Source organism: Lottia gigantea, assembly GCF_000327385.1.
Source record: "Lottia gigantea unplaced genomic scaffold LOTGIsca_9, whole genome shotgun sequence".
In the NCBI taxonomy this organism is placed as follows: domain Eukaryota; kingdom Metazoa; phylum Mollusca; class Gastropoda; family Lottiidae; genus Lottia; species Lottia gigantea.
This window is the reverse complement of record NW_008710950.1, coordinates 3142014-3208421: the sequence shown is the minus strand read 5'-3', so window position 1 is coordinate 3208421 and position 66408 is coordinate 3142014. Positions and strand designations below refer to the sequence as shown.

At 33.9% G+C, this 66408-nt stretch overlaps 8 protein-coding genes across 8 annotated transcripts; 7 read left to right on the top strand and 1 right to left on the bottom strand.

Annotated features, from left to right (window-relative positions):
* Nucleotides 1-19202: 19202 nt before the first annotated feature.
* Nucleotides 19203-19361, bottom strand: LOTGIDRAFT_80178 (hypothetical protein; the record flags this gene model as incomplete). Its single annotated transcript, XM_009068158.1, has 1 exon — nt 19203-19361. A coding segment is annotated over one exon (159 nt), but the record flags the coding sequence as incomplete, so codon positions are not given.
* Nucleotides 19362-22198: 2837 nt separating this feature from the next.
* LOTGIDRAFT_155851 (hypothetical protein) lies at nt 22199-23429 on the top strand (the record flags this gene model as incomplete). Its single annotated transcript, XM_009068363.1, has 2 exons — nt 22199-22376; nt 23269-23429. The coding sequence occupies 2 exons, from the start codon at nt 22199-22201 to the stop codon at nt 23427-23429; spliced, it is 339 nt and encodes a 112-aa protein (XP_009066611.1).
* Nucleotides 23430-33507: 10078 nt separating this feature from the next.
* On the top strand, nt 33508-39290 carry LOTGIDRAFT_155850 (hypothetical protein; the record flags this gene model as incomplete). Its single annotated transcript, XM_009068362.1, has 2 exons — nt 33508-33541; nt 38896-39290. The coding sequence occupies 2 exons, from the start codon at nt 33508-33510 to the stop codon at nt 39288-39290; spliced, it is 429 nt and encodes a 142-aa protein (XP_009066610.1).
* Nucleotides 39291-40284: 994 nt separating this feature from the next.
* On the top strand, nt 40285-41007 carry LOTGIDRAFT_155849 (hypothetical protein; the record flags this gene model as incomplete). The annotated part of the gene is made up of 1 exon (XM_009068361.1): nt 40285-41007. The coding sequence occupies one exon, from the start codon at nt 40285-40287 to the stop codon at nt 41005-41007; it is 723 nt and encodes a 240-aa protein (XP_009066609.1).
* Nucleotides 41008-42884: 1877 nt separating this feature from the next.
* On the top strand, nt 42885-47895 carry LOTGIDRAFT_155848 (hypothetical protein; the record flags this gene model as incomplete). The annotated part of the gene is made up of 6 exons (XM_009068360.1): nt 42885-42909; nt 44482-44673; nt 45429-45533; nt 46550-46717; nt 47052-47237; nt 47702-47895. 6 exons carry the CDS (start codon nt 42885-42887, stop codon nt 47893-47895), a joined length of 870 nt encoding a protein of 289 aa, XP_009066608.1.
* Nucleotides 47896-51799: 3904 nt separating this feature from the next.
* LOTGIDRAFT_229826 (hypothetical protein) lies at nt 51800-53899 on the top strand. Its single transcript, XM_009068359.1, has 4 exons — nt 51800-51823; nt 52135-52337; nt 52581-52891; nt 53170-53899. Exons 2-4 carry the CDS (start codon nt 52153-52155, stop codon nt 53712-53714), a joined length of 1041 nt encoding a protein of 346 aa, XP_009066607.1. The 5' UTR covers nt 51800-51823; nt 52135-52152; the 3' UTR covers nt 53715-53899.
* Nucleotides 53900-54632: 733 nt separating this feature from the next.
* On the top strand, nt 54633-58044 carry LOTGIDRAFT_155846 (hypothetical protein; the record flags this gene model as incomplete). Its single annotated transcript, XM_009068358.1, has 6 exons — nt 54633-54687; nt 55097-55213; nt 55652-55843; nt 57010-57123; nt 57341-57505; nt 57839-58044. The coding sequence occupies 6 exons, from the start codon at nt 54633-54635 to the stop codon at nt 58042-58044; spliced, it is 849 nt and encodes a 282-aa protein (XP_009066606.1).
* A 5625-nt stretch (nt 58045-63669) lies between these two features.
* On the top strand, nt 63670-66399 carry LOTGIDRAFT_155845 (hypothetical protein; the record flags this gene model as incomplete). The annotated part of the gene is made up of 6 exons (XM_009068357.1): nt 63670-63724; nt 64335-64451; nt 64908-65066; nt 65377-65490; nt 65692-65859; nt 66194-66399. The coding sequence occupies 6 exons, from the start codon at nt 63670-63672 to the stop codon at nt 66397-66399; spliced, it is 819 nt and encodes a 272-aa protein (XP_009066605.1).
* Between the last annotated feature and the right edge of the window lie 9 nt (nt 66400-66408).

Genomic DNA, 66408 nt, shown 5'->3' with positions numbered 1-66408 from the left:
TTAAAAACTGGTATTCTTTACTTTTTGACGATGTATGCCTTAAATGTATATTGGAACATTTTTGCAAAACCGGAAGTGCTACGTTGAAACATGTGCAAAAAATACAAAATGGGCTCTAGAAGTCACAATTTCAGTCAATTTTCTTCGGGTTTTAATTTTTGGAATCTACAAAGAATATCCGAACTGATAGCAGTACAAAAAATTCGAAATTCGAAAATTCGTAGCACACTTTTTTCAGTCGAATTTTGCAATTTTTGACTTTTTTCGCCAATTGATCTTAAAATTTATGTGTGTAGACAACTCGCCAAAATAAAAAAAATGGTTTAATCAAAATTTTTGTATCACTTCCGGCTAACTCGTGAAAACGATTTTTACTTCTGGTTGAATAGCTTTCGGTGTAATTGATATATCTCAACAAAATGTATGCTGATCAGTAGTCATTTTCAAGACAAAAAAACGAAGAAAAAAAATCCGGACTGGAAGTCATACTTTGGCCGCCATATTGATATAACTCAAAATGGGGCTTTAGGGTACAGATGAATGTGAGTAATTTTGATGTATTTGTTAACTGCAATCGATTACCCAAAATTGCTTGGAAGCTGATTTTTGAATTTCGTTTTTGCTTTTTTGCAATTTCCGGTTGAATTTTTTCGATGTTTGGAGGCTCATATCTCATTACCTTGACCTTTAATGACCTTGACCTTCATTGGTTCAAAGGCCAATGACCTTGGCTATCACTTGATGCTTTGAAATCTGGCATCCGATATCTACTTCCGGTTTTATGAGTGTCTGAAAACAGCAATATTCGCAAGTTTGAACTGCTCCAACACGTGACCTAATTAACCTAGAGTGTTAATTTTTTCAGATTCTTAAAGTGCATCTCATGGTCTTTCCAGGGATGTATAACAATCCTATTTTTAAATCAAATTGAAATTCGTATATTTTTAAAATTTGAATGTTTTTCACAATATTTTTGTCGCTTTGAGCTTAGTTTATGTATATCTTATGACCTATTTCATCTAGAATCTAGAAATTTGGAACACTACTAGACATTTATAATATGAATAAAACTATGACACAATAGTTGATGTGGGCGTGGCACATCCGAGTCAAACTGTAAATCGTTTAAATCTGGGGTAGGGGCATAACTCGCATACTTTACGTTTTTTCAAAAAGGGATTTGCACACAATTACATCATCCATTTGGCCAGATTTTGGTAAAAGGTCAGTTGTTTCAGCTTTATAGTTCAAAAAAAGGAACAGGTTTTAGAATTTCCATAATTTCAATTTTTGGCATTGACCTTTGTTGACCTTCCTCTTTACAAGGTCAAAGGTCATTGACTTGGGCTATTCGCAGATACTATCATTTCTACTTCCGTTTTCACAACTTTCTGAAGAGAAAAATGGCGTAACTTTAGACTTCTCTAGCATGTGACTTAATTAACAGAAAAGGTCCATATTTTCAGATTTTCTTGCAATTTGCCACAGTAGCAAAGTCCCACTCTGTGCCACGAGTGGCTCTAGTTATAGTATTATATTGATGTGTTTATCTGTTATATAGTAAATTGGCTAGTTTAATATGCCTACTGGAAATGATGTGATAAAATCTAGCACAAGTAGCAAGTTGAGGTAATTTGTTGTGAAGAACTAACCAGGCATAATACAACAATGAAACTGATGGTGAGAAACGAGAAGAGATTAAGACTACCGTCTTGATGAAACCGTCAATATTCTAATCAATATCCTGCCAGTCTTCTCTCTACCAAATACTATGTTTACATTTTCTCAAATGTCATTTATAACATGGGATACATTAAAACATTCTCCTGGCAAATTATCTAATTGTGTAGACAAACAGACAATGGTAATGGTAATTTAAACAAAGGCTTATTAAAACCATTTGTTATATCAAACAGAAGTTATAGCTTCCATCATGAAAAATGTTTCACAAAACGCTTTGGAAATATGTGAATTTTCTGATCAGTATTAAAGGGATGTGATCATTTAAATGTTTACTTTACTAACTCCTGTCTTGTATTTGCTGAAGTAGGCAATGACTCAAATACAGAAGAAAAAAAGAAAATCTAGTTTGTAAAAATATTGTAAATTTAGGCAAAGGAGAGACCAATGTGTTGATAGTATGTCTAGGATAAGATAGATAATCCTCAGGTAGAGGCTTATTTATCCAAAATTGACCAAACTTTTACTTTTCAAATAGGTCTAGGGCATCCAAAAGAAAAGCCATAAATAAGACTTTATTGCTGATATAATTGAAAGAGAGGAATAGTTATCTGCTAACAAGAATAAACAGAAAGTTAAGTTCAGTCATCATTTAGTCACTATGGGCAACTATTTGCATGTGATTTAGTTGCTTAGTCTACTATTTCTTATTGTCATATGAAAACAATATAGAACAATGCTTTTGTGATGTTTCAATGGACACATTTTATAATTTCAATTACACTACTTGGCAAATCAGACAATACTGATAATGGAAATATAAAATCTATTGTAATAATCAACAATTTATCAAATAGGAATAAACCTAAAAATCTATTGATATTTTCCCAGAAAAACAATTTCATTTTATTTCATTTGATAACATATTGGAAATTGACGATCATATCAAACATAATTTTATTATCATGTATAAGAACTGAGTAAATAATACCATTCTGTCTCTCAAACAATACTTTACACTGATTTATAATTAAATTATTTGGATTGGGACCAGATTCTGAAAAGTTGCAGATTATTCTGATAGTTATGTCTGATTATGAAGGCAATAATAGCATGTTTTTAACTTTTTAACCTTGCCTGTAAGATTGCCAAACTCTTTTATATTTGATGCCTGTTTAAGCTTGATTTCTACCTGTAAAAATTTTTTAGATCAAAAGTGTGACTGTGTGGGTTGAGAATGGTATTTTGAGCCTAGTTTCTTGTCAAGTCCCACTCCTGATATAATTTGAATAGGCGGATTGCAATAAAATCCAACAAGTGGTTGCCTTGATAGATACGCCCACTTCCCCGATACATTTTCAGTATATCCAGGGCAGTTCACCAATCTGCGTCAAATCGTACCGAAGAGCGTAAGAAAACAAATTTCAATATGGTGGAAATTTACAGATAAATTGATGTTATAAAATTATTTGTTGAGAAGTAGGTAGCCATCTTGAATCAATGATGTATACTGTCTAAGTAGAAAACTCATCTTTTATATATCCTGTATAATACATCAGTTAGCAGATAAAACTATTTCATCCCAATATTGACGACAGTTAAATGAATTTCTACACCAGTCGTGATGTGTTAGTCTTCACTGTATTTATGTCTTAATTTAGAACTCTGTAGAATGTCAGCTTTAGTATTAAAGAAAGAAAATTAGATCACATTTGATATTTTATTCGGTCAATTTCCAAGATCGATATACATGAAACTCTAAAACCTACAGATCTTAAAAGACTTTGTCATCAATCTTCAAGATCCTATTTATTTAAGGTCTTACTACAAAATCTAGGGTGAAATAAACTTTTAGCACTTATCTAAAGTGATTTTTGTGAACTATAAGACTTTCCAGACGGTAAATTCAGGCAGTGTCAATCATTATATCTAAATTGAACTGTATGAAATTCCTCAATCTATGCTGTTAATAGTTTAGGTAAAGTACAACTTAAAAACTCTCTCCTATTCAGAATGAGATTATATCGTTTTGGTTTGAGATTTGACCTGAGATAGAGATAAATCATAGTGTAGTGACAATGACAATGTTAATTTTAAATCACGAACTTAAGTTCAAAAGACCAACATCTCACTGATCTGTATGCCTTAATTGATCATTCAAAATCATCATGTATCAGCAGTACGGCCTTGGTCTTTTTTTTTTAATCCTTGTTGAAATCAGGTTAGTGTAAAGATAATTTTTTTATGTATTCTATGAGAAGCCTTGGGGTGGAAAATGACGTCAATGGAATATGATACTTGATATCAACTATATTGTCAGATCTATATCTGCCTACGATGTATCAAAAATAGATAATCTAATGTCATATCCATATATTTGTCTTCAAATTATTTTCAATTTCCTCACATTCTGTTCCATTGATCTGTAAGAATGTTGTGTTCAAGTGGATCTGAAATTTTTTAATATTTAACAAAACCTTACCTTTATTTCCTTCACTAAAACTTCAGGTCTTCTGGCATTCTTTAATAATTTTTCATATTTATACATGTGTCTCTACAATAAATAAAGATAGCTTGCCAGGCAAGGTAATATACGCCCACTGGCAGCTTTGATTTTGAATAAAAATATTTAGCAGTACAGTAACAATCACCAGTATGAAATATTCAACCTTCAGTCATACACTTCTTTTGAACTCTTTCGGGCAATAATTAATAATATTGAGTATGAGTTATTGCCCTTGTTCTTTAAAACATGTTCAATCTTTAGCTCGTGAAAACTCTACAAGACTAATATTCAATCTTCAGAGCGGTACTGAATAATAAAACTAAGTTTTGTCAAAATCCGGCAAGAATCATGCCTTCTAAGAGCTACAAATTGAACGAGCTTTCAAGAATAAGGGCAATAACTTTTTTTCGATTTTTCTGATTTTCACTAGGCTTTATCCTTGGGTGACAACAAACACTCAAGCCAAGTTTCGTTAAAGTCCGTCAAGAATTGTGCCTTCTAGAGTGTTTACAAACTAAAAATTGAACATGTTTTCAAGAACAAGGGCAATAACTAATAAACATTTTTCAATTTTTCTCATTTGCGATAGGGTTCATCCTTGGGTGATTACAAACAACCATACCAAGTTTCGTTGAAATCAGTAAAGAATTGTGCCTTGTAGAGTGTTTATGAGCAATTGTGGACGAACAGACTGACATGGGTGACGGCAAAATACGCCCCCTATTTCATGTTGGCATATAAAAAGGAAATATAAATCAACTTTTTCATTGTGCAATATCTGTATCTCTGTATTATTAATAAAGAGGTCTCTAATGTATTTTTTCTGAATATATTTGTGGTTTATATTGTATTGTCTGCATATAGTAGTTGTCTATGAATATGTTAGTGGTCTATATTGTCCTTCCTCAATTTTTTAATGGTCTATATTGTCTTTCCTCAATACATTAGTGGTCTATATTGTCTCCCCTCAATATTATTGGTCTATATTGTCTTCCCTCAATACATTAGTGGTCTGTATTGTCTTCCCTCAATATATCAGTGGTCTATATTGTCTTTCCTCCTCAATATATAAGTGGTCTGTATTGTCTTCCCTCAATATATCAGTGGTCTATATTGTCTTTCCTCAATATATAAGTGGTCTGTATTGTCTTCCCTCAATATATTAGTGGTCTATATTGTCTTCCCTCAATACATTAGTGGTCTGTATTGTCTTCCCTCAATATATCAGTGGTCTATATTGTCTACCCTCAATATATTGGTGGTCTATATTGTCTTTCCACAATATATAAGTGGTCTCTCAATATATTAGTGGTCTATATTGTCTTTCCTCAATATATAAGTGGTATCTCAATATATTAGTGGTCTATATTGTCTTCCCTCAATATAGGATTGTCTTCTCTCAATATATTAGTGGTCTATATTGTCTTTCCTCAATATATAAGTGGTATCTCAATATATTAGTGGTCTATATTGTCTTACCTCAATATATTAGTTGTCTACATTGTCTTCTCTCAATATATTAGTGGTCTATATTGTATTTCCTCAATATATTAGTGGTCTATATTGTCTTTCCTCAATATATTAGTGGTCATTGTCTTTCCTCAATATATTAGTGGTCTATATTGTCTTTCCTCAATATATAAGTGGTATCTCAATATATTAGTGGTCTATATTGTCTTCCCTCAATATATTAGTGGTCTACATTGTCTTCTCTCAATATATTAGTGGTCTACATTGTCTTCTCTCAATATATTAGTGGTCTATATTGTCTTTCCTCAATTTATTAGTGGTCTATATTGTCTTTCCTCAATATATAAGTGGTATCTCAATATATTGGTGGTATATATTGTCTTCCCTCAATATATTAGTAGTCTACATTGTTTTCTCTCAATACATTAGTGGTCTATATTGTCTTTCCTCAATATATAAGTGGTCTATATTGTCTTTCCTCAATATATTATTGGTCTATATTGTCTTGTCTGAATATATAGTGGTCTATAAAATTTATTAGCTTAGTAATCGCTTGTTATTTCATGAGGGCATCCATAGTTGTATGAGCTGTATTTAATTTGTTAAATAGATATTACTAGAAATTACCAATAGTATTAATAGATATGGTAAAATTGTTTAATAAACTACTATAATAGCTATTTTCCAATAAATTCTCCAAGCTATAGTTGATATTGGTCATAATCAATGGCTAAAAGCTTGTGATATTAATTGATTTTAGTGATGAATAAATAATATAAAGTGAAGATAAAAGAGAGGTATATAATAGGGAAAATATAAAATAGTGATAATTAACAATCTATAGATTAACAGTTTAGAAACTTTTATATTGACATTTGATCATATGATCTATTTTAGGTTAGAAAAATAACATGTTTACATCAGAATGCAGTGCAAACACACACTTTAACAGGTCATAAATAATTCCAGAATAACAAAAGCATAATCTTTGTAAGCACCCTCACAAAATTTGATAAACTTACAATATTCATGCTCCATGGTATTTTTTTAGTTTTAGTAAAATTTGTTAATCTAAATCTCGAGAGCCATATACCTTCAATCCATGCATTGAAGATTAGTTTCATTTGAAAGAACCACAAACATGATGAGTTTGGATATTAAACTACAAAATCATAATTGAGAACTCAATGCTTCAAGATCAGTCACACAGGTGAATTTTTGCCTACTTAAGTAAGGGAGACAGCAGTGGATCAACTATTGTAAGATGAAAGGTAGAATTTTATTTGATCATATAAGATTAATTGGTATATCTACAAAATGCCAAAAGACTCATCCACATAAAATCAAGAAGAGATATGAAGGGTTTCTATATGCAAAGTGAAGAAATGAGTGGGAAGATAGTGCATTTTCTGTGAACTCGACTTTCAAGAACTTGAGATCAATAATATAACCAATTTTTGACAAGTTGATCTAACCCTTTATCAATATTGTCATGATACTATTTCATCTTTAAACTTAGATAACACAACTATTTGATTATCATTATTCAGTTTAAACAATCTCAATGAGTAAAAAGATGCTTTGTGTTCAACTCTAGCATTTCTGAACATGTTTAGTTGAACAAATATACATAACTAACTACATTCTGTCAGTTATAATAAAACAATTTCTAATTGATTTTAGACCTGTTTATTGATATAGAGGATAACAACAGAAATATAACCTGAAAAATAACTGAACTTATTTAGTTCATGTCGATCAAGTTCACAATAATGTATAGCTAAAGGGAATTATGGACTCATTTTGGCCCTCTGAAGCTATAGTCCAGTCAGTAATAATTCAAGATGTTTGGTACATAACTGTCAAAGAATAAAATATATAAATTGATAAATAGCACTGAAGAGGCATAAGGGTTTTTTGGTTAGAAAGACAATAAAAAATTTACTAAACATTAACATTTTTAACTTTAAATGAATTAATGATAATTCAATCGACTGTAGCCTAATGCTTTCGGATGACCCACAAAACTTACTTCCAGTGGGGTCTATTATTTGAGATCCAGTTCTAACCAAGTTTGGCACTCAATGTTATAATTTTTCAACTTATTGTCTCGTCTTGAAGGTTTACAGTATGTTCCAGCTTTCCCTTTTGGTCATTTTTCGCAGGGTATATTACATCATCATTGACTCAGGCTTTCAGAAATTAGAAAGTATACTACAGTATTGATGTTTTATTGAAAATTATGTAATAATTGTTGTTTATACGAAACACTTATTTTACGACAATCGTGACTTTAGACCTACTCGCGGCTTGTCGTCCTTCTTTCTTTCGGCCACGTTTTTCTTGACCGCAAGTCACAATACACAATTATTTACCTGTTTCTCAATTTTTTGCCACCACCATCCCCACCGCACTTCCAAACTTGTCTACGCACTTGAGTATTTACCATTTTGTCTACGCACTTACGTGTGTTTTTTGGCTACGCACTTACGTGTGTATTTTTTGTCTATGCACTTACGTGTGTATTTACCATTCATGTCTACGCACTTAAGTGCATATTTTTTGTCTGCACACTTGCGTGTGTATTTTGTCTACACACTTACGTGTGTATTTACCAATTTTTTTTTGTCTACACACTTACGTGTGTAGTTACTTTTGTTGTCAACGCATTTACATGTGTATTTGTCTACGTGTTTTAACTTTTAAAATGTTTATTGTTATTCATTTTCTACATAGTACATTTTTTAAGGCCTTTTCGGACATTTTTATATTTCTGTCTAAAAAATGTTCCTCTTCCTCCAATTTACTTCATACTTTAATTTAACCTTTTAAGAGGCTGTTTTCTAGTATTCCTATTTGTAATTATTTTATTTTAGGTTATACACTAGGCCTATTAAAAATGCACTATTATGCTGTAGTCCATATTCCACTTAAGGGTGCATTTTTTACTTGTATGCTTCTTTAAAATCTTAGTTGACTTACTTTGAAGGCATGTCTCATGGTTTCTATTTGTACCATGATCAACTTGCTAAGGGTTTGATGATGCTTAGAAGTGTAAGGATGCACCTTATGATTTTGTTAAATTTCTGTTAATTATGTTTAATAAACTTTAAATGATACAATTTTGTTTTATGGTATAAGCCACAATTAATGTGCCTATCTACAACCGGATGAGAAATTTTCAACCTGGAAGCTCTTTGAATGTGATAACAAAATTCATCTTATTCTGAACAATATTGTAGATCTTTCTTTCACAATTTAAACCACTATAAAAGAGAGCAACTCCCTCGGTATTACAAAACAAATGGCAACCATCAAGTTCAGAATTCTTTGGTAAGCCATACAACCCTTTACATAAAGACATTATTCTGTAAGTTACACTGACCTAGAGTTAAAGAATATTATTTAAATGGTACACAGACCTTCCAATCACTGCATATCAAAATCTATAGAATTTAGAGAAGTAATATTCCTAATGATTTTACAGACATATGGTGAAGTATGGTAATGAATTTAATATTGTCATCAGACAAATTTCCTGCCACTATACATCAAGCAGTATCTAGCCTACGGGCAAGCATACTTGGCCATTACCAGAGATATATAAGAGCTAAGAAGTTGGGTAAATCTGATTAGTTAAGATTAGTATGAGTAACTTGTTATTATCATTGCCAACAGACTAATTCTACTGGCCTATATAAGCTCTTCTACCACAAGGACATCATTATGCCTAATCAATTGTTATTAACAGACTTGTCAAGATGCTTGATTAAGTTAACCTTACAGCTTTTACATTTCATCACTGACTATCATTATTATAATGTACTTTTATATACTTAATATATTTCCTGTTGTAACCAATGGCCAAGATAAATACAATATTTCCTCATTCTGCCACTGGTAAACATTAAAATTATTCATATCCCTAAGTTTATAGATGATATCCTCCATTGGTGTCTTGTCTGAATATGACTTATGATTCAACACTCTTTTTAACATTTTGAATATCTAAAATCAAAATATGAGACGGGTGCTGCTGTGCCATTCTGAACTTTAGCTGACAAGTTTTAAAAAAGGGCTTTTTGCGCCCCCTTGTATAATTGACGTCCCTTCATTTTCCGTTGCTGATTGCCCACCATGCCACCATGCCACTGGTCGTGTGCTTTCAATAGTACTGGGTACCTAATACTAGTGAACTTTTTCACAAGTATGCATTACATCAAAAGCATGCTTGTATTTTTATTACATTAACTGTGTTAAACTGTTTGTTATTTGTATACATCACAAGAGCTACCCATGGCATTTAACTCTTTTGATGAAGAGATTTGTTGTAATATGGCCTTAAGCCTCATTAACAAAAACAACTGGCTGAGATATTAATGAAGATCTAACCTAAGCAAAAAGTAAACATGGCTCAATCAATCCATTAGTAAATGATAGTTAATGACTTCAAGCAACTTTGGCACATAAATGGAGTCATTAATATATTTCAAACTGAAGAGATCACCAAGCAGGATTTGTGTTAAAGGTCATGAGCTGTGGTGAGGTTGTAAAAAGAACTTTCTAGATCATTCATGAATACTGAAGTTTTTATGTGGTTTTACATGAACATACTTAGACAGCTGTAGGATACAGAAACCTGTCAAAGTGTCATTTTCAACTGCACTTTAAGCATTTTGAAATTAATATAATCATTACATAATAAGCAGAGAACCATATTTTTTTCCCCAAGGGTCTTGGTGGAACACATCAAATCCATCCATAGAAAGACAGTTTTTATAATGAAATAGATTTAGGATGTATAAAAAATCTCACCTTCCATTGAACTGAATATAACCATTGGTCTCTAAGGTAGGAATTGTTGGCCTGCAATAGACAAAAGTAAATGGTTTATCTACAAGTAGAGCTGTCTGCAATCATAAAATTAAATTTTTTTTATCATTTTAGTTGATCTAACTTTTACCTATGCCTGAGAATGTAATTAATTTGGTCACAGTAAATTGGACAGATGGTAAATGGGTCAGGCTAGTTGGTATAAATTTTCATCTGTTCCAGTCAATAAGACTTCAGACCATTGACAGAAATCACTGCAATTCCAAATACTTGCCGTTTGCATGATTTGAATTTTCTAGAATCTTCCTCAAGTTATTAATAGTTATTCTTTACATCTTTTGGATAATAATTTCTTTAGCGAAATAACTAATTCGTTAAAAGGAAATATTTTATAAAAGTACTGAAAATTGTGGCTAAGGTGCTCCGTAGAAATGGCCTTTGTATCTATAAAATCCTAAATTCTATGTGCAATTTTTCTATATTAAATATCTTCACATTGTAATTAGCTAATTGATAAGTTTTTCTCGTTATTGACTAATTTACTATTTAATGGTAGTTTTAGGTCTGTATCTATAGCAGGGATTTTTCCTATTTCTTCATTTTTTAAATGATTTTTAACTAAGCCTGTGGATCAGCCTGTGGATGGATTTTTGTTTACTTAGGTAAATATTTCTCCTGATTCTAGAACACTAAACTATATTAAGCTAATATCCTTCAAAACTGAATTTTTTTAATTAAAGACAAACTTCAACAGTCAAAAATAAGCGTAGTTTAAATCACATTGTCTTCCAAGGATGTAGAGACCATTATAATGGATATATCGCCTTTAATATGGATTTGTGATTTTCCTGTTAACTTGAACTTGTCTAATGTAGTGAAAGATATTGATGTTTACTAATGGAAGCTAATATGAAATGCAACTTTAATCTGATTAGAACATGTACTTGTCACAGAGCATTACTTATTAGTAATATCTGATATAGACAATAACAAACTCTACAAATTGTGACAAAACCAGACACTCGAAGTGCTATATTGTGGTTCGTTTGAAGCTCTCCACTGGTTCATAAAATAAAATGCAGTCCACACAATCTAGGCATATTCAGGAATAAATACTGCATGTATGTGTCCAAACACTTTGTCACTGGATATGGGACGTTTGCAAATAGGCCCAAGGTAAACTAGTCACAGTAGCATGGTCATTTCTCTTACCAATTTACCTTGTGACCAAATCACTCAAAGGGTTAATGATATGATTTAGTAAAATTAACATTATTTGATATGATTTGTTTAATAAAGGTGGGGCCACAAAATCTTTTTTTATCTTTTGAACACACTAAAAAAAAACATACCATTGAAAAACTACATTCTTTTATTTCAATTGATTTCCTCCAAATTATATAATCAAACAGGCAGATTTTTTTAGTAATTTGGAAAAATATGTGCTACATTTAATGAAAACCAAAATCTAGAGAAATGTGTCCTGTGCTTTATTCTAAAGTTTTAACCAAAATTATACCAAAAATACTCATCGACAAAATTTGAGCCTTCAATTCCATGTGTGTCCAGAATTATTCACATCAAACTTTGAAAGTTAAAAAGACGAGTCGTATACAGAAAAGACTTCATAGAAATAGGAAAAGAAATTTCTAGTTCGAGATATTTTTGAAGGAATTGTGTGATTCTCGTACATTTCTAGTACCGGTACTTCTGAAGACTACATATATTCAACACTCAAATCAACCCTCCAAAATGGCGCAGCTGTCCCTTTAACATAAACCTTTTAAAGTTGCTATGTTTTTGGTTTTGAAGAACTTTAGTATGACTTGAAGCAAAATAAAAGCCAAACTGTAAAGAAATTAGTCTCTTTCTTAGGTTCGGTATGTTCCAACTAAAAATTTCAAGCTGTTGATGCCCAATACCAAATCTAATCTAAACTGCTTACTTAACAATTAGCACATTCTGTTTTTCTATACACCCTTTTAAAACAAATTCAGGTTGATTATATAGATATGAAGAAGTAAAAAGCATAATTAACAACACTTTCAGTATGAAAATTTTATGTAGATGTAATTTCAAAGGAATCAAAGAATTCAATTTACCCTGCCCAGATTAGTGACGTTATTAAAGTTTTCCTAATCATACAGGCTGCATGTAAAAACTGGAATACAACAATGGAAATCTGCATAATCATAATCAAGTATTAACCAATACAAATTTTTTTTAAATTTTTGGAATTAACTTGGTATAAAAATACATAATCTATACTGGTTTTTCTTTCCATCCTATGCCATACAACCAGCTTACTATTGTTAAAAAAATAACAAAAATAAATCTTTGTGTCACAAACAGAGATTAGTGAAAAAGGAAAATCTGGACATAATTCTGCGTTTCTGACGGAAAAATTCTAAAAAGTATTTAAAAGGATTAATGGTGTTCTTTCTAAAATAATCTATCACACAACATACCTACTTGTTTATTAGCTTTTGGCATTATTTCTATTTCCATTACATGTTTAAAGATAATTCTTTATTTTCATCAGCTTTTACTTTATTTTGTTCAGTGTTCTTCACCAGGCTATTCGAGTACTGAGCAAGAACAAAATTGACGTATCTTCTATATAAAAACCCAAAGCGATGTTTAAAAACCTATTATTGAATATTTGGTTGAGTAGAGAAATGAATTGTTCAATAATACACTCCTCATACCTTAAATACGTCAAATAACAGAAGATGCTGTAGGTGATTGGAAGTGATACAAGTAATTTCTAGAAAAAAACCTGTTCACACAAACCTGAATATTGGGACCTACAGCAATATATTTTCAGTTCTTTAATTACATTTTAAAATGCCATAGAGATTTTAAAATTTGCAATGAAAAGATTTGACCAACCATATCATTTTAAATCAATTTATTAAGTAAGAATAGTTATTTATAAAGAGTTGTACATCACAATGGAAAATTGATTGATGACAAGTTCTGCAATTATGTTGTTCCAAGAACGTGTAATAAACTGGTCCACCCCACCAATAGTCTTAGACACTCAACCCTATCTCAAGGTGATTTTGAAGACTTGTCATCTCGAAGAGGCAAGAATGTACATTTTGCATGGAAGAAGGTAGAAACTGAACGAAAATTTAAAGTTTTAAATCTAAAGTTTACTATGTTTTTTTGCTAAAATTTAAGGCGAATATTTGGATATTGCGGTAATTATGAAGGCATGAGAAGTTCCACACCTCAAAGAGTTCTGTCTTCTTAAACACATAGTTCATATCACTCTGACCCTCATCCAGGCGACTTGCCATGAAAATCATCTGTTGATACCTGTTGATAATGTCAGAATAGTCCACCATATGAATTGGATACAAAAGGGTTAATGATCATCACCTCAAAAAGCAGTACTTACAGACATGAAACTGCATTTATAACATAATACTATGTCATAATATAATTTTAACAAACAGTTTTAATGCTTGTTTTTTTTTTTTTAAAAAAAAGTATTTGAAGTGAACAAATGTAATTGGGTAAAAGCTTGTTAGAATCAGACCTGCCACTACCACTAAAGAAGACAAACACAGTAACTAAAGATTCAATTCAAACAATGGGGTGATTGTATTCTTACCTGTAATAATAGTGAACCATCTTGTATAGTTATCCGTATACAGAATTTTTGGCCAGCATCCCACCGAGACACGACATGTACATCTTCTATACTTGAATATGGTACACTTAACTCCATAAATCCAGTGGGCTGTAAAATATGAATAACATTTATAATGTAAAATGATAACAGACAAGAATGTAAATAAGTTTGCATTATTACAGACTTAAATTGTTGTATATTATATAGGCTTTGAAATCTGCTATCGTTTGGAATGAACATGATCTTAAATACCCGTGTTTTATTCAGTGATCCCTGGTAAATATCATCATTCATCAATTCTCAATACATATTTGATGTCCAAAGTCCTCAGTGATCTTAGTTCTATGGTACAGGTCTTTGTGACCTTTTTCTTTTGGTCTTCGCTACCCGACTATATCAGTCAATAAAGATTGATTATGTTCTAATCTCATTGTGGGACTTTGCTTTCAGCAATGAATATGAATTAACCTATGACAAAAAAGTTGAGGTGGGCGTGGCACATCCGGGTGGAATTACTAATTGTTTACATTTTGGGGAAAGGGGCATAACTCGCATAGGATACATTTGTTCAAAAAGGAACTTTGCACACAATTACCTCATTATTTTGGCCAGTTTGTGTTAATAGGTCAATTGTTTCAGCTTTATAGTTCCAAAAAAGGAACGGGTTTTGAAATTTCCATATTTTCAATTTTCTATTTTGACCCTTATTGACTCTTGTTGACCTATATCTTTTGACCTGTATGATGTAGAAGCTTTAAATTTGGGATACTACATAACATTCAGAATATCAATTAACCTATGCAAAAGAAATTGAGGTGGGCGTAGCACATCCGGGTTAAATTACTCATTATTGACAATTTTGACAAGGGACTTAACTCGCAACGTATACATTTGTTCAAAATGGAACTTTGCATACAATTACTTCATCCGTTGAGCCACGTTGTCTTAGAAGTTCGATTGTTTCAGCTTTATAGTTCAAAAAAAGGAACAGCTTTTGAAAATTCAAAATTTTCAATTTTTGACCTTGACCTTTTTTGACCCTGATTTTTGTAGGATTAAAGGTCATTCAAATTGGTTATCTATTTATACTTTTATATTTGCTGTCCTACCTCAACTTCCGGTTTTATAGCCGTATATATTTAAAAATTTTGATGACTTGTATCTCGTAACCTTGACCTTTGTTGACCCTCTCCCTTTCAATGTTAAATGTCATTGACCTTGGCTATCTTCTGATACTTTCATTTGTGAGGTCTGTCTACTTCCGTTATAACAATCTTCCAAAGAATTCTTCTCAACTTTAGACTGCTCTTGCGCGTGATGTAATTATCGTAGAAGGTTGATTTTTTCAGAGTCTTTTGCAATTTGCTACATTTGCAAAGTCCCACTCTGTGCCACGTGTGGCTCTAGTTATCAATTTTTTTGGTTTATTAAGTCGCAATGAATTATATTGTGGATAGAATCAGAATCATGATCAGTTTTAAAACTTGTTAAACACACACTTGAATTCAATCATATTAAATAATATTATATATTTATATTTAGAAAACGGTCTTCATTTGGTTCAGATAATTCAATATCAGCATCCAAATAGACCAAGATGGATAAAGTGAGCACTATTCTGAAATTTTCTTCTAAAGAACACCAGTTGAAGATGGATATTATGAACAAAGAACATCAAGCTAAAATGGATTGATTTAATTCGGAAAAGAAGGTAGCTGAATCATTACTAAGAAAACTGACATCATCAGAACACAGTACCAATACATGTAACCCTACTATTGATTGTGCAGAACAGTTTTCTTATTTTAAGAATAGTTATGAATAAGAAGGTTTTGGCATTTATGTTAACTTTCTTGAGATTTTAAACAATGTAATGGCAATACCTACTTTATTATTATATCAGATACCTAAGACTACATTATTAACGAATAGTTATCCAGTTTTATTTCAGGTTTGATTTTGACAATATTTCGGCACATGTTGAATTAGTTATATTGCTGTTTATACTAAAAATTATGTAATAAGATTGGTATAATTTTTTAAATGGCATTCCAAGCTCTTGTGCGAATCAATCAAGTAAATAACATCAGACGAGCACTTCGACGAGAGCGAGTTTTCAGAGATAGAGGTAATCCATTTGATATATACAATGACATTGATTTAGATTTACTAAACCAGTTGTTCATTTTATTTTGAACTTAATATCAGATCAATTGATTAGACCGACAGCTCGTAGCAATGCACTGTTGCCCTCAACACAACTTTTTATCACCTTAAGGTACTATGCCACAGGCACTTTTCAACTTACTGTTGGTGATCATTGTTCAGTTTCCAAATCAACTGTTAGTTGGATAATAAAACATGTTTCAATAGCTCTGGCCAACCTGAGACCAGAATATATAAAAATCACACATGATGTGCAAAAATTAAAATCAGATTTCTATGAAATAGATCACTTTCCAAATGTAATTGACGCCGTAGATTGTACGCACATCAAAATTTGCAATCCAGGTGGCAAAGACCCTTCACGATTTATTAACTGAAAAAACTTTTTTTCGATCAATACTCAAGTGATTTGCGATTCTAAAGGCAAAATATTAAACATAGTTGCAAGATGGCCTGGCAGTGCCCACGACAGTCGAATATTTAATGAAAGTTCTATCAAAGAACATTTCTATAGCCATTCAATATCTGGTATTTTAGTTGGAGATCAAGGATATCGATGCCTTCGCTACCTTATGACTCTGTTAGCTAATCCAACTGATCCTGTCGATGATGACACACCAGGCAACAATATTCGAAATATGTCAGGTCTCCAAGCAAGAAGAAATTTTGTAATGAACCATTTTGCTAATTATTACCTTGATGTCCTAGAAATTTTTTAATTGAAGCTGAATTAAATCTCTTAGATAATTAGGTGAAACGATCCCTTGACATATAATTGGTACTCTAATTTTCTTTGTGTTATATATGTTTGTTACATTTTTTTTGTGTTATTTAAAATGGACCTACAAGTGTCATTATAATTTAGTTTAAGTTTGAAATAATGTAATATTTCATTATGAGAGGGTATTTATTTTTATGAATAAATGAATAGTGTTTAATCTTTGTGTTGACTTTTTTTTATATTATCTTAATAGAGTCAGATATTCAATTGCAATCTTTGTATAAATAATTTGATTTTTCTAAAGACAAAAAAAAATCATGCAACAGCTAAGTTCTACCACTAATCAGCCCTTAAACTACCCCTCTGGTGTGATTAAGTTTTCACCGCTTTTAATAACAGATTAAACCATAATCATCTTTGGAGCATACCATTTTAACTTTAGTCAGTGATTAGTTGAATTTTAATCTATGACTAGCCTTAGTCGGCCTTTGAGAATACGGACCTTAGTGATCACACCAAAATCATCGGTATTATCTCGGCCTGTTTAAGAATAGAACAAGTGGTTGCCTAGCAAGATATGCCCACTTTCCTGATACCTTTTCAGTATATTAAGGGCCATCAACAATCTGAGTCAAATCATTCCAAAAATCTAATTTGTGCAAGATATTATTGATTTAATCAAACAGACAAAATTTGATTAAACTCTGACATAAATTGTCACCTCTATCGCGTTAACACACCAACAAATTTTGATGTGTTTTTACTAAGTGAAAGGCAGTAACTCAAATTCCGTTGATGGAAATATTGTCAAATTCAATCTTGAATAGGATCTCATGATTATAAATGATCACACCAACTTTCATTTAAATCGATTGAAAACTGTAGTCTCTATTGTGTTAACGAAATATGACTTGTTTTTCCTAAATCAAGGGCAATAACTCAAAAACCGTTTATCGAAAAATCATCAAATTCGAACTTGTCCCAGATCTCAAATTTATATAAATGATCACACAAATTTCATTAAAATCAGATAAAAACTGTTGTCTTTATTGCGTTTACAAGCAATTGTGGACAGGGGCGACGACAATATACAACCACATTTAAAATGTGGATAAATGTGGTCATATAAAAACACTTGGCGATTGGTTTCCGTGTTGAGGATCGGACAGACATGGCAGGACTACAACTTTGCATGCAAGGACATCAAATTAAATATATACATATCCATAAAGCCCAACGCAGACAAGGAACATTCTAAGCAAACAATCGTAAAAATTTTGTTTCGATCATTTTTTTTCGTTAGAATTGTTCGTGAAATCAAACATGTTTGAATTTTTAAAATTGTTCACCTCCCATACAATTCTTTGTTTGCCGTCTGTGTTAACGTCGAACATTAGCGCCAAACATTCATTGACGAAAGACCAATCAGCGATCGAAGCCAGACCACATGACACTCAAAATGGCGACGTCCAGTGAATCCACCAACACAAAATTTTGGACTGTGGAGAAGGAGCAGATTTTAGTAGATATGTGGTCGCAATCTGCCTGTTTGTTTATGATTTCTTCGCCCGACTATCCAGATAGGAACAAGAAGTACGCTGCGATGCAAGAAATAGCACTAGCCCTAGAAACAACCGGTAAATTTACCTCCTTTCTCCCAATCTCGTGTGACTGTAGTGTATTCTGTGCCAACATCGATATAAACTTAAAATTTTTAGACTTCCAACCAAGGGAGATATTTTTCAATAATGCAAATTTAATTTTTCTTCTGGACGTCGCCATTTTGAGGTCATGTGATTTTCCGTGGCACTAGCATATTGTTCGAGCTAAATGTTCGTCGTCTGTGGAATTATGTTTGTCGTCTGCGGATAACGGAAAACAAATATATATTTGTTCAATGTTTTTGTTCGTCGACAGAAATGTTCCTCATCTGCGTTGGGCTTAAGGTTAAAATAATTTCCTCTTTATAAATGTGTTCAACATTGTTGTAGACAAACTTATAATCTCACACTATCTGACATTTTCCTATCATACAGTAGTTACATCATGAGGTAGTTAGCTTTAGACTTTAGTAGCCTACATACAGTGAGAATATTGACCGTCCAAAGTAGGCTAATCTTAGAACTAGGTCATCGAGGTATATAGCCCAAATATGTGAGGAAAATATAAATCCAATTCATACTAACCGTTTGTGAACGAATGACATTATGATCCAATATAATGTGATGACTTTCCCATCTCCGTAAATATTTGGAGTTCATAATTTTACTCACAATAGTTCGAGTGTGATTTAAACGACACACTTGAATGTCCCCTTCACTTAACAGTTTACATTTCGGTCCCATGGATTTGATGGATAATGTGGATGAAGTAAAATGAGTTGGGGTTCCTGGCAATGACGCTGGGTCTGTGGAACTACTCGACATACACGCATCTGGCAGAGTGGCCATTTTGAATCCGTTGATCTTCGGGTTTACTGCTATAGAAATATTCCGTTAGTTAGCAGACGACAAGGAAATAACTAGGTTTTCCGTTTTTCACACGAAACAAGGAACTAATTTACATCACACCCGAAATAAAATTTACAATACGATATATCCATTATAAAAACTAAGTCTGGAACAAGTAATTAATATTGTAGCCTACATAGTAAAGGCCTGTATAAAAGCGACGATATCGACTACGTCAGAAAAGCCTCCATATCTTACTCTAGTTAGATCTAATTTTACCAACACATCTCAACACGTCACGTGATACAACTTTATGACGTTATTTTTTATAATGTTTTAATACTAATTTAATACTACTTTAAGCCTTCTACATGTTTACTCACACATCGCAATAATAGTATTTCTTTCATGGAAACCTTTCTAACAAAAACCAAAACATGATAGTAAAGAATCAATTACAACAAGGTAGGCTATAGTAGCTTAGATTTAAAAGGTACTAAAAATCGATGTTTTTATTTTGCTAAAAAAAGGGTCCTCGTGGTGAATGGTTGTAAATATACTAGGGGGGTAAACTTGAAAGACGTGCGTGTTGCAAGTTTATTTTCTGGAATGTAAACCTTATTGAAAGGCGGGGCGAAATATTTAGTTAATCTGTATACCGATCTCAGTCTATCAAAGGATTTAACAAAATCCTCTTTTCATGCTAAAAATGATATAATGTACATGTATCCTACATTAATACATATTTAAATAATAACTTACTCGGTATATTCTGATGAGCACATTATCTTCAGTTGTGAGGTATGGGGAATGATCCTTTTTATACTCTTATAGCAATTGTTTCATTTTTGCAATGCCTTAGTAATATACTAATATGAATGTTACCCTATCATCATTGTTAAACATCGCATGGAGGCTGAAACGTTAAGTTTAGAAAAACTAATGGATCTTGGCTTGCATGGGTGCGGTATAGGGTGTTGGAAAGTCGGGTTAAAAAAAACAGCATAATTACTTTCCACTAGTTTTTTTTTTCAAATAGCATAATTGTATCTAACTCTAATCTTGTCAGGTGTTGCACTCAAATTCCATATAGTATACTTATACATGTATGCACATGTAAGACCGCCCATCTATAGAAAAAAACGCATTAATATCATTACATTATGTACATAGTAGTAATTTTATTATCTCATGTGTAAAATAGATTAGGAAATTGTGTTAGCGATACTCTCTCAGACAGAGTTCCATTTAAGAGTTGTTTCCCATATAAAACACAACTTTTTCTACGAAAACATAACTGGGATCACAGGTATTTGAAAATGCGAATAGATATAGTCAATCCGTGTAGCCTGGCTAACTCATGAGCAAACTCGGGTAGGGATATCAAAACTATCTTTATCAATTCATAACTTTATATAAAAACCCTATAATAATATGACACAATTACACATAATACAAAAATAAGTACGAGTTTTAAAGATGATATATTTGATGCTACATGTATTTATATGTGTTGATAATAGGTTTTATATATTAACTGCTATTAAAGATGAGTTTCCTCATTTTTTAGTGTCAAATTAAGAAAACTATTTGATTAATTGGTGTTTCTAATGAATTATCATGTATTCTTAATCATATCATTTTGTTCTTATTGCATATAACTAAGGAGTTTTAACCAATCATAAATGTCCATATATGTACAGTCTGGATAAACAAAAAAAGACTTCTTGACCTTTCTTGATCGGGCCACTCATTGGAATTCTGGTGGTAATTCTCTTCTAATTTAGCTAATTATGAATTAATTATGGACATGTGAGACAAACTGATATTTTTCCAAGTCATTAGAACACATCTACTTTCTATTCATATAAGTATTAGCATTTTCATTTTCATAAATGAAAATTAGGGAACCCATCTTTAATTGTTTTTATTTAAGGATGTTTATATGTAAATATGTTTTAACCAGTGTCACATGGAACGTAACAAATTATGCGATAGGACAACGATAAATAAAAGTAGAACTTACCCAAAGGTGGGGTTTTAACCAAAACTGTTGAAATCTGTTGAAAACTATTCAGCTAATGACTAAACCTGTGAATTGATTATAATTAAAGGTAATTATAACATTATATTAATGTAATAAAAGCAAAAGACTAAGCTTTACTTTAGTCATAAAAGGTACTAAGGTATAGAAATTAAAGATGGCCCCCACCGATTACTAAGCATTAAATTACCATATTCACACACCTCTCATACAAAACAAAGTTACCCCAAAAGACAATTACCTTTTAGAATACCCAAAACACAAAACACACATACCTGTGAGGTTATCTGAAGAAAAAGGTTGAAGTAGACAGATTCATTATTTCATTCTGGATGGTGATGAAACTCATTGACAACTCACTAAGCTGGCCAATGACAAAAGGTAACATGATCTATAGTGAGATCAGTTCAGAAAAGAATATAAAGCCCAACGCAGATGAGGAACATTTTAAGCGAACAATCGTAAAAATTTTGTTTCGATCATTTTTTTCACCGTCTGCGGATTACAGAAACACGAACAAAAATGTTCGTGAGAATTGTTCGTGAAATCAAACATGTTTGATTTTTTAAAATTGTTCGCCTGCCGAACAATTCTTTGTTCGCCGTCTACGTTAACGACAAACATTAGCGTCGAACATTTATCGACGAAAAACCAGTGATCAAAATCAGACCATATGACACTCAAAATGGCGACGTCCAGTGAATCCACCAACACAAAATTTTGGACTGTGGAGAAGGAGCAGATTTTAGTAGATATGTGGTCGCAATCTGCCTTTTTGTTTATGATTTCTTCGCCCGACTATTCAGATAGGGACAAGAAGTACGCTGCGATGCAAGAAATAGCACAAGCCCTGGAAACAACCGGTAAATTTACAAGGTTGCCGAACACACCCTGCTCTTTACGACGTTGAATCCAGGTACGGACCTAAATGCTCCTATTTCGCCGTCTACGTTGGCGTCTTTTTTTAAATTCATAAAATAGCTAACGTAATTTTACATAATCTTCTGGACGTCGCCATTTTGAGGTCGTGTGATTTTCCGTGACACTGGCGTATTGTTCGAGCCAACTGTTCGTTGTCTGCGGAATTATGTTTGTCGTCTACGGATAACGGAAAACAAATATATTTGTTCGATGTTCTTGTTCGTCGACAGAAATGTACCTCGTCTACGTTGGGCTTTAGAGAGGGCAATAATTAGAACATTAGTATTAAACTACCCAGCAAACATCGCAACATCGGGCCGACATCGGCTCAATCTCGGCACGTCGGTTCCATTTTACGACGGCGACCCGATGTCAGGCCGATGTCGGCTATAAATAGGCTGATCGATATCGGTTCAGAAGCTGTCGGCCCTATGTCGGGCCTATTTTAAAATACAGACTATCTCTCTTACGATGCCATGCCGAAATCTTGCCGACATCGGGCCTTTGTCGGTTCATGACCGACGACCGATGTACACATTTCTATCATAACTCACGTGATACTGATATCGGGAAGATATCGGCATTTGGTAGTGGATAGATAGGCGATTTGATGATATAGGGCCTATGTTGGGCCTATTTTAAATATCGACGATCTACCTACCTATGTCAAGCCGAAATCCTGCCGACATCGGGTCGTTGTTAGTTCACGACCGACATCCGATGTGCACATTTCTATCATAACTGACGTGAAATTGATATTGGTAAGATATCGGCATCGGATAGTAAAAAGACGACCGATTTGATGATTTAGGGCCTATGACGGGTCTATTTTAGATATCGAAGATCTACCTAACGATGTCAAGCCGAAATCTTGCCGACATCGGGTCGTTGTTAGTTCACGATCGACATCCGATGTGCACATTTCTATTATAACTGACGTGATACTGATATCGGGAAGATATCGCCATTTGATAGTGGATAGACAGGCGATTTGATTATATAGGGGCTATGTCGGGCCTATTTTAGATATCGAGATCTATCTAACGACGTACAGCCAAAATCTTGCCGACATCTGGTTTTTGTCTGTTCACAACCGACATCCGATGTGCACATTTCTATCATAACTGACGTGATACTGATATCGGGAAGATATCGGCATTTGATAGTGGATAGATAGACGATTTGATGATACAGGGTCTATGTCGGACCTATTTTAGATATCAAGATCTATCTAACGACGTACAGCCGAAATCTTGCCGACATCTGGTTTTTGTCGGTTCACGACCGACATTCGATGTGCACATTTCTATCATTACTGACGTGAAATCGGCATCTGTAAGATATCGGCATCGGATAGTTAATAAACGACTTTCATGATATAGGGCCTATGTCGGGTCTTTTTCAGATATAGACGATCTATCTAACGACGTCAACACTAAATCTTGCCTTTATCGGGTCGTTGTCGATTCACGACCGACATCCGATGTGCACATTTCTATCATTCATGACGTGAAATCGACATCGGTAACATATCGGCATCGGATAGTTAATAGACGACCTATTTGGTGAAATTTCAGATATCGACGATCTATCTAACGAGAAATCTTGCCGACCTCGGGTCGTTGTCGGTTCACTGACGTAACTGATACGTGATATCGGGAAGATATAACTGAAAATGCTGTAAAGTTACATGCCGAAAATCATCACGAAATTGGCCTCATTTATCAACATACAAACGAATAATTTAAAAAATCTGTCAGCATTTTGCACAAATTTGGAAAAAAAAAGATATTATTAATGTCCGATTATCGAAGGAAAATACTACCAACAAAGGCAAACCTCCTACCCCCAGCTTACAGATCATCGTCCGTATTACTATACGGCAACCCTGATATATCCCAGGATATGAATAAGTTTATATTCAATACTGTTCATTCATACATCAGTCTGTCAAAGAGATTTGACGATTGAACTGATATATATACCCTCACGCACAGGAACAACAGACAATATCTTAGTCCGAAATGAATGCCCCTGTTTCGGCCTCTAGGGGCTTCTGTTAGAAACTGCCATTCGACAGACGCTAGGTGGAACTGTCAGAGACTGTGATAGAAAAGGCTATTTCGGGCTTACATTATTATGAATTAATGATTATATTGAAAATACCAGTGGACCCCACGATTATTTATTCGTTTATTCACTCATTTATTATTATCTTTATAACAATATTGCTTATATCACGAGGCGGATTAATATAAGCTACTTAGCTTGTTTCTGTATCGTTTGTAAATTATATCATGTCATTGCAAATGCTTTCATTGTAATAAATATTGTTTAAATCAAAAAATCCGTCAAATATTTTTAAGTTTGTAGAATGAACACTAAATGGTAGCCATCAAATGCGGCACCTTAGTGCGAAGCCTTATAGGCCTTCGCATGTTTTACGTTTTAAATCAGAGATCAGGAAGGAGGGACAGTGTAGGGTCTTATTAAAACAGTAGTGGTGCATTAAGATAAGACAACAATTAAATAAAACATCCAAGTTTCTTTAAAACTCTTCTATATCATGAATCTTTAAAATACCTTAGTCCGAAACACCTTCCTCTATTCAGTTATTTTGACAGTGTTGACGGCAGGAGTATGATCAGAAAAACCTGACTCTGTTTCATAGAGGTTTTCCGCACCTCCAAAGGTGTTTTAACATATTTATTTACCTATACTCCATAAAAAATAAACGGAAAGATGTACATTTTTGTAGTTCAGTCCTGCCACCAAATATTTTTGTCACGTCTGCAGTTTCATCAAAGCTTTTTTAATGTTTTTTTTTAAAACGAAACTAATCTCTCGCCGGCTATCAAAGATTGAAGGATCCGAGGATCAAGGGCTTTTAGAGCTTTTTTCAAGGGTTAGAAAATACTATCAAAACAAAAGAGGCAGTGCCTCTATCATCCTGTCACTCTTTGTCAACGCATAGCTGCAAAAGATATGACCTGGAACTTTTGCTTAAAATCTGTGTAATTGACCGAGTCTATGGGTTGTTAATCCACATGTATTCGTACGAAGCAACACCACTTAAAAGTAGAGCTTCCGTGTGTATCAATGATCATCAATTCTAATTCTCGAAGAAGCGATAAATTTAACATAAGTGGATGTTGAAGGACTCACTCCTCTAATTCATTTGCCATCTCTTCCCATGTTAAAACACGAAATTCAACCTTCAACAACTTTTTCCACAAAACTCGTTGAAAGCTTTCCAATATATCGAATGAAAGTCAGACCAATCCTTCATGTTTCCTAAAAAAATTCAATATATGATGACCATGAAATTTTGAGCTAGTCAAATTGAACTACCGATTATATTTAGCGGAGTGAGTCCAGAAGACGCCGATCTATATAGATAATATAGATCAGTGCCAGAAGATCGAAATATGCTTATTAGTAGTTATTTCCCTTGATAGAACTTGAAAGCGAAATAACCTAAGAGTCAACTGTAATTCCCAAACAATAATAGACGTAATAGACAAAAGTCCGGATATCAAAGTTTGGTGATGTCCCAGCATCAGTGTTTGGTGGATTCGAGGTAAATAAATACGTCCATACACGCTCAATATAATTGATGAAAAATATGAGTCTTCATATCAATGTGTCAAGAATTATCCGAGTTTGAAAGTTAAAAAGATTAAAAGACGACTCGTCCTATCTTGAGAATCTGTTAATCATCTATAGGCCTAGTAAAAGAAAGTGAAATTCCTCTAGTTTGAGTAATATTTTATGCGATTTTTGTTCCTTTCACTTCTGAAGACTATTTACACATAGGGTCTATCCATGACTCAAATCTACCCCCGAAAATGGCAGATATCCCTCTATCCTCGATATAAAAGTGTAGTTTTAGGCCACTCGCCGGGAATTTAAAATGTGCTGTATTCTGAGACCTCTTTGTAAGTCAATATAATGCCCCTTAAAGGAAGATTTCAAGATTTTGAGTCGTTATTTAATGTTATTTCACTCATTTATATATTGCTGGTTGATTAGTTTGATAATGAATTTATGATTCTATAGGCTACTTTGGTACATTTTGTTTTAATGTTCAGTTTTTATTTCTGGGGTTGAGGGCTTGTGGACTTGTACAACCAGCATAAAAATGATTGATAAAGAAGATATACATTGGGAAGGGAGATTTTATGTAAGTAAGATTCGTTGCCTGATCTTAATACAATTGTTTCATACCATAAAGCCTGTAATATAATTGACACTATATTACTAACAATAAGCAAATGCAAATAAGGCTAACAACGACGTTACGTCACAATAGCAAGCTCTGTTACTTCATCAATAATAGACATGGCGGACCAAGTTTGGCAGTCACCAAGTTGGTCTACAACTATGGAAAAAACTGGTAAGTGTTGAAATTATATAGAGAACAATTATTGAGTCATCTTTATTTCAATACTTGTTACAAAATCTTCAAGTCAAAACTAAGAGAAAATAAGCAAGAATTTTTCCAGTTAAACTTTCGCCCAGTGTAGATCTATTGTTTCTAAGGCTGGTATAAGACCGATATTAGTAACGCTTCTCGTAAAAAACAAAAAGAGAATTGCATAGATACTTGTAGTTATCTTCGGGTGTGAAGGTCAGGATTATTGAATTGAATCTTACCCTTGGGAGCAGACCAATATTCTTATGATTAATTCAAATTGTCGAGAGCCTATCTATAGGCCTACCACTGGCAACTTATTTCAAAAAGATGTACTGGACTGAAATACGCTACGTTTTGTAATATCATCTTCAGAATGCAAGAAGCTATAACGTACTACATCTTTCACTTGACTGCAATAGCCAACTTTATTATATCACACAAAGAAGTTAAATATTGCAGTCAAGGTATAAGTTCGTAATAGCTTGACATTGTGAAGATGTGAACTGATCATTCATACTAGAACATTAACTTTATGAGAGAAAACAACTTCTATGGAATATGGAATAAAGCAAATTATTTATGTTTTTCAATGTCAGATGAAGAGGGGGATAATACCCAACAGAAACTCCCATCACAACCTACAGCCTATTATAGATCTACAGCTAAAAGACCATTGTCTAGAAAACCAACTTTTCCTGCCTTGTGTAAAGAAGGTAATGTTATACTGTGTTTTTTTAAAATCATACATAGTATTTGCACCCGATTCGCCTTTTATTAGTTGATTATTTCAAGAAGTTGTTAGTGGCTATTACTGCTTATAACATAACAAAGGCGCCTTTCCGCCTCCAGAGGTAAATGTTAGTTGCTACGAACAGCTAACAAAGGCTATCATGTTAATAATAATCCACTGCTTGCAGCGGCTAACAAAGGCTAACAATTATACTGCTGCCAACAGCTAACAAGGGCTAACAATGGGCCAGAGGTAGCACCGGGGTATTGTACCTTGGGCATTGCCTGTACCAAGGTATTCTTTAGTGGGCCACGGGCAGAATCAGGCTATTGATTTTGAAACTCTTGTAGTAGTAATAGTAGATCATTTTAACTGGTCCATTGGCTGTAGCAGGGTATTTTGACAGGCTCACTGATTGTACCGGGTCATTATTACTGGACCATTGGTAGGAATAGTCTTTTGCAATTCGACCACTTGCTGAACGCAGGCCTTTGATACTGGCCCACATGTAGTATCAGATTATTGATATTGGACTCCTGGTAGTACCAGGTTTCTTGGGTCATTTGTGGTTCAGGGGTATGCTTATTTGATGACTAAGTATCATTGTGTTGTTACTGGGCTAGATGTAGTGCTAGGCTACCAGTGCCAGGGCGATGTTATTAGATCACAGGTAAGATCTAAGTATTGTAAATGTAGAACTAGTCTATTGTTATTAATCCACTGGTAGTACTAAGCTATTGTTACTGGGCCACTGATAGTACTAGGCTATGTTACTGGACCACTGGTAGTACTAGGCTATTGTAACTGGTATTGTTTTGATCCACAGGTAGTCCTAAGCTATTGGGAGAAACTACTGGGCCACTGGTAATATTACGCAATTGTTACTGAGCCACTGATAATACTAGGCTATTGTGTTTGGGTCACTTGTTGCATCAGGCTATTGCTACTGGTATTGTTACTAGGTCACTGATAGTACTATGCTATTGTTATTGGGCCACTGGTAGTACTAGGCTATTGTGACTGGGACATGGGCAGTGCTAGGTTATTATCATTGGTCCTTTGGTTGTACTGGGCTATTGTAACTGGGCCACTGATAGTACTAGGCTATTGTTTGTGGGACATGGCCTAGTAATTATCATTGGTCCTCTGATAGTACTAGGCTATTGTTAGTGGGCCACTATTACTGTATTAGTACTAGGCTATTGTTAGTTGGCCATTGGTAGTACTAGGCTATTGTTACTGGGCAACTGGTAGTACTAGGCTATTATAACTGGGCCATTGGTAGTACTAGGCTATTGTAACTGGGTCATTGGTAGAACTAGGCTATTGTAACTGGGCCACTGATAGTACTAGGCTATTATTACTGGGCCACTGGTAGTACTAGGCTATTTTTAGAGGGCCACTGTTAGCACTAGGCTATTATTACTGGGCCACTGGTGGTACTAGGCCATTGTAACTGGGCCACTGATAGTACTAGGCTATTTTTAGAGGGCCACTGTTAGCACTAGGCTATTATTACTGGGCCACTGGTGGTACTAGGCTATTGTAACTGGGCCACTGATAGTACTAGGCTATAGTTACTAGGCTATTGTTACTGGGCTATTGATAGCAATATGCTATTGTTACTGGGCCATCGGTAGTACTAGGCTAAAGTTACTAAGCTATTTTAACTATGCCACTGTTAGAACTAGGCTATAATTACTGGGCCACTAGTAGTACCAGGCTATTATCATTAGGCCACTGATAGTACTAGGCTATTGTAACTGGGCCATTGGTAGTACTAGGCTATTGTAACTGGGCCATTGGTAGTACTAGGCTATTGTAACTGGGCCACTGGTAGTACAATATAATTACTGGGCCATTGGTAGTACTAGGCTATTGTAAATGGGCCACTGATAGTACTAGGCGATTATTACTGGGCCACTGGTAGTATTAGACTATTGTTAGAGGGCCACTGTTGGTACTAGGCTATTATTACTGGGCCACTGGTAGTACTAGGCTATTGTTACTGGGCCATTGGTAGTACTAGACTATAGTTACTGGGCCAATGATAGTACTAGGCTATAGTTACTAGGCTATTGTTACTGGGCCACTGTTAGTACTAGGCTTTTGTTTGTGGGCCACTGTTAGTACTAGGCTATTGTTAGTGGGCCACTGATAGTACTAGGATATTATTACTGGGCCACTGGTAGTACTAGGCTATTGTAATTGGGCCACTGGTAGTACTAGGCTATTGTTAGTGGGCCATCAGTAGTGCTAGGCTATTATTACTAGGCCACTGGTAGTACTAGGCTATTATTACTGGGCCACTGGTGGTACTAGGCTATTGTAACTGGGCCACTGATAGTACTAGGCTATAGTTACTGCGCCAATGATAGTACTAGTCTATTGTTACTGGGCCACTGGTAGTACAAGGCTATCAATTATTCGTCCACTGGTAGTGCTAGGTTATTGTTTGTGGGCCACGAGCAGTACTAGCCTATTATTACTGGGCCATTGGTAGTACTAGGCTATTGTAACTGGGCCACTGATAGTACTAGGCTATTATTACTGGGCCACTGGTAGTACTAGGCTATTGTTAGAGGGCCACTGGTAGTACTAGGCTATTGTTAGAGGGCCACTGTTAGTACTAGTCTATTATTACTGGGCCATTGGTGGTACTAGGCTATTGTAACTGGGCCACTGATAGTACTAGGCTATTATTGTTACTGGGCCATTGATAGTACTAGGCTATTGTTACTGAGTCACTGGTAGTACTAGGCTATTGTTACTGGGCCATTGATAGAATTGGCTATTGTTACTTGACAACTGGTAGTGCTAGGCTTTTATTACTAGTGCTAGGCTGTTGTTAGTAGGCCACTGGTAGTACTGGGCTATTGTTACCCCTGTAGTCTCAGATTATTATAATTGGACAATAGGTTAATGCTACTAGGCAACCTATGGTAGGGCCTACAGATTATTGATATTGGTTTGGATTTTGGTTACTGTGTCACATGAGATTGTCCCGTCGATGATGTCTTGCAATTGCAAAAAGTAGTTATCGTTATTTTACCACTGACAAAAAGGTTCAACAACGGGCCCTTTAATTCAACAATAGGCCTAATTATTCTGTTGGCATTTTGGTTTTGGGGCGAATTGACCATTAAGCGAATGGAAATGAAGAAAAATTTATAGTTTCTTCTTTTATTGACAATTTTTGTGACCTTATCAATATATGATGGTAAAACTTCAAGAAAGTTTGCGTCAAAATGTTCTTTGGGGTTTTACATATTGTTTTCCATAGGCACTATTTAGATAAATGGAAGTGGAATAATATATTTTATGGTGATTCGACTTGAATAAATATAACTCAATGTTCCCGCCAGTTAAGTCTCGATTACATAAGTCTCGATAACATTCCTAAAACTGTATAGTGGGCCAAATAAAAAATTTAGTACCGTATCAATCACTTTAAAGTGAAGCGTAAGCATCCAACAAAGGCCATTTGTTTAGTTTTAAGAAAACATCCTTTTCAGCTTTTGTCTAAATAAGAATTTTATCATTTTAGGCCTGGAAATACAAAACATTTTAGTCTTTTTGTAATTTTTCATAAGAAATGCGCCCATTATAAAAAAGAAGATATGGACCTTATGAGGAGGACATAGTGTACCATGTTCAATAATGTTGTTATCTTATCTTTATTAGGCTGCATCATTTCATTTAATTAGATCTACTAGCTATATAGCTGAATTAGCTGTATATGCATGTAACAATAAGCCGACTTGTATCTGAAATTTTAATTAGAGTCTAAACATTCAAGACTATTATTGTTGCGGAGATATTATGAAGATACCAACATTATTATCATCAGCTTGTTTGTCAATTAATAATGATTTCAAGATCGACATTCAAGTTACCGAAACTGACAGTAGTTTGGTAAGTTCCATTATTAATTGTTATTAGTACACAGTCAAGTAACCTAATTTCGTGGATTTCCGGAAAGGATTAATAATTTACATGAGCGACCTTCGCATTACTTTGTTTTGATAAACATGGGTTTTCTCTACAATATCAGGCTAGTAGAATGAATCCAGTAGTTTCAAGCAAGGTAAAATGTATTAATCTATACTTCGACAAATACAAAATGGCGGATTTCAGTTATTACCAAACGTCACCATTTTTTATCGGCCGAATTTCCTTATAATCCCAAGCGGTAAATGGAACATAAAGTGGACCATATTCTTATGAGTTATGTTATTTCAGTGACATTTAGCAATAAATCACGCTACGTATCTTATTTTGTCAGTCACTATTTTTTTTTTTAAAATCGTGGTTCTTTCAAGGAATTGTCACTAGTTATAATGAATTGATATTAAAGATAAATACTAAGAGAAGTTAATTATACCACCCGGTATCCATACAACGTGTTTTTCTAGACTTATTTATAGATCAAACATTGTACACGAAAATAGGTGACGCATTCTGCCGCCGTTACCGAGTTGGTTGCTCATGAAATATGGGTCAAAGTGGAGGATTAATAAAGAAAATCGAAACAAACCAATTTTAATTATTTTGTAGAATATCTGAGGAAACATCTAAGACATAAAAAAAAAATTTTGTTTTTTTAACTTTGACGAAATTCGGTGATGAATCTTATATCCACGAAAATAGGTTACACCACTGTATAGTAAACAACCAATTTGTTATCAAATTATCATAATATGACTAAGTATATCTCATATATCAACTTTTTTTTTTCAGATGAATTACACCTAGTCTGGAAATGTGAGAGCAATACTGTTGCTCTTTGAAGATGTACCACAGTCAGCCATCACTGAACAAGAGTGATAGAATTTAAGGATATATGAAGATATGAAGTACTGGCAATTATGCGCAATACCTTACCCGTTGACAGCAATCCAGATTATTTGCATTATCACAATGATCAAGATATTTTGTCTTCATCTTATACCTTGACTGCAATGGCCCACTTTTTTTTATTTCACTGAAGTTTGTGAATGCAGCAATTTGATTGGACTCGCTAATACAGCCAATCTGGGCCCTCGACAAAAGAAACTGTCAATAATAATTATTATGAAATAGAGGGCTCTCTAATTGGCATACAATCTAATCAAATTGCTGACCGTGATACAAGAAAGAGAAAGTGGTCTATTGCAGTCAAGGTAAAAGATAAAGATATATACCCTGACCAATTGTGAAGATTGATTAGTTGTTGAATAGATTATTGTTATAATGTCTGTTGAGTAATGGATTTTATCTAAATGATGATATTGATGTATAGAGTAACATAGAGTTAGCATTTGTCAATTATCAAATTTTATATTTTGAAATAGATCATAAAAGCAGAGTTAAAACTTTATGTTATAAAGAAAATCCTACCGTTTCTTTCTAAGCAAGAGTTTCCAAATTTTTATTGTTTATTTGGTTTATTAATTCATCATTGTCATGTTTGTTATAAATGGAATTCTCATTGGATTTATTATTTGATAAACTGAACAAAAAACAAAATTTAATTTTAAAGTGCTATTTGTCAAATAGTAAAATATTATACTTATTCATAACTGAAGATGATATTAAATATTAAGAAGAGAAATCTGTTTTTATTAGATAATTATAATTATAATAATAATTGCCTGTCAATATTCATAAATCTTCATACTACCTAGCCCATGTTCTCATCATCATCTAACACTACCTTAAAGTAATGTTGACAGGTTTATTTTTCAAATGGTCAAGGATATGGACAAAATCTGGATTGTAGAATGTTACTTTTAAAGGTATTGTAGAGAATGATATCCTACAGCAGGTTTCATCATAAATATTAAGGTTTACGTGATGTATATTGTACTGAGTCTATTGTCATGTCGTGTGTCTTAAAACATAACTTGCAGTAAATGATACCTTAAAAACATCTTGTAACTTGAAAATGTCAGGAGGTTTTCTGATGGAGGCTAAAGAAAGTAAGTAGCACACAATCTGCAAAGGCATTTATCGTTCTTTAGATGTGGATAACCCAATTACAATGATGTCAAATCAATAGACCCACTTTGTATGAAGCCCCCAGAATGTACTAATGAACAAAACAGACAGCATATATAGTTGAAATTTTGTTGATATTACCCTCTAGATATAGTTGACAATTTAGATTCTGAAGCACTTTTATTATCACCCGGTCGCATTATCTGAAGCCATTTCAAGTCAATCAGAAATGGGAGGAAAATGACTATTCGTATTCACTATTGATTAGCATAAAGCTAAAAGTAGATATGTCTCAACGTCGCTTTGGACACAAGGAAACCGTAGTTTCTTGGGAATGAGATGACATGCGTTCAAAAAGGCGCCCAAGAATATTAAGAGAACCCGTAGGTCATACCATACAAACAACTTTTTGTTCCCATGGGAATGTAAATAATTGAAGAGCATTCTATTCCATTTGGCCGCGGACTATTTTCAACGCAATTTTTTGCAGGATGAAGAGAACTCACTAAATATGCTAGGATACGGATGCCAACTTAAAACATGAGAGACACATTCTTTCGATTTAACGTATTTCCAATGCATTGTACGCAAGATAGAGATCAAACCGTGTGTAATCTATCAAATATGAGCATAGTTTCCCCCAGAAATACAAAAGAAGCACAATCAACCAATTTGGTTATGTTTCCATGCATTGTACGCACGATAGAGATCAAACCGTGTGTAATCTACCACATATGAGCATAGTTTCCCCAGAATGTCCAATACATTCAAAGAAGCACAATCAACCAATTTGGTTATTTTTCCATGCATTGTACGCAAGATAGAGATCAAACCTTGTGTTTTCTATCACATTTGAACATAGTCTCCCCCAGAATGTCCCATATATTCAAAAGAAGCGTGTTTCCATGCATTGTAACCCTGTGTCTCCTACCACACTTGAGCATAGTTTTTCCAAGAATGTGAAATACATACAAAGAGTGCACATTTTACTAATTTTGTTTTGTTTCCACAGACCCGGTATTGTACGCACGATTGTGAAAACCCCTTTCTAAACTACAGCATCTATGGAATGCCATATAGGCCCATAAAGAAAATGGGCATCGATTGATTTATTATGTATATTAAATAGGCACAAAGATTGTTATACATTTTCGTTCTTTTTCGTTTTTGAGATGTAGAGTATGTAGGGCTGTATAGGGTATAAACAGAGACAATGCAATGTTTTCTTATTTGAATTTGTTCGAGGCATTATGAATTGCGCGCAATATATTACCTCATTCTGACGACAGAAAGCCACATCCATGCCAAGATCATTTCTCTACCGCATGTCAAATATGGCAAGAGCTAGAACAGACTTTCGTTCTGAAATTAAACTATGACCAATTTACAAGGTTTTAAGTCTTACCATCAGTTTTTTCGTGGAAGTGTGGACACTTTGTGATTTATTTATGTGATGTCGTTCATCCAACGAGTAAAATACAATTCTTACCTTAGTCTCAGAAATGGGAATTTTGTCAGCTAAGCCAATCAGTAATAGTGTTCACAACTCACCGTCGCTTTCAAATCAATGTGTCCAGAATTATTCGTGTTTGGACGTTAAAAAGACGACTCGTCTTTCCTTGAGACACTGCCATATATAGAAAAGACATCTATAGAAATAGGAAAAGAAATTCCTAATTTGGGATATTTTTGAAGGAATTATGCGATCTTCGTACACATCCAGTACAGAACTCAAATCAACCCCCAAAATGTCGCGACTGTCATTTCAGAATAGGTAAGAGATACATTCTCTACAAATTGGCTTTTATTTGCTCAATTTCTTGAAATTGAAGGGGCAGAATTAAAAGGTACCCTTGGCAAGGCATCTCAGCCTTAGATATGACCTCCAATCATATTGACCGCTCTGTAGTATTTTAGTAGATATTTCTTCACCCAATTACTATTAAGTGAATAAAACAGACTGTTTCATTATGATAATAAGCAGTTTCTGAACCCAAATACTAAAACTACATAAGTACAGAAAGATAGATTTTTATCAATGATAATTCATTGCACTCCATTTTACATATTACATAATATTACAAAATACATGTATCAAAGAAACGGTTTGAACAATATATAATTAGTTTTTCATGCTATACATTTATATAAGCACTTGTCAACTATAAACTAAAATTTTTCTATTTGCAACTTATATAATATTATTTGCTTCATTTTTCCTTTTAGTTTTTAAGGTTTCTTTATATCATATAATCTCTTCACTGGCATACCCTTAATCACAACCTACAATAGTAAAAAATATATATAGACATTTTGAATAAAGTTGCATCATTTGATCTTTCAATCTAAAGCCCAATGCACACAACTGACTTTTGTCTGTGAAACATTGTTTCGTGTGTGTTAAAACAAAACATTGTTTTTTGTTTCAAGAAACATTTGTTTGAAGATCAAACTTGTTTGAATTCTGAACAAATGTTTCGAGTCTGTTGTGTGCATTGAATAAAAACATTTTTTCGAAATATATTCTGTCCTCAACCAATCAACATAATTATATCTCATCACATGAAATAAAATATATTTAAATCTTGAGGTCATGTGAAAAAGCGACATACCCAATGTAAAATCAAAATGACCCCCCTCCAAATTGACAATCCCTCAAAATCATCGGTCCCTGTCATTTAATCCCTTTCATTAATAAATGGGCAAAATGGCCTTCATTTTCAGCACATTGTAATTTTGGTTTACTATTATCTTCTGATAGGTAGCATTCATAATACCTTTCAAATAACAGTAAATATACTTACATTCATGTGGTGATAGTAACAATCATAGTTCTACTTCTTGTAGGGAAGGTCTAACCTGAAAAAAACACAATATAGATTTTAGAATTGTAAATTAGCACAAGCTAAACAAAAACTAAGGAATATGTGAAATGAAAATATGTAAGTATGTAAAGATCCATCATCTTCATCTCATATTGAATGCAATATTTAGTAATTGCAAATGTAGAAATGAAATGAATGGAGTTTAACGTCCTACTTTTCTGCACCATGTGAGCTAATGAAGACTGGCAACGCCATGCAGGGTGCAATGAGGGAAATTTTGCCAGGACGGCGGCATTAGCCTGCTCTTTTTCAATTTTCAACGGTCAAGGGATCTTTAACGTCCACAGCCTGTAGCACACAGGGCCTCGGTTTATTGTCCCATCCGAACGACTAGACGCTTTTTCCATGTCAGCCCCTCAAATGTAGAGGTGGCAATTAATTTATTAGTACTAATGAGCTCAACCTTTCCTGTGATTCCTGAATTAATATTTATCTGTCCTCTCACATACATAAAATTCAACTTCTCTAACTGCTAGAGAATCTTCAAAGTTGAATATTATGTATTTGAGAGTCTAGCATATCAATGGTCTTAACAAAATGACTTCTAATCAAAAGTTTAATGATGGGCTTGATATGTGATCTCTTACTAAAATTCTCAAGCTGGTCAGGATCAAAATTAAAGATCTGAGAATGAGGCACAGGTCTGTATCAGAATTGGCACTCTACAATTAACACTGTTACTGACCAGTTAACTTCTCCTTCTATAATGAACTTAGTATTGAATTTTTCATCTCATTTTACAAATATTCAAAATAAAATTTTCAAGTGTACCTATAAAGGTATATCTCCTGTCTTAGAATTTCCTTGGTTCCAAAGAAATATAAGGTTCATTTGAAATAAACACAATTATTTTTTTCCCAAAATATTTCCTGCAAGACATTTCGGACTGAAATTGCTCTTTGTAAAACATATTTCTGAATAATCATTTTTTAAATGTCTGGCAGTTTCTTCAACCCACATGCAATATAAGATTCTCAGTCATATTTTTAAATTGATATTTCAATTCATAAGAATTAGTGATAAAATTCAATTGTGTAAACATTGCAGACAGATTTGAAGGAGTTTTGGCAGCTAAGGGAGTTCAGGTTTCCCCTTGTCAGTAATTCAGCAATTTCAAACGACCAAAATCTGAACCACAGTTTTTTGTACTATGAAATAAGCCAGTTCAGAACTAAGCTTATAAATGCACATTTGCAAAAAGCTTAATTTGTACTTTTGTCTTTAAATAAACAATGTTAATTTACTAAGATGGTTTATGGAAAAGGATACAACAGGTTTACTATTAATAGTACTCAGATACATTTACATTTGTCAGACTCATGATATACTCTTTGAACTGAACATTCTTACTTGCTTTCCATAATGTTCTAAGAGATAAATGGATTAACTGTAAATGTAGTGAACCCTTCGCGTAATATCCTCTTCCATCGCTGGTCATAGACTGCCATAGTAAATAGACGTGGTTTATCCCAAGACAGAAGTTGGGAATGTGCATGTACATGCACATGTATAATGCCGAACTGGCTTATTTGAATGTATTTTGGGCCCTTTGCTAGATTTACTTCAAGATCAAGTGAGACAGCCCAGATCTAATTTCATGCAAATTAGAAGTTATACGCATAAGACGATAAATTGCGGCAACATGTTCATCACTAGGCTTAGATGTAGCCTAAGGTAGGCCAACTTCCTAAAAACTATAAGTAGCCCTTCCATTGAGTCATTGAAGATCATGATTACAAAAATGCTTCAGATTACACTATGCTCGGTGTGCTCATCTCCATAAGCTCCAATTGAAGCTAAAGAGTGGTACCGGTACTTAAAAGTATTTTATAACTCTATTCAAATTTCGAGGGTTTAAAGCAACAAGTTGTTATGTCCAAAATTTCTGAAAATGAGATATTCACACCACATACATTATCAGATCCATATTTTTCTTCTGCCACAAACTTGTATTATTATCTTGATAAATTAAACTATATTTAACCATCACCAAAAATAGTATGTCCAAAAGTCTAATTTAATTTTCAGGCACAATTGATTATATGGACATAGTCGATTCTTCAAAAAACTTTAATTCTATTTAAACTGACTATGTTTTTAACTACAAAACGTTATGTCCAAAAAAACATGGCGTTTGTTTACATTAACTTTTAGACAGTTGTTAGCATTGTTTCCGCTTTAAGAAGTCTGAAAAGCCTTGACATGTCATTCAAAAAGAGTAAGTAAGTATCTCGTTGAATACTCATGTTATCATCTTTCATTTACATCTATTCAGATCACATAAGTTTTCATTCAACTTTTCTTTGTTTTAGAATGTTAATGGACATAAACATTTATGGCATAAATAGCATCGTGTGTCATAACTCTTTAAAAAATCAAATTTTATATCAATTTAAACACCTTATGATGATTTAGTCTTGTACTAAATCTCGCAAATCATTCTATTTTAGGATTGCGTCTCGATTCTGCAAGAACGATACTTAATTTATTGAATGAAATTGAGAGTCCAGAAGAATCTGAAAGTGATATGGAAGTTTTGCCAGAAACAAACCAAGTAATTTCAAACAATACTTTGATGGAGATTTTAGAATCCACTGACTGTACTAACAGTTTCACAGATGATTGTTTAAGAGAAAATACTACTGCTGGTCCTTCAAATTCCCCACAGAATAATTTTCCGCCAACTGATATTGATAAACTATTAATAAATGTGACACCAGATTCTAACACGGTAGAAGTTGATGACAGAGCTGATTTTGATGATTCGGATGCAGACCCAACTTATCTCGATGGCGACAAAATAATCCTGAAAATGGAAAAAAGTCATTCGCAAAAAGCTCTGTAAACAAGGGAAGCCCCATGTTAGCTCTAGGGGAAAGGAGGTCCGTCAAAGAGCCCCACAGCCTGTAGATTGCTCCAAATGTAGATGCACCCAGAACTTCAATGATTATGATCGACAGTTAATTTGTGAAGAATACTGGAAGATGTCGGATTATAATCGTCAAAAGGATTTTTTTGTTAGCCAACACTGTAGCAGGAAAAAGCTGCACGTGAACGACCAAGATATGAACGAAAACGTAAGCCCAAACAGACGATTCTGTATTATTTCTCAAAAGAGAATAAACGTTTCAGAGTTTGCAAATCTTTTTTCCTGAAGACTCTGGATATAAGTTCTGGTCCTTTGATGACTGCTCTTGCAGACAAATCTGATACTGGTACATTTGCAGGCGATGATAAACGTGGTAAACATCCAGCATACAATAAAACTTCTGATGAAAATGTTACACTGATTAAAGAACATATTGAAAGTTTTCCAGTTACAGAGTCGCATTACACCCGTTGCGACACTAAACGAAAATATCTCGATCAGAAGCTGAATATTCACATGTGTGTGAAAATTCAAACCCACCTAAGACCCCAGTAAGCGAAGCTGTCTACCGTCGTGTATTCTGCACAGATTATAATTATAGTTTCTTCCATCCTAAAAAAGATCAATGCCAAGTTTGCTCGAAGTTTGATTTACTTGAGGGCAACGAGAGAGAATCTTTTCGCAATGAGTATGAGTCCCATATATAGCGAAAGGCTGAAAGCCAGTTATCTAAAAGTGGAGATAAATCAAAAGCATCAACAAATTCAAAATTTGTGTCAGCCACTTTTAATTTACAGAGTGTGTTACAAATTCCATCCAGTGCAGTTTCATTATTATATTACAGTCGAAAACTCTGCATTTATAATCTATGCATTTACAGCCAGGCAGCACCAAATGATGCTAGCTGTTACTGTTGGTCAGAGATAAACGGTGGGCGGGGGAGCAATGAAATTGGAACATGTCTTCTGAAATGGCTATCATCCTTAGATCCTATTGTACAAGTGGTTTCTTTATATTCCGATACATGTGGTGGACAGAACAGGAATCAAATGTTGCTGCGATGTTTTTGTATGCTGTACAAAATACACCTATCAAAACAATAACTCACAATTTTTTGGAGAGTGGTCACTCTCACATGGAGGTTGATAGCATGCATGCTGCCATAGAGTGCGAAAAGAAACATGTACCTGTTTACACTGTGCTTGATTGGATAACAATATTCCGCAGAGCTCGGCGCAAACGACCGTATGAAGTGAATAATCTACACAATGATGATTTTCTTGATTTCCAGATGTTGGCCCGTAGCATTATGAAGAACAGAAAGAGAGACCATGATGGGAACATCGTTAATTGGTTGTTGATCAAATGTTTGAGATACCAGAAAGACCTACCTGGTATTATTCAATATCGTCATAGATATACAGATCAGTACAGACGTATTAATGTCTTCAATCGTGGCCGGCCTCCAATTTTAGTTTTACAAAAGGCTTATAAAAGTTTAATTCCAATTTGTAAGGCAAAAAAGAATGATTTAGTAAAATTATGCACCCAGGGAGTCATTCCAAATGAATTACACTTGTGGTATAAATCACTACCAACTAGCAACCAGGCCAAAGATTCTGTACCTGAACCTGCTCAAACAGATTCTGGTGAAGATGATGATGAAAGTGGATCTGGTAACGATACTGAATAAATTAGCCAGAAGGTACTGGTCGCATATTCAAATGTTCTGTTAATTTTAGTTCACTTGTTATGATATTGAATGACAAAAATTCTTGGCTATTTTGTGTTAATCCATATCCAGTAATTAATAATGGATCTAAAGTTATGTTGTTATTATATAGTTCAATAATTAAAATATTTGTGTTATAATTTAAATAGTTATGTCCATTTTGTGTACATAATGACCGTTCCACAAATTGTTATGTCCTTCACATGCAAAATACACACAACACAGTGATGTTAACCATGATTTTTAAGGATTAACACATTTGTAAAAACAGGACTTACAGAATAATCAAAGACGGTTTTGAAATGTTCATAACTGTATTTTACATAAAGTATTAAAATTTGAAATGCATTTTTCTAAAAATGCAAATTTTGGACATAACTAATTGTAGCTTTAAGCCCTCGATTTGACATTATCTAAAAAAAAGTTCCAATTATCAGAACATTTCGGATTACATCGCTAATAATAGTAGCCGCAGGCCTAAATAATCTTATGCAAAAAGTCCTTATTATAGATCTAGGCCTATATATCATTATCTTAAAGTTTAAAGAGCCAATATTAAAAATGCTTTACCTTGGTCGGCATTCTCTTGTGAAAATTCCACGTAAATAATCTCAACGATCGGCAATAAAATCATAGGCAGAACATAATCCTCCATTTTCGAGTTGATGACCTTTACAGAATCAGGTCAAAAATAAGTTCGGTACCGGTAAAAATATTTTACAAAATCGTACCTAAGTCACATCGCCCAATTTATTAGACGATCTAAATCAATTATTTTATATTTTATAATATTGTTAATTTCAGCACTCTCAGCGGTCAAGTAACAATGTACCCCCCATGTACAGCAACAATAGCGTGGTATAACCAGTGGCCCATGATTAAATGCCTGGTAAAGCCACCGGCCCAGAAAAAGTAGGCCTAACACCAGCCTAGCGGCCTAGCGAAAGCCTGGTAGAACCAGTGACCCCCCCAAAAAGCTTTGTAAAACCACTGAGTCAGTCACAATTAGGCCTAATAGCTAATTGGTATATAACTAGTGGCCGGTAACATTAGCCTGGTATAACCATTGGCCCAGAATCAATAACCTGGTATGGCCAGTGGCCTATATTTAAACAAGACCTAGGTTTGGCCAATGTCCTAGAAACAAGACCCTGGTAGGACCAGTGGCCTAGAAACAAGACCCTGGTATGGCCAGTGGCCTAGAAACAAGACCCTGGTATGGCCAGTTGCCTAGAAACAAGACCCCAGTATGGCCTGTGGATAGAAACAAGACCCCGGTATGGCCAATGGCCTAGTAACAAAACCCCAGTACTATCAGAGATCCGGTATCAGTAGCCTGGTTATACTACTGGCCTTGTAACAATAGCCTGGTTTTGCCACAGGTCAAGTAACAGTAGCCTGGTTATACTAGTGGCCCTGTAACATTAGCCTGGTTTTGCCACAGGTCTAGTAACAGCACCCTGGTAGCCTACTATCAGTGGCGTAGTAACAGCAGACTGGTACTAGTTGGTAAACAATAACCTAACCCGGTCCCAACAACCTAAACCTGATACGGTTGCCCGGCTGTACCATTATACAGGTACTACCAGTGGTCTCTAGTAACAGTTTCCTGTCACTACTTATGGCCCAGTAACAACAGCCTGGTACTATAAATAGCCCAGTAACATAACTCGGGTACTACCAGTGGCCCATGCGGTGCTACCAGTGGACCAGTTATAATACCCTGATACTACAGGAGGCCCAGTTACAATACCCTGGCATAATTGGTGGCCTAGTTATGATACCTAGTACTACAACTGGCCTAGTAACAATTGGCTGGCAATAGTAGCCAAGCAACAATGCCCTGGTACTATCAGTGGCCTAGTAAGAATACCCAGGTACTACCTGAGGTCTAGTAAGAATACCCAGGTACTACCAGAGGTCTAGTAACAATACCCAGGTACTACCAGAGGTCTAGTAACAATACGCAGGTACTACCAGAGGTCTAGTAACAATACCCAGGTACTACCAGAGGTCTAGTTACAATACCCAGGTACTACCAGAGGTCTAGTTACAATACCCAGGTACTACCAGAGGTCTAGTTACAATACCCAGGTACTACCAGAGGTCTAGTTACAATACCCAGGTACTACCAGAGGTCTAGTTACAATACCCAGGTACTACCAGAGGTCTAGTTACAATACCCAGGTACTACCAGAGGTCTAGTACCAATACCCAGGCACTACCAGAGGTCTAGTAACAATACCCGGGTACTACCAGAGGTCTAGTAGCAATACCCAGGTACTACTAGAGGTCTAGTAACAATACCCAGGTACTACCAGAGGTCTAGTAAGTAACAATACCAAGGTACTACTAGAGGTCTAGTAACAATACGCAGGTACTACCAGAGGTCTAGTAAGTAACAATACCCAGGTACTACCAGAGGTCTAGTAACAATACCCAGGTTCTACCAGAGGTCTGATAACAATACGCAGGTACTACCAGAGGCCTAGTAACAATACCCAAGTACTACCAGAGGTCTAGTAACAATACCCAGGTACTACCAGATGTCTAGTAGCAATACCCAGGCACTACCAGAGGTCTAGTAACAATACCCAGGTACTATCAGAGGTCTAGGAGCAATACCCAGGCACTACCAGAGGTCTAGTAACAATACCCAGGTACTACCAGAGGTCTCGTAACAATACCCAGGTACTACTAGAGGTCTAGTATCAATACCTAGGTACTACCAGAGGTCTAGTAACAATACCCAGGTACTACCAGAGGTCTAGTAACAATACCTAGGCACTACCTGAGGTCTAGTAACAATAGCCATGTCTTGGTAACTCCGCCGAGCCAAAAGGAATGCCGGGTCTAGGTATAACCATGAAATTATGAATATATTTTTCTAGTATTAATTTTAACCTTTGTTAGCTGTTGGCAGCAGTATTATTGTTAGCCTTTGTTAGCTGCTGCGAGCAGTGGGTTATTATTAACGTGATAGCCTTTGTTAGCTGTTCGTATCAACTAACATTTACCTCTGGAGGCGGAAAGGCGCCTTTGTTATGTTATAATCAGTAATAGCCACTAACAACTTCTTGAAAGAATCAACTAAAAATAGGCGAATCGGGTGGTATTTTAATCAAACATTGTGTAAAGCACTAGTAAAAGACCAAGAAAAATTTCAGTGCGAACCGGACAATGATACCGGAATCTATTTCAGTTATCATCACAGCAAACATCAATGAATGATTAAAATGCAAATATGAATGTTTTAACTGGTTAGAATTTATAATGACAACGTTATGCTCTTCATGCCAATGTGTCAAAGTTACAAAAAACGATTTAATGAGGAACTCTGTCAGATCATGAATGCTTAATGTAGTAACTACTCGTACAACAAGAAACGAGATATCCAGATTTAGCTTGACATCTATTTTTTGTTTTATATTTTAGATCATCTTATGTTAGATAAGATAGGTTCGCAACAACAATATGCTGGCAAAACCAAGGAAACAGCATTCCTAAATGGAACATTCAAATGGAACCATGGAGTGTTAAAAACTACCTTTCCACAAGAAAAGATCTTCGGTGGGGGTAAAACATTTTCAGAGATTATCGGTACAGAAAAAGATAATGCACAATGGAGTAAGTATAAATATTTATGTCCATGACTTTTGCTGTCGTCACCAGCTAGGTTCTTTAGACGAAACCGTTTACCATTCAGTCCGATGTTCTTCGGCTAGTCTAAAACGTAACTTAAAGATAGCTTGCCAGGCAAGGTAATATACGCCCACTGGCAGCTTTGATTTTTGAATAAAAATATTTAGCAGTACAGTAACAATCACCAGTATGAAATATTCAACCTTCAGTCATACACTTCTTTTGAACTTTTTAATAGTGCAATACTGAATAATATTGAGTTAGAGTGTTTACAAGCTAAATATTGAACGCGTTTTCAAGAACAAGGGAAATAACTCATACTAAATATTTTTCGATTCTTCTGATTTTCAATAGGGTTCATCCTTGGGTGATTACGAACACTCATACCAAGTTTTGTCAAAATCCGTCAAGAATTGTGTCTTGTAGAGTGTTTACGAGCAATTGTGGACGGACCGACATTGGTGACGGCAATGTACGCCCCCCATTTCATGTGGGCGTATAAAAATGACATTGCGTGGGTGAGAAAGGAAAGGAGAGTTTTCATCAATCACACTGTGTATTGTTAATGTTTTAAGTATAAAATATATGTCGACTTACATTTTACAAAACCATTTGAACACCCATGTATCAGTTAACAAGGAACTCTCGTGCCAATAGGTTTAATAATCTAAACTTGTCAGAGAACTTCTGGACTACTTGTAATAACTTAAATCGAATCTATTTCAATTCTGATATTGCAGCTGGAAAACGAGCGCCTTCGATTTTGAAGACATTTGATTCAACTAATCAAAAGAAAAATACTAAATCCGTATCATTTGCTGTCCCAAATTCATCTGACGAGGAAGGTAAAGCTGATTTGATGTTGACCCATTTACCATAATTTTACAATTTCAGCTATATATATGGATTCAATTATAGATTATCATCTGATTGGACTAGTTTTTATACTCCCATGTGAAAATGTGGACGTATATTGCCGTCGCCCCTGTCCGTCCGTCTGTTCACATTTTTTGTAAACACCATATTGCCTAGAGTTTTTACATATCTTTATGAAGCTTGGTACATATTGATGAGATCTAGGTCAAGTTCTAATATGGTAATAATCAGATGAATTGTTTCAGAGCTATTGCCCTTGACGTAGTAAAAACTCGTTAAGTTTGACTTGTAGGCAAGATAGAGACTACAGTTTTCATCTGATATTGACAAAACTTGGTAGTTTCTACCGTGACATATGCATTGATGATATCGCGGTCAAGTTAGAAATTGGTCATACTCGGTTGACCAGTTTCAGAGGCATTGCATTTGTGTGTACAGCGATGAGACATTGTTCATGTTTGAATTTGATGATAATTTGATGAACCGATTCAGGTTTTTGCCTTGACTTACAGATGATTTTAAGATTATTTGAAAATTCATTAAGCCACTACAGACTGTTATTATTTCTGACAGCTGGTAGTGGATGTATGTTACCTTGCCTGGCAATCTATCTTATCTGATTTTTATGAAACTTGGTATATGCAAATATATATTGATGATACCTCAGTTCAAAATTGGTAAAATTCGGATGAACGGTTTCGGAGTTATTGCCCTTGACTTTAAAAACGCCTTGTAGGCACGATGGAGACTACAGATTTTATCCGATCTCCATGAAACTTAGTATGCATGTATATTCAAACAAAATGGCTGATGGTGCATCAAGATTTGGTTCGTGTAACAAAATATCCACTATTGAGTCGAGAGGAAATCACGGGCGGTTTTATAAACTGATAGCCTTCTCAGGATCTTTGTTATTGATATACCATTATGACTTTACACTAAATTGTAATGATTATTATCCTGCTGTTGTTATTCTATTATACAGCTTATGATTACTCTGAAGATGATACTGATTCAGACTATACAAACTCAGATCTTGATGATTCTGCCTCTCCAAGTGAAATAGAAGAGATCGAAGATGCCATCAAAGTAAAATCACTGATTAAATGGCTGATTAAAGTAGTATTCGCTGGATTACTCCTTGGATGTATTGGTAAGTATTTAGTAGTTGTTCCTCCAGAGTAAAGCTGGGGCATAGAAAACAAGTCACTCTAGGCTTTTACTTCAGAATTTCAATTCTATAACCTTTAATCTATAGATAGCCTATAGATTCCCTTTTGTTTTCCTAAGATTTCGTCAGAGGTGATTCGTATGGACAATATCACCATAACCAGTTCCAATACCAGTCTGCATGTCTAATGGTGGGGAGATGGTCACACATTTACAAAATCATGGGCTTGGCATTTATGCTTAGATCTTCCGCTAAGCAGACCAAAGTTTTGGTGTAGCCTCCTATTTTCACAATATCATTATTTGATGTATTTCAGTGTACTATGGAGTTTCTTACTACTTTCATGTGGAAGAAATCGTAGATAACAGCTACTGGGGTTGTTTTAAGAGAGCAATTCTCCCACAAGAAAAAGTGGTAGACACCTTTTGGGGATCCGTCAAGAGGGTTATCTTCCAACAACAACAAGTGGTAGATAACACCTTTTGGGGATCTTTCAAAAGAGGTCTGTCACGATTTTGGTAAATTCCCCTTTTTCGCCCATTGGAAGCTCTTTGTGGGCGGCTTGACTTCTTTGAGAATGGACATGATATAGGATTAACTTCATGTGGCTAATGCTGATTATTTGGAATATCTATTACTCACAAATAGGCTAGTGACCCTACTGGTGAACATTTTGACTGTCAACTTTTTAGTTTCAATTCCTGAGTCCAAGGTCATAAACTTATTGAATTAAAGCTCCAATATGTGTTCAGGTGACAGGTGTTGGTAGAAAGGTAGGTTATTTCCAGAATGCCCGATGCCACTCTTCGTTTGGTTTGAGTTTCTTGAATTTAATGGAAATGTATGCATTGGCGGTTATATTTAAATTAAAGAGTAAAAACAATATTAAAATCTAGTAACAATCTTCAATCAGATATAACTATTACAAGGAAGCTTTTAAAGAAAGTACTTGTTTCTAATTTATAGGCAAGATTTTAAAACATTATTTCAGAAATACTTCTTTAAGGCACTTTACTACATACTCCATTGGTGGTATAGATGGGAAAATGATAATAACGCTGAGTGACGTCAGGCATTCTGGAAGGTTCAACATGCTCTATCCTGCTGTAAGGATCATCATAATGGAGCTCAAATTCATTAAATTTTTAATGTTGGAGTAAGTAAGGAATGTAATCTATTTACAAAACTGGTGTCCATCAGCAGAGTCATTAGTGTGTTTTAAAATATACCAAATTAGCATCATTAATAAGGGTGTCACAAAACCTGTTTAAATTGTAAAAATATTAACAATATTGCGATGCCTCATTTCGCATCAAAATCAAATTATTCAACTGTGGAATTAAGTACTGTTGATAGAATAAACCAGCTGGTACCCTCCCCAAACTATTCAGTAACAATACCATAAGCTGCTAGAGGAAGATATAATTCAAGTTTAAATTAAGCAGACTACATGCGAGGATAATATTATATACAGCATAGCTGCTGTAGAATGTAATATAAACTGTACAGAATAAGTAATATAAAAGAATGGGATAATTATATGAATGGAAACAGTAGATTGTTTGTTATATAAACTGTACAGAATAAGTATTGTAAAAGAATGGGATAATTATGTGAATGGAAACAGTAGATTGTTTGTTATATAAACTGTACAGAATAAGTAATATAAAAGAATGGGATAATTATATGAATGGAAACTGTAGATTGTTTGTTATATAAACTGTACAGAATAAGTATTATAAAAAAATGGGATAATTTTATGAATGGAAACTGTAGATTGTTTGTAATATAAACTGTACAGAATAAGTATTGTAAGAATGGGATAATTATATGAATGGAAACTGTAGATTGTTTGTAATATAAACTGTACAGAATAAGTATTATAAAAAAATGGGATAATTTTATGACTGGAAACTGTAGATTGTTTGTTATGTAAAATGTACAGAATAAGTATTATAAAAGAATGGGATAATTATATGAATGGAAACTGTAGATTGTTTGTTATATAAAATGTAGAGACAAAGTATTATAAAAGAATGGGATAATTATATGAATGGAAACAGTAGATTGTTTGTTATATAAAATGTACAGAAGAAGTATTGTAAAAGAATGGGATAATTATATGAATGGAAACTGTAGATTGTTTGTTATATAAAATGTACAGACAAAGTATTATAAAAGAATGGGATAATTATGTGAATGGAAACTGTAGATTGTTTGTTATATAAAATGTACAGACAAAGTATTATAAAAGAATGGGATAATTATATGAATGGAAACAGTAGATTGTTTGTTATATAAAATTTACAGAAGAAGTATTGTAAAAGAATGGGATAATTATATGAATGGAAACAGTAGATTGTTTGTTATATAAAATGTACAGAATAAGTATTGTAAAAGAATGGGATAATTGTATGAATGGAAACAGTAGATTGTTTGTTATATAAAATGTACAGAATAAGTATTGTAAAAGAATGGGATAATTATATGAATGGAAACAGTAGATTGTTTGTTATATAAACTGTACAGAATAAGTCTTGTAAAAGAATGGGATAATTATATGAATGGAAACTGTAGATTGTTTGTTATATAAAATGTACAGACAAAGTATTATAAAAGAATGGGATAATTATATGAATGGAAACAGTAGATTGTTTGTTATATAAAATGTACAGAATAAGTATTGTAAAAGAATGGGATAATTATATGAATGGAAACAGTAGATTGTTTGTTATATAAACTGTACAGAATAAGTCTTGTAAAAGAATGGGATAATTATATGAATGGAAACTGTAGATTGTTTTTATATAAAATGTACAGAATAAGTATTATAAAAGAATGGGATAATTTTATGAATGGAAACTGTAGATTGTTTGTTATATAAAATGTACAGAATAAGTCTTGTAAAAGAATGGGATAATTATATGAATGGAAACTGTAGATTGTTTGTTATATAAAATGTACAGAATAAGTATTATAAAAGAATGGGATAATTATATGAATGGAAACAGTAGATTGTTTGTTATAGAAAATGTACAGAAGAAGAATGGTAAAAGAATGGGATAATTATATGAATGGAAACAGTAGATTGTTTGTTATATAAAATGTACAGAATAAGTATTGTAAAAGAATGGGATAATTATATACATAGAAACATTAGATTGTTTGTTATATAAACTGTACAGAATAAGTATTGTAAAAGAATGGGATAATTGTAAAAATGGATACTGTAAATTGTTTGTCATATAAATTGTACAGAATAAGTATTGTACAAGAATGGGATCATTGTGTACATAGAAACTGTAGATTTCTAAGAATTTTTATTATTATTATTATTATTAATTGTTATTATTATTATTATATGTGTGGAAAAAGATTTCTGAATGAAACATCTTAAAGCTACTGTTCATTGCAATAGTCACAAAACTTGTCATCTACTGGATCATCTCAATGTAGACCTTTCTTACATATTGACTGAAAACCAATCTTGAACAAAACAACTGGAATTTTAATCTTCTCACATTCAGTAAAAGTTATTATTTTCAATCAAACAACTTTCTCATGTTAAAACCACCATTAAATAAACTCCATCTAACTTTCCTACACAAATCAAACGTATTATACCGAACATTATTTGACACTGATGCGAAATCATCAACATACAAAGACTTTCAAAGGCTTTTTACAAAGTTGGAATCCTCTGAATATTTAGATTATAAATGGTGACGAATGGTAGCATTTAGATTGGGATATCATAGTCTGGATAACTGGATCTTCACTAAAAGCATTATCTACCCATAAAAGTCTCTGTGTTTTGGAGCTATGGAAATGTTTAGAAAAGCTTTCTGGATATCTCGTTTACTACAATACACTTCATTCTAAACCGAATTAAATGTAAAATATAAGTAGATTAAAGGAAGGGCCTGCATATAAACAGTCGTTTAAGCTAGGCCATAGAGTTAGGCCCACTTCTTTAATTCTATTGTTTTCTTCCAGGATTTCTTGTTTATTGTTTATCGGTCGATGTAATAATGAACCAAAACGTCGATAGGACTCTGAGTATCCATCTGGTAATACTGGATAGCATTCTTTAAATGGTAGCTTAACGTCATATTTCTGAGTAGATTCACAAAACTTCACTTCTTCAATAAAGTCTGTATACACAGAAGATTCATTTTCCTTTGGATTATGACAATAAATACAGCTAGACCAATAGGACTTGATATTCACCATAATGAAGGCTCAATACTCTTTGTTGTCCCGTTCAATACCCACAGCAATTGAGAGAGTAAGATAATTTTGGTCATAATCATTATCAATGGACGTATGCGACGTGGGAATAGGATTTTGAAAATTTGTGGGCTTATCATCTTAAGTGACATAATACATCAAATGGATTCAACATTGTAAGATCAATACTTGACAGCATCAATAGGAATTAGTGCTGTTACGGATAGCAACTCAAAAAAAAGAAAATAAAAACATACCCATAATTAACAATTGTTTAATTATTCAATTTCATGTATTCAAATACTGTCTTGTTTTAAAATAGTTCAGTATGTGCAGTGGCGGTGTTGTTCCCCCATCTTTATGTTTATGGACTTGTTTAGTATAATCAGGTGTAATTTAGTTTTATTATTATTATAATTTTGTACTTGTTTTATATCATTTTGTTTACGTCATTTGTAATGTTAATAATTGTGTTAACATCAAATGAGCCAAACATGAGGGGAGATATATGCATATATTAGCCTATATTATAATTCCCTGGTGCCTGTTTGCCAGGTCAACCTTTATCAGAGCCTAAAGGTATGGAAGAAAGAGTAGTATCATGATTTTCTAGACTGCTAGACTTTCTACATTTTGAAAAATAATGATCTGCGTTACCAAATTTAGGTAATCGGCCTAATTTGCCACCAATTGGAAAGTTATGTTAAGAGGAAAACATTGATACACACACACTATAGTGATAAGATAAGAGAGTTGGCCAATACTACAGTCAAGATTATAATATCAGGTCACTGATAAATGATATACTCAAGGTCTTTATTATCAACTTTACAACGAGGCGGACTGAAAATATACTTCGTAAGTATACATATACTTCAATCTGAGAATCTGTCAAGCCCAATTCTATATTACTAGTAAAGGTAGTCTTCAGTTGATATCCTCCAACGGAATCCAAACACATAGTCATGATTGTGCAGATTATTTAGTTATTTAGAATGCATTATGCAGAAGCAGGATCATGGAGGTTAACATGGAAGCGGAGAGAAAAGACTAGGAAAGCCGAGTGCTAACAGATATGGAACCTAACATAGAGAGTAAAATAGAATAGAGAAATCAAAGTGGTAACGAAATGGAACGCAAACCTATAACTTTTCAACTTTCAATTTTAGAAGATTTAGACCGAAACAATGGAATATCTGGAATCCAGTTTAAAAGCTGTGAAATTTCTAGCTGGAAGATTAAACGAGAAAGGTCAACAACCAGAAGAAGACACAAAGAATGAAATATCTGCTATCTATAAACTACCAAATCAACTGCTATTGAGTGGGCAAGAAGCTCTCTGTAATAAAGTTTTAGACGATATCAAAGAAAGGTTGGGAAAAAGAACAAATTTACCTTAAAATGCATATAGCTTTTTTGGACAAAAGCCTAGATTGTTCGTTGCACAAGTTTTGATAAACTTGTTTATAGAGTTTGTCTTCTCCGCAAGAGTACTGGTTTCACAACAACAGTCTCTACAACTGCTTGGCTAATCGGATGTATTTTTGTCATTCTATGATGTTGCCATGTCAGTTTTCTTCTCGCGAAACTTTGATTTTGTGCACATCACTTGTAGGTTTCTGGCTCCAAATGGTGATTTTGAATCTGATAGAAGTAAAACTGGATGGCAGCGTAAAACATCGCTCTGGCTCCTTGCTTATAACTGGCCTTACGTAAATGGATGGATGGTAGTTGCGTCACAAAGAGCGGCAAGATTTGATATTTCAAGACCAGCGTATGATTATGTTAAAACTTTCTTTCACCCAGTTCGTGGTGGATTTTTATGGAGAGAGGCTTACGATAGCAGTAAAGGTGGCGAAGGGATTGACCAGTCTATGTGCGCCTTTATGACAGCCCATCTGGGATATACTGCATTAACTGTTGGTGGTAAGACTTGAATTCTTAATTGTTAATTCTGAAAGAGTATTTGGAAATATTTATACCATCTGTCGTTTTAAACTTATTGGTAGGCCAAATTATTTTGTAGCCCCAAAACTCAACGACATAATCTGAGGAATAACAGGGGCCAAAAAAAAACGTTATGCAAGAATCGAAATATAGCGCAAACAGTGCGAATCCCCGATACACTTAAAAAGACAGAAAATAAGTTAGTTCTACAGGTATTATATCTTGACATGATAATATACTGTATTATATTATTTCAGATTGGGAAAGAGCAAAAGCAGCCGGTGAAATTCTGTGTCAGTTTGTGGCTAAACAGCCTAATCTTGATAAGGAATTCCTCATGAAAATGGATTCTTCAACAGGAGAGCTGGTGGCAGAAGGTTACTCAGCAGAGGATAGAACTTTTTTCTCTGTTGTCAGAACAGAAGCAGATAACAGATATTACCAGCTTGGTTTCCCAGCAATATTTCTTCAAAAACTGTATCTAGCTACAGCACAAAAACATTTCTTAAATACAGCTTGTGCTATTTTGGATTTTGCCGATACCTGCCATCCTAATATATATAAATATTATAAAACACATAAAGTAGGTTATGGTGCTGCTCTTGTTGCCAGAGCTACAGGAAATGAGAAGTATAAAATCATGGCGCAGAAAATAGCTGATAATATGGTATCATTTCAAGATCCCTCTGGTATTTACCTACCAAATTGTCCTTTATTAGAACGTTTAGACCAATCTGCTGAATATGCTGGGTGGTTGAGAGAAATTTATGTGGAATTAGATGGTTTTACAAAACAGAAGTAATCGCCTATCACTTATTAAAGATTGTAATATTTTATTGTCCCTTTCCCATGTATGCCAATATATTGTGTTAATAATTTATATTTTCGCATGTTAAATATACTATTTAATGAAATGTATTAAAGTCACTGTACTATTTATTTCATAGAACGACTACTCTCTGTCTTCACAGTAAAAATATTTACAACATTTACTTTGTTTTGTTTTCGTTTTGTTTTGTTTATTCTCATTATATAAAGACCTTATTTATCAGCATTGAAATTAGTCTGTCAAGAATATAGCCTGTGTAGTGGGTATTAACAAGAGTCTTGCCGAAGGAACCCTCCAAGCCAAGTGAAATACTATAAATTAATGAAAAAATATTATGATCATCACCAAATTCAATATTCATTTTTCATAATGCTTTGGTTATAAAGTAGGCTATAGCATGTGAACATGTCACACATGATATTGTTATAGAAGATACCCTCCTATAAAAGCACTGGCCATGGTCACAAGAAGAGAACATATTAAGTTCCTGAAATATTAAATAATAGCTAAATTCCCAGAAGTATTTCCTAAGGTTACAACTAATATCCAGTCATTATAAAACACCAAAACTTATCCAAACTGATTTATTAACAATTAGTACTCTCTGTTTTTAAAACAAATTTAGTTTGTTACATTAGATTAGATACATAGACAAAAATAGCATACTTTAGAATAAAATAGGCTAGAGGTATTATTTACAACTTTTCGATTGTGGAAATTTTGCATAATGCCTCTTTAATACAATTGTTTCATACCATAAAACCTGTAATATAATTGACAATATTACTAACAATAAGCAAATGCAAATAAGGCTAATAGGGCTTTGACATTAAAACGACGTTTTGACGTTACGTCACAATAGCAAGCTCTGTTACTTCATCAATAATAGAAATGGCGGACCAAGTTTGGCAGTCACCAAGTTGGCCTACAACTATGGAAAAAACTGGTAAGTATTTAAATTATATAAGAAACAATTATTGAGTCGTCTTTATTTCAATACATGATACAAGTTTCAGGAAAAACTAACGGAAAATAAACGAGATTTTTACAGTAAACTTTCGCCTAGTGTAGATCTATTGTTGCTAAGGCTGGTATAAGACAGATGTTCAGAATATCTCTGGTAGCAGACCAATAATTCTACGATTAATTCAATTGGTCAAGAGCTTATCTATACTACTAACAACTTATTTCAAAAGATGTACTGGGCTGCAGTACGGTACGCATTGTGCATCGTATCACGAATACGGGTATTGACATGGTATCATTAACCAGGAAATATGACAAATGGGGGTGTGGTGTGGGCACCTTATATGGAATATGGAATAAATCAAATTATTTTTGTTTTTCAATGTCAGATGAAGAGGGGGGTAATACTCAACAGAAACTCCTATCACAACCTACAGCCTATTATAGATCTACAGCTAAAAGACAATTGTCTCGAAAACCAACTTTTCCTGCTCTGGGAAAAGAAGGTATTGTTATTTTTTATTTATTTATTTATTTATTTTTTTATTCTTTGCATTGTACAGACTCTGAATTAGAAACATTTATCCATGATGCAAGATATTTCAATAGTTCTTGTTGATCTTGGAACTCGGGCTGTGAATTCATACACTAGTAAAATGCCAATAGAAATTTTTTTCTAAAATGGACAATATTGCCAATATCTAATTAAGTTATCAGCACAGCAAAGCATCAACCAATGATTAAAATGCAAATATGAATGTTTTAACTGGTTAGAATTTATTATGACAACGTTTTGTTCTTCATGTCTATGTGTCAAATTCACAAAAGACGATTTAATGAAGATCCCCGTCAAATCAAAGTTTGAATGAAGTAACTTCTATAGTAAAACAAGAAACGAGATATCCAGATTGAGCTTGACATCTATTTTTTGTTTTATATTTTAGATCATCTTATGTTAGATAAGATAGGTTCGCAACAACAATATGCTGGCAAAACCAAGGAAACTGCATTCGTAAATGGAACATTCAAATGGAACCATGGAGTGTTAAAAACTACCTTTCCACAAGAAAAGATCTTCGGTGGGGGTAAAACATTTTCAGAGATTATCGGTACAGAAAAAGATAATGCACAATGGAGTAAGTATAAATATTTATGTCCATGCTATCACCAGCTAGGTTCTATAGACGAAACCGTTTACCATTCAGTCCGATGTTGTTCGGCTAGTCTAAAACGTAACTTAAAGATAGCTTGCCAGGCAAGGTAATATACACCCACTGGCAGCTTTGATTTTGAATAAAAATATTTAGCAGTATAGTCACAATCAGCAGTATGAAATATTCAACCTTCAGTCATACACTTCTTTTGAACTCTTAAGGTCGATACTGAATAATAATGAGTATGAGTTATTGCCCTTGTTCTTGAAAATTTTTAGCTCGTGAAAACTCAAATATTCAATCTTCAGCGCGGGACTGAATAATTAAAAACCAAGTTTTGTCAAAATCCTACAAGAATCATGTCTTTTAGTGTTTAAGAGCTAAATTTGAAAGCCTTTCAAGAACAAGGACAATAACTCATACTAAATATTTTTCAATTCTTCTGATTTTCAATCGGGTTATCCTTGGGTGATTCCGAACATTCACACCAAGTTTCATCAAAATCCGTCAAGAATTGTGCCTTCTATAGCGATTACGAGCTAAAAATTGAACGCGTTTTCAAGAACAAGGGCAATAACTCATATTAAATATTTTTCGATACTTCTGATTGTCAATAGGGTTCATCCTTGGGTGATTACGAACACTCATGCAAAGTTTCGTTAAAATCCATCAAGAATTGTGCCTTCTAGAGTGTTTACGAGCTGAAAATTGAACGCGTTTTCAAAAACCAGGGCAATAACTTATACTAAATATTTTTCGATTCTTCTGATTTTCAATAGGGTTCATCCTTGGGTGATTACGAACACTAATACCAAGTTTTGTCAAAATCAAGAATTGTGTCTTGTAGAGTGTTTACGAGCAATTGTGGACGGACGGACCGACCGACGGACGGACATGGGTGACGGCAATATACGCCCCCCATTTCATGTGGGCGTATAAAATTGATATTGCGTGGGTGAAAAGTAGGAGAGTTTCCATCAATCACACTGTGTATTGTTAATTCTTTAAGTATAATTATATTACCATTATAAACCCATGTATCCGTTAACAAGGATTATTGTTATTAAATAACTTTGAGAAGGAACTCCATGATCTCGTGCTGACTATAATAACTTAAATCGAATCTATTTCAATTTTGATTATTGTAGCTGGAAAACGAGCGCCATCGATATTGAAGACTGCTCGGACATTTGATTCAACTAAACAAAAGAAAAATACTAAATCCGTATCATTTGCTGTCCCAGATTCATCTGATGAGGAAGGTAATACTGCTGTTTTGATGTTGACCGATTTACAAAATTTTACAGTTTCTGCTATATATTATATCGTCGGTCTGTTCACATTTTTTGAGTCGAGAGGAAATCACGACCGGTTTTATAAACTGATAGCCTTCTCAGGATCTTTGTTATTGATATACCATTATGACTTTACACTAAATTGTAATGATTATTATCCTGCTGTTGTTATTCTATTATACAGCTTATGATTACTCTGAAGATGATACTGATTCAGACTATACAAACTCAGATCTTGATGATTCTGATTATCCAAGTGAAATAGAAGAGATCGATGCCATCAAAGTAAAATCACTGATTAAATGGCTGATTAAAGTAGTATTCGCTGGATTACTCCTTGGATGTATTGGTAAGTATTTAGTAGTTGTCCCTCCAGAGTAAAGCTGGGGCATAGAAAACAAGTCACTCTAAGCTTTTACTTCAGAATTTCAATTCTATAACCTTTAGTCTATAGCTAGCCTATAGATTCCCATTCCCATTTGTTTTCCTAAGATTTTGCCAGAAGTGATTCGTTTGTCACCATGACCAGTTCCAATACCAGTCTGCATGTCTGATGGTGGGGAGATGGTCACACATTTACAAAATCATGGGCTTAGCATTTATGCTTAGATCTTCCGCTAAGCAGACCAAAGTTTTGGTGTAGCCTCCTATTTTCACAATATCATTATTTGATGTATTTCAGTGTACTATGGAGTTTCTTACTACTTTCATGTGGAAGAAATCGTAGATAACAGCTACTGGGGTTGTTTTAAGAGAGCAATTCTCCCACAAGAGAAAGTGGTAGACACCTTTTGGGGATCCGTCAAGAGGGTTATCTTCCAACAACAACAAGTGGAAGATAACACCTTTTGGGGATCTTTCAAAAGATGTCTGTCACGACTTTGGTAAATTCCCCTTTTTCGCCTATTGGAAGCTCTTTGTGGGCGGCTTGAGTTCTTTGAGAATGGACATTAAATAGGATTAACTTCATGTGGCTAATGCTGATTATTTGGTATATCTATTACTCACAAATAGGCTAGTGACCCTACTGGTGAACATTTTGACTGTCAACTTTTTAGTTTCAATTCCTGAGTCCAAGGTCATAAACTTATTGAATTAGAGCTCCAATATGTGTTCAGGTGACAGGTGTTGGTAGAAAGGTAGGTTATTTCCAGAATGCCCGATGCCACTCTTCGTTTGGTTTGAGTTTCTTGAATTTAATGGAAATGTATGCATTGGCGGTTATATTTAAATTAAAGAGTAAAAACAATATTAAAATCTAGTAACAATCTTCAATCAGATATAACTATTACAAGGAAGCTTTTAAAGAAAGTACTTGTTTCTAATTTATAGGCAAGATTTTAAAACATTATTTCAGAAATACTTCTTTAAGGCACTTTACTACATACTCCATTGGTGGTATAGATGGGAAAATGATAATAACGCTGAGTGACGTCAGGCATTCTGGAAGGTTCAACATGCTCTATCCTGCTGTAAGGATCATCATAATGGAGCTCAAATTCATTAAATTTTTAATGTTGGAGTAAGTAAGGAATGTAATCTATTTACAAAACTGGTGTCCATCAGCAGAGTCATCAGCCTGTCTGTGTTTCAAAATATACCAAATTAGCATCATTCATAAGGGTGTCACAAAACCTGTTTAAATTGTAAAAATATTAACAATATTGCGATGCCTCATTTCGCATCAAAATCAAATTATTCAACTGTGGAATTAAGTACTGTTGATAGAATAAACCAGCTGGTACCCTCCCCAAACTATTCAGTAACAATACCATAAGCTGCTAGAGGAAGATATAATTCAAGTTTAAATTAAGCAGACTACATGCGAGGATAATATTATATACAGCATAGCTGCTGTAGAATGTAATATAAACTGTACAGAATAAGTAATATAAAAGAATGGGATAATTATATGAATGGAAACTGTAGATTGTTTGTCATAAAAATGTACAGAATAAGTATTGTAAAAGAATGGGATAATTATATGAATGGAAACTGTAGATTGTTTGTCATATAAAATGTACAGAATAAGTATTGTAAAAGAATGGGATAATTATATGAATGGAAACTGTAGATTGTTTGTCATATAAAATGTACAGAATAAGTATTGTAAAAGAATGGGATAATTATATGAATGGAAACTGTAGATTGTTTGTCATATAAAATGTACAGAATAAGTATTATTAAAGAATGGGATAATTATATGAATGGAAATAGTAGATTTTTTGTTATATAAGCTGTACAGAATGAGTCTTGTAAAAGAATGGGATAATTATATGAATGGAAACTGTAGATTGTTTGTCATATAAAATGTACAGAATAAGTATTGTAAAAGAATGGGATAATTATATGAATGGAAACTGTAGATTTTTTGTTATATAAAATGTGCAGAATAAGTATTATAAAAGAATGGGATGATTATATGAATGGAAATAGTAGATTGTTTGTTATATAAAATGTACAGTATAAGTATTGTAAAAGAATGGGATAATTATATGAATGGAAACTGTAGATTGTTTGTTATGTAAAATGTACAGAATAAGTATTATAAAAGAATGGGATAATTATATGAATGGAAACTGTAGATTGTTTGTTATATAAAATGTACAGACAAAGTATTATAAAAGAATGGGATAATTATATGAATGGAAACTGTAGATTGTTTGTTATATAAAATATACAGACAAAGTATTATAAAAGAATGGGATAATTATATGAATGGAAACAGTAGATTGGTTGTTATATAAACTGTACAGAATAAGTATTGTAAAAGAATGGGATAATTATATGAATGGAAACTGTAGATTGTTTGTCATAAAAATGTACAGAATAAGTATTGTAAAAGAATGGGATAATTATATGAATGGAAACTGTAGATTGTTTGTCATATAAAATGTACAGAATAAGTATTGTAAAAGAATGGGATAATTATATGAATGGAAACTAGTAGATTGTTTGTCATATAAAATGTACAGAATAAGTATTGTAAAAGAATGGGATAATTATATGAATGGAAACAGTAGATTTTTTGTTATATAAGCTGTACAGAATAAGTCTTGTAAAAGAATGGGATAATTATATGAATGGAAACTGTAGATTGTTTGTCATATAAAATGTACAGAATAAGTATTGTAAAAGAATGGGATAATTATATGAATGGAAACAGTAGATTGTTTGTTATATAAACTGTACAGAATAAGTATTGTAAAAGAATGGGATAATTATATGAATGGAAACTGTAGATTGTTTGTTATATAAAATGTACAGAATAAGTATTGTAAAAGAATGGGATAATTATATGAATGGAAACAGTAGATTGTTTGTTATATAAAATGTACAGAATAAGTATTGTAAAAGAATGGGATAATTATATGAATGGAAACTGTAGATTGTTTGTTATATAAAATGTACAGAATAAGTATTGTAAAAGAATGGGATAATTATATGAATGGAAACTGTAGATTGTTTGTTATATAAAATGTACAGAATAAGTATTGTAAAAGAATGGGATAATTATGTGAATGGAAACAGTAGATTGTTTGTTATATAAACTGTACAGAATAAGTATTGTAAAAGAATGGGATAATTATATGAATGGAAACAGTAGATTGTTTGTTATATAAACTGTACAGAATAAGTATTGTAAAAGAATGGGATAATTATGTGAATGGAAACAGTAGATTGTTTGTTATATAAAATGTACAGACAAAGTATTATAAAAGAATGGGATAATTATATGAATGGAAACAGTAGATTGTTTGTTAAATAAACTATACAGAATAAGTATTATAGGATAATTATATGAATGGAAACAGTAGATTGTTTGTTATATAAAATGTACAGAATAAGTATTGTAAAAGAATGGGATAATTGTATGAATGGAAACAGTAGATTGTTTGTTATATAAAATGTACAGAATAAGTATTGTAAAAGAATGGGATAATTATATGAATGGAAACAGTAGATTGTTTGTTATAGAAAATGTACAGAATAAGTATCGTAAAAGAATGGGATAATTATATGAATGGAAACAGTAGATTGTTTGTTATATAAAATGTACAGAATAAGTATTGTAAAAGAATTTGATAATTATATCCCGCTCCCAAACCCCCAAGAAAAGAGGCTGTCCCGACTTTGCCTTGGCCAAGTGAAGCATTAGGTCTTTAAAAAATGTCCGAATGTCCTCTTCAAACATCGGTACACCTTTCACATTTAAATGCAAACCATCCTGGAGGCCAGTTTTATCAATGTTATGCCGAAGCCACTTAACATTTAATTCACTAAAAAGTGTTTCAAAATGTTAAGTTATATTCATAATCCTCCCATTTAAGTTATTTTTACCCATATTCAGAACTTGCGATATTCCATGAGACATCTTAAATGACTTAATTACATTTCTTAAAATTTCAATATTCTTATAATCTTGATTCAATACTCAGTCTGTGGGAGGTAGGGCTTATTAATATCATTCGTACCCACATGAATCAAAACAAATAGAGGTTTTTGGAACCTGTTAATTGCACCTTTCCATTCAATTGAATCACCAATTATAACCTTCTGACTTCTTAAAAATTCAGATGGTAGACTACACATAGAATTATGGGCGGCGATCCTGGTGGGGACGGGACATTATATTTAATGCCCCCCCCCCCCCCCCCCCCCCCCCCCTGAAAAAGAAGGCTAACTAATGTTTATTGCCTTTTAATTGTCGTTTCAAACTGTTCCCTTGTCCTACAAACTGACCCAAAACTATATCTGCGATACCCTCCTTCCTGTCCCCCCTTCGCAGGCCCGTAGCTAAGGAGAAGTTAAATATACAATCTTGTCCCATAGTCCCTAGACAAATAAACCCTAAATTTGCCAGGAAATGTCGGGAAGTCGCGTTTCGGGGCGGCAAATTCTCAAAATTTTCTTGTAGTGTCCCACAGTCCCTTTACAAATAAACCTTAAATTGGCCAGGTAATGTCAAGAAATCGCGTATCTTGAATCTTCTAGAGGGGGTCCCTAGACTTCAGAAAATCGTGTTTCCAGCCATCCAATGGGCGACATCGGCAGCAATAAAGATAGCAATAACTCTATAGAGAGCACCACTGTCATACTTAACAATTCACAAAGTCTTCCGGGAGGATAGGTTGTATACCTAAACTGCACCCCTTGATTGGACGTATGACCACCCCCCCCCCCCCCCCCAAAAAAGGACTTGGCAAGCTACGGGCCTGCCCCTTCGACCAGGAGCCCAAAAAGATGTGCCCCCCCCCCCCTCTCTGTTTGCAAAACGGATCGCCGCCCCTGCATAGGATAATTCAAGTTCAACAATGACGACTGAATGAAGAATATCATCATGTCCCAAGGTAGCCCGTGCTTACAACAAGGTGTCCTTATCCTCAGTACGACTCAAAGTAGCACAACCAACACTTAACGAGACTATTTTGAGCCACCACGATTGCTTTCAAGCAAAATTTTGGACTATAACTAATTTTAGCTCCGAAATGAAGGAAAGTAATGACTGGAGAGTACACGCAACAGATAGCACCCTTCTCGATATCTTGAGCAAACATATCAACACCTGCAGACAAGGCGCGATGAAAGGAGTAAAATGTTTTAAAGCTGAGTCGACTCGTCCCTTCTGACAGATTTTGACGAAACTTGGTGTGAGTAAGTATGAGTTATTGCCCTTGTTCTTGAACACGAGTTCAATTTTTAGCCGAAAACACTCTAGAAGGCACAATTCTTGATGGATTTTGACCAAACTTAATGTGAGAGTTTGTTATTGCCCTTGTTCTTTAAAACGCGTTCAAGTTTTAGCCTGAAAACACTCTAGAAGGTTGTTACTGTACTGCCAAATATTTTTATTTAAAATCAAAGCTGCTAGTGGGCGTATATTGCTATCTTTCAAAATTCTTTGATTATAGAGGCTATAGCATGCGACCATATCCTACATGTTCGGGTTATCACAAACGGTAAAATACTAAATGTATCCGATCAAAAGCAAGGCCTACTTAAAGCAATCGATATGCATCATCCTTATCTATCAGTAGCTCAAAAACAAATGGATAGTTTGGGGCCCCTTCCCCGGGAATTTAAAATATGCTCTGCATTCTAAGACATCCCTGTAAGTCAATAAAACGCCTCTTAAAGGAAGATTTTGAGTCGTTATTTAATGTTATTTCACTCATTTATATATTGCTGGTTGATAAGTTTGATAATGAATTGATCATTCTATACTTTGGTACATTTTTTGTTATTTTCAATTTTTTTTCTGGGATGGAGGGGCCCATTGACTGGGTACAACCAGCATAAAAATGATTGATAAAGAAGATATACATGGGGAAGGGAGATAGTATGTAAGGAGGAATCGTAATGTTTTTGTTTCATACCATAAAACCTGTAATATAATTGAAAATATTACTAACAATAAGCAAATGCAAATAAGGCTAATAGGTCTTTGACATTAAAACGACGTTTAGACGTTACGTCACAATAGCAAGCTCTGTTACTTCATCAATAATAGACATGGCGGACCAAGTTTGGCAGTCACCAAGTTGGCCTACAACTATGGAAAAAACTGGTAAGTATTTAAATTATATAGAGGACAATTATTGAGTCGTCTTTATTTCAGTACTTGTTACATAATCTTCATGTCAAACTGAGGGAAAATAAGCGAGAGTTTTTCCAGTTAAACTTTCGCCCAGTGTAGATCTATTGTTGCTAAGGCTAGTATAAGACCGATATTAGTAACGCTTCTCGTAAAAAAACAAAAGAGAATACTTGTACTCATGTTCAGCTGTGAAGGTCAGGGTTGTTAAATTGAATCTTACCCTTGGTAGCAGACCAATAATATTCTTATGATTAATTCAATTTGTTGAGAGTCTATCTATAGGCCTACTACTGGCAACTTATTTCAAAAAGATGTACTGGGCTGAAATACGCTACGTTTTGTAATATCATTTTCAGAATGCAAGAAGCTATAACGCATTAATCTTATACCTTGACTGCGATAGCCAACTTTCTTATATCACACAAAGAAGTTGAATATTGCAGTCAAGGTATAAGTTCGTAATAGCTTGACATTGTGAAGATGTGAACTGATCATTCATACTAGAACATTAACTTTATGAGAGAAAAAAACTTCTATGGAATATGGAATAAAGCAAATTATATTTGTTTTTCAATGTCAGATGAAGAAGGGGATAATACCCAACAGAAACTCCCATCACAACCTACAGCCTATTATAGATCTACAGCTAAAAGACCATTGTCTCGAAAACCAACTTTTCCTGCTCTGGGAAGAGAAGGTAATGTTATTGTGTTTTTATTTATCTTGTCATTATACAGGCTCTGAATTGGAAATATTTATCGATTCAAGATGCTTCAATATTTCTTGTTGCTCTTGGAACGAGGGCTGGGAATTCAAACATAGTGTAAAGCACTAGTAAAAGGTCAAGAGAAATTTCAGTCCTAACCTTGCTGAATCGGACAATATTGCCAGAATCTATTTCAGTTATCAGCACAGCAAACATCAATCAATGATTAAAATGCAAATATGAATGTTTTAACTGGTTAGAATTTATAATGACAACGTTATGCTCTTCATGCCAATGTGTCAAATTCACAAATTAATTTTATTTTTAAACTATGATTTAATGAAGAACCCCGTCAGATCATGAATGTTTAATGTAGTAACTACTAGTAAAACAATAAACGATATATTCAGATTGAACTTGACATCTATTTTTTGTTTTATATTTTAGATTATCTTATGTTAGATAAGATAGGTTCGCAACAACAATATGCTGGCAAAACCAAGGAAACTGCATTCCTAAATAGAACATTCAAATGGAACCATGGAGTGTTAAAAACTACCTTTCCACAAGAGATTATCGGTACAGAAAAAGATAATGCACAATGGAGTAAGTATAAATATTTTTTTCCATGACTTTTACTTTTATCACCACCAAGGTTCTTTAGACGAAACCGTTTACCATTCAGTCCGATGTTCTGGCGTGGGTGAAAAAGGGGAGGAGAGTTTACATCAATCACACTGTGTATTGTTCATGCTTTAAAGATAATTATATATGTCAACTTACATTTGACAAAACCATTTGAACACCCATGTATCAGTTAACAAGAACTATTGTTTTTAAATAACTTGGAGAAGGAACTCAATGATCTCGTGCTGACTTAACTTTAATCGAATCTATATCAATTCTGATATTGTAGCTGGAAAACGAGTGCCTTCGATATTGAAGACTGCTCGGACATTTGATTCAACTAAGCAAAAGAAAAATACTAAATCCGTATCATTTGCTGTCCTGGAATCATCTGATGAGGAAGGTAATGCTGCTGTTTTGATGTTGACCGATTTACAAAAATTTTACAGTTTCTGCTATATATTATATCGTCCGTCTTTTCACATTTTTTGAGTCGAGATTATAAACTGATAGCCTTCTCAGGATCTTTGTTATTGATATACCATTATGACTTTACACTAAATTGTAATGATTATTATCCTGCTGTTGTTATTCTATTATACAGCTTATGATTACTCTGAAGATGATACTGATTCAGACTATACAAACTCAGATCTTGATGATTCTGCCTCTCCAAGTGAAATAGAAGAGATCGAAGATGCCATCAAAGTAAAATCACTGATTAAATGGCTGATTAAAGTAGTATTCGCTGGATTACTCCTTGGATGTATTGGTAAGTATTTAGTAGTTGTCCCTCCAGAGAAAAACTGGGGCATAGAAAACAAGTCACTCTAGGCTTCTACTTCAAAATTTCAATTCTATAACCTTTAATCTATAGATAGCCTATAGATTCCCTTTTGTTTTCCTAAGATTTCGTCAGAGGTGATTCGTATGGACAATGTCACCATAACCAGTTCCAATACCAGTCTGCATGTCTAATGGTGGGGAGATGGTCACACATTTACAAAATCATGGGCTTGGCATTTATGCTTAGATCTTCCGCTAAGCAGACCAAAGTTTTGGTGTAGCCTCCTATTTTCACAATATCATTATTTGATGTATTTCAGTGTACTATGGAGTTTCTTACTACTTTCATGTGGAAGAAATCGTAGATAACAGCTACTGGGGCTGTTTTAAGAGAGCAATTCTCCCACAAGAGAAAGTGGTAGACACCTTTTGGGGATCCGTCAAGAGGGTTATCTTCCAACAACAACAAGTGGTAGATAACACCTTTTGGGGATCTTTCAAAAGATGTCTGTCACGATTTTGGTAAATTCCCCTT

Bases quoted from the DNA above. Each gene is read 5' to 3' on its own strand.
- LOTGIDRAFT_229826 (XM_009068359.1), top strand. From the start codon at position 52,153: ATGGAATATCTGGAATCCAGTTTAAAAGCTGTGAAATTTCTAGCTGGA. The intron at 52,338-52,580 runs GTTGGGAAAAAG...CATCACTTGTAG, and splicing joins TTAGACGATATCAAAGAAAG to GTTTCTGGCTCCAAATGGTG. The intron at 52,892-53,169 runs GTAAGACTTGAA...ATATTATTTCAG, and splicing joins TACTGCATTAACTGTTGGTG to ATTGGGAAAGAGCAAAAGCA.